Source organism: Crinia signifera, chromosome 4 (genome assembly GCF_055691185.1).
Source record: "Crinia signifera chromosome 4, ASM5569118v1, whole genome shotgun sequence".
In the NCBI taxonomy this organism is placed as follows: Eukaryota; Metazoa; Chordata; class Amphibia; order Anura; family Myobatrachidae; genus Crinia; species Crinia signifera.
In genome coordinates this window covers 253,969,946-254,042,034 of record NC_139220.1, presented here as the reverse complement: position 1 = coordinate 254,042,034, position 72,089 = coordinate 253,969,946, and positions in this window count along the sequence as shown.

Below are 72,089 nucleotides of genomic sequence, written 5' to 3'. Positions count from 1 at the left end.
AGGAACACATATACTGGATTCAAATGAAGTCTTTTATCTTTTGTCTGTATTTTGTATAGCAGGTCACAGCATACCAGATCAGTCCCTCAGGCAAGTGTCATTTTAGACCACCGTCCGAGCTGCTTTGCCCGCTGTGCAATCCATTGGATCTCCCTTTTTGGGCAGTCCCACCGCACATGATCAGGCTTGCCGCAATCGAAGCACACCATATGATGCGGAGCCTTTCGTTTAACCACTGGGACCTGAGTTCTGGGCTTTGGTACTGACATGAACACTGACCTGGTTTTATTCAGCTTTCCCAAAGTCAGGTGCCGCTCAATCACCATTGCCAGCTCCTCAAATGTCTGGAGCTTGGCCAGCACTCATGGAGATTTGGCAAAGAAACATTAGAAGCAACACATTTGACCAAATGTGTTGCTTCTAATGTTTCTTTGTCAAGTCTCCACGGTCCAAGCTCCCTTGAGCTATAGGTGCAATATTGTACAAGGCAGGGTCACCAGGAGCAACTATATCTGTAACCCTTGGAGTGCTGGACACCGATGCTCTGCACTTTCTATATTACGTTAACTAACACTACTACATGGTAGAGATTTAATTCATGTATTGATCAATGCATTTTAAGTCTGCAGCCCCTGGCAAGGGACCCCACTTTTCTGCAGGTTCCTACTCTATTGCTCAAAATAATCACCATAAACATAGCTACTGTATCACATTATTGTAAAGGTATGTACACAAGGTGCAATGAGGTAGCTGGCCAATTTTGACTATGCTGATTTGGAATATTCCGATTTTACTATGGCCATGGCCAATTTTGACTATTGCCGATTTGGTAAATGGCCAAATATATGGTGAGTGTGCCATAGTCAAAATTGGCTTGCCTGAACAATCTAATTTCCCATGCAATACCAATGCCGCTACCCGCTCAGCACAGACTGCAAAGCAGGTAGGCGCTGGCCCTGAGAGGCGCTACCCTCCTCCCTACCATACATCTCTGCTGTAGCTCCTATCAAAATATATGACAGGCATTGGGCTTAACACAGCACTCAGACAGTGTAGTAGAAGCTCCCAACAAGCTGCATCACTGATCTCTATGATGCTGCCAGGTGCCATTACAGTGAGGAGGAGCCGTGGCTGATGTCACTGGAGGTAGGAGCTGTAAGATGCTGCTCCTGAACCTGCAGACACATCAGAGGGGGGGTTCCTGGGTGTCACCCTTCAGTGGGGTGACACCAAAAAGAGTCGCAGCCACGACCGCACACCCCTGCCATTGCTTAACGTCTCACTGTTAAACACCCAACACTATAGCCTGCTTTTGAAGGAGGCGCACGCTACTGCCATCCCTCCGGCTGCCATTTCAAATGTGGCAATGGCTGCGAGCCATCAGAACACACATGCCGGAAGCCACAGTTACTGATGACGTATTTGAAATGGGCGCCGGAGGGCCCAGGGTGGGAGAAGCATGAGCTCTGAGTCCGCTCCCCCCCAGTGACGGCCAGTAATAACAGCAGCGGTAGAGTAGGAAGCAATGGACGAGGCCCAGAGCAGTGAGTCTTACTGGGGACATTATGTGTCAGAAGATTTAAATGGTGCTTCTGTGTCAGCAAAACTATTGGGCATCTGTGTCAGTGGCACCACAGGGGTCATTCTGTATCAGCTGCACCACAGGGTCATTCTGTGTCAGCAGCACCACATGGGGCATTTTGTGTCAGCATCACTACAGGGGGCATTCTGTGTGTATACTGCACCCCAATGAGCATTCTGCATATAAGCGGCACCTTAGGGGACATTCTGCATTTAAGTGGCACCTCAGGGGGCATTATGCATGTAAGTGGCAACTCAGAGAACTTTCTGTATGCAATTGGCTCCTCAGGGGGCATTCTGCTAGTAAGCGGAACCTCAGGGGAACATTATGTGTATATCTGGCATCTCAGGGTACATTTTGTGTGTATATGGCACCTCAGGGGGCATTTGGCATGTAAGCAGCACCTCAAGGCATTATGTAAATAAGGAGCATCTCAGGGGGTGTTCTGCGTGTAAGCAGCACCTCAGCGCATTATGTGTGTAAGCGACACCTCAGGAGGTATTCTGCGTGTAAGCAGCACCTCAGCGCATTATGGCCCTTATCTTAGTTGACTCAGTCGGATGCGTATTTTCGGACAAGAACCGAATGTTCTTAGCCCCGCCTACCGTATGGATCGCTCACACCGTCCGAACGCGGTAAGATGCTGAGCGAACAGACCGCGAGTGGATGTTTCGTGTGAACACATCCTCCATCTGTGGGAACCTCCCCCATCCTCCGATGGTCGCCAACCATCGAATGATGGACCGAGTGGTCAATCAGCACCGAGTGCTCCAGACCACTCGGACATGTTTCCGTTATGAAAGCAGGGATATGGGCGGGCAGCTGACATCCGGCTACGTCAGCTGTCCGCCCCCCCCACACGTGCGTCACGGCTGCATTACCATATGCACGCCTAGCGTGTTCATTGGAACGCCCATGAAACATGCGGCGTACGCATATGGTAATGAGCCCAAACAGCCCTTAACGCCCCTCTCCACCCCCTGCTCGGACGGTTCTGACCGATCATTTTCTGCACGGAACTCACTCCGTGTTCGGACGTGCAACGTGTTCGCACATGCGCAGATATGCCTCTGCACATGCACAAATAGCAAACATCGGCCGTCCGACCGCACAAGGGCCTATGTGTGTAAGCGACACCTCAGGAGGTATTATGTGTGTAAGCAGCAGTACGCTGAATTACGTACATTGCTGGTGCCGGTGTCACAGTTAACTCGGAGTGTCATGGAGGAGGCGAGTGCCGGAGGAGGGGAACGCTGGCACCGGGGACACCGTTAACTGGGAATGTCATGGAGGAGGCGAGTGCCGGAGGAGGGGAACGCTGGTGCCGGGGACATCGGTGCGGGGATCGTGATGGACTTTTGAATAAAGCACTACACACATATTAGCAGGGCACGTGGCTACGCTACACTGACAACGTAGCCTAAGATACGTTGTCAGCGTAGCGTAGCGGTGCACCCTGCTAATGCACAAGTACCGAGGCAGTTAACAAACACATGCACCTAGGAAAATAGTTAACACAGGCTATAATAAATAAGTTAAAACAGGGTGCGTGAGAAAAAGACATGCGAACCCTAAAAAAAATGCTGAACCTCTATCTATAAGAAATAATGGATATGGACATTATAAATATTGGTACTTGTGGATTATCACGGCTCCCACGATGGCCATCGTATGCGAAAAAATTGCATCGCATCGCATGCGATCGCATACGATTTTTCACTGAAAAGCATCCAAATGCATTGGAATTAGTATGAAACATGTTCAATGGCCCCCAAATGGCATTTTTGAGGCTGTACCACCCCCACTATCAACGCGAACCCGAAGCGTGATGAGCGCAGCGAGCCCGCGAGGGGCAGCGGTACGCGTCCTACGACCTTTTCATACCCCCACTATCCACGTCGGCGTGGAGTTGAGAATAGAAAGTGTGGCGAGCGCAGCGAGCCCGAAGCGTGGCGAGGGGACGCGGATACCTTCACAGGTATCCGCGTCCACTCACGGGCTTCACAGGTGTCCGCGTCCCCTCGCGGGGCTCGCTGCGCTCGCCACGCTTCGGGCTCAGTGGCTCGCTGCGCTCGCCACACTTTCTATTCTCAACTCCACGCCGAAGTGGATAGTGGAGGTATGAAAAGGTCGTAGGACGCGTACCGCCGCCGCTCGCCACGCTTTGGGTTCGCGTTGATAGTGGGGGTGGTACAGCCTCAAAAATGCCATTTGGGGGCCATTGAACATGTTTCATACTAATTCAAATGCATTTGGATGCTTTTCAGTGAAAAATCGTATGCGATCGCGTGCGATCAAATCGTATGCGATCGCATGCGATGCGATCGCATGCGATGCGATTGCATGCGATTTTGACTAAAAACTGCAAAAATCGGTAAAAATCGCATCGCATTGCATGCCATCGCATGCCACTATATATGGCATGCGATGGCATGTGATGGGAGCCGTGATAATCCACAAGTACCTAAATATTCTACCATAATTTACAGTATAGGATACATTCCACATTTTATTTTTAAGAACTCTAATATAAATTTGCAAAAAATAAATAATAATACAAATCTAACTGAACATTAAGCTGTAAACTATTTCCCCCAATGTTTTAGTACAAAAAGTTACAACTATGATATTGCTAAAAGCGGGAATCAACATAAAAGAGAAAAATGCATGTAAGGTATTATTCTTTGTGTTTGGGCCTCTTAGTCGGCTGGGACAAAACCAACATCCTAAGGAAACGTGTGAATACATCATTGAAAAAATTAACACCCTTTCAGAGAACGCATTAACACATGGTAATAGGCTAAAGCACTATGTAGGCGACACTGTACCCATTTGCACCTGTATTTTTTTATGTATTTGGTGTACTTTGCAATGGAAGCTGAGCCAATAACAGACCATTTGCAGACTTCTAATACTGTAGTCAGTGTGCTATTTTGTCATTAATGACTTATACTGTATGATTAAATTGTCTTTGTTACCATGATAGCATTTTAAGATTTTTACACTTTTCTGTTTTGGACGGTTTAAAAAAAAACTCACAAACACACAAACCAACATTTTAATATATCAAAATATGAATCATTCCTTCAGAAAAATTGATATATTCTCTTGAATTATCCTTATTTACAATCAAAGGCTCAATCTACCCTAATTAACTTTGTTGGGTATTGTGGCTGCCATTTTCTATCTCTGTTCTTGACCTAGAGATTTCAAAATGGCATCACCATCTCTTCCTTTTTGAAATCGGGTGGAGTTCCTACATTGGCAATTGTCAGGAGCCTTTATGCTTGTTGCACATGCTTTGTGACACAATAGATCAGGACAGGTGGAGTAGAAAAAAAATCGAACCATCTGGTGAAACCACGAGCGACCTGGCCATGAACATACTAATTACAATGCTGCTTGTTAAGCTCCAGTGTTTGTCCTGCATTGATATAAGGAGCAAAGACATTCCATATTGCTGATAATTCCAAAATATTTCCTACAAATAATTAAAATAAATGTATTTTTTTACCATTTGGAAATGGAAATGTGCAATTTTCACTTTCTAAATAATATGGAAATAATTGCTCATTCTGTAAATAGAGTAAAATAATGTTTGATCAAAATCATAATCTAATTTAAAATAACTCAACAGTAGTTCTATTAGCTGCTTGAGAATTAAATGAATACATTAACATTTAATCTACTGTAATGCTTCTTACAACGAAAGCAGTTGAAAATATACATATTGGGGGTGGGGGGGAGGGGCAGTTAATGTTTTATTTATTCCTTTTAAAAAAAAAATCCAGATATGATGCTTTACACAAATAACATAGATCATAGTATTTATGTGTGTGTCTGTGTATATATATATATATATATATATATATGTTGCGATCAGTCGGCACTTACAATCTGTAGTCAGCGCGGCGGTGCACAGGACAAGCCGAAGCTCACACGTATCTACACTAACTCCGGCACTCGCCTCAATCTTCTGAATAAAACTCACATACTCAATGTGTGCATTGCACACATTGAGTATGTGAGTTTTATTCAGAAGATTGAGGCGAGTGCCGGAGTTAGTGTGGATATATATATATATATATATATATATATACATATAAATATATATATATATATATATATATATATATATATATATATATGTTAATCATACAGATATATATATATATATATATATATATATATATATATATATATATATATATATTATTGAATGCTTAGTAATGTTAGCATATAAAATTGCATCTGTTGATGGAGTTATAATTAATATTAGCATGACTCGACAGAGACAGTATTATATATTAAAACAGGAAGAAAAGGACCCTGGATGACTGTCTTCATCAAAGTGTACAGAGACTTTACATGTTAAATTAATTGTTTAGGTTGGTGAATTAATGAATCTTGGCTGTGAGTCTCCATTTGAAATGATTTCGGTCCTGTCTGCAGCTCGGCAGCTTTGGAAAGCCTGTTGTATGAATTTGTAGAGAAGGCCTTGAACCCTGCCATTCAATTCCTTTCAGCCCATCAGCTGAGTGTAATTGCAGGAAAGAACACCAGACCGCTAAGCCTGATTGTTCTTCAACCCCCTTTGAGGTGGTATACCATGAAAAGCTAGCTGAAAAAAAGAAGCCAGTCTTTTGATGTTGTGTTTCTTTATCTCCTCCTTTTTTTGTCTTCCCACTCCCACTCTAAGAATGACACATTTCTTTATATGGATTCTACTCGTCATTATAGAGACAATAATTAATAAGGCCTTTATAAAATGAGCCCTGAATTGGTGTCACCGCAAGGGTGGTCCAGGCAAGCTCTGAAGTGAAACCTAGGTGGGCTTAGGCAGTGCTTGCCCTTTGCATGGGTCACCTTTAAATACCCTGACCCCAATTTTCGCTCTCCTACCCTAATGAGGCAATTCACATAAAATTAGACGAGATGGGAGCCAAATTGGGATACGTGTGGTTGACACCACACTGGCCAAATTTCATTATTGTCATTGTGCCTGTGACATCACAGCTGTGTATGTTCTCAAAGAGGTATTTTTTTTGTTTTCAGCCACAAGCTTTATATAATTGCTTTCACAAGCTCACACTCTTTAGCTGTTGTTTATTCAGATGTTCTTCAAGTACCAGCCAGTCACCAGTTTCGTGGCCCTCACACAGTTTCACAAGCAAGACTACATTAACAAGGGCCTTCAAATTTTAATGGTTGATATAGTCTTCTTCTTGAATCTAAATCATCACAGGCTCACCTCATGCACAAAGAATGAACCCAGTTTTCTTTTGGATTTAATCATTGACAATACAACCTCATTGAAGCTGTTCTTCAAGAAAAGAAGTACTGGATGGTCACATTGCATAATCTGAAAGATTGCCTTCACACAGTAGAAGCATCCATTTAGTGGGATGAGCCAATATTTATAAGAACAGATTCATTGTCATATTACTGGAGAACAACAGTCTTTGTTCCTAGTGAGGGCTACCGCCTTCCGTCAAGAATACTCCAGTATTCAGCTTACAAAATAACTTTATCCTGGGTAGTCCAGTTGAGAAAATATGTAGTACAAAGGCCAGCATTTGCTTCTCTTGCATGATGGACAGAAGTGCAACAGGCAAGTTTTACCTATTAAAATAGTCTTACTGCCAATCCTGACAACAGTTTTCAGAGACTTCTTGCATATTTTATTTAGAGTGGCCACTGTTTTAAATGCACCACAGTACATATATGCTATGTCTATGGCAATCATTTGCAAAGCAGTGCCCATAGCTGTGAATGTCTAATTTACAAAGCTCTTGGACCCTGTAGCTAATGCTATCATAAAATAGCTGTAGTCGATAGTAGCTATACAAGAAAAAAACAAGAATGGAGCAGCGCTATGACAAATTTAAGAATGCATGCATCAATTTAAAATTATGACAATTTAATAACAATTAAACATACAAACCAAACTCCAAAGTCAGGACCTGACTTTGGAGTTATAACATCCACCACCATTTGGAGAAGAGGTTGACCACCTGCTCATCATTGGATCATTTCCTTCAAATCCATCACCAGAGGCACTTGTACCGTTTATAAGAACCTGACCTATTGTACTTCCATTTATAGGTCCCCCTGGGCTGGCTACACAACATCTATTGCCAACGGGTTTGGAACCAGGAGACCATAAGGACATTCAGGACTACCATCTAACGGACATACTGTGCACTCGGAGGTCCATCTCGATCCACGCAGGTTTTATCAATCCCCCATTTGGTGACTATTGACACTCCACAGGTCCCCCACACCTAAATTAGGTCCATTCTATATATCTTATATATTTTAGATATTGTGGTGTATATGTATGTTTAATTGTTATTAAATTGTCATAATTTTAAATTGATGCATGCACTCTTAATGGCTACAATGGGTTGGGTTAAGGATCCATACAGTCAGAATGCCATAGGTCAGCAAACTGACAGCTGGATCCTGATGGCCTGAATCCCAACACAAGTATGCTTTCCCTTACCCTCCCCCTCCTAATTGTCTCTACCTATAGCCTAACCCTAAACCTCCCCTCCCACAGCATACCCCTATCTTGCCCCTTCCCATTGCTTAAACCTAACCCTCCCTGACACACTTACATTCTGGATGTGGAACATTGGTATTTGGTTATCAGATTTCGGTTTGATGTTGGGGTTCTGGCACTAGTCTTCTGGTCGCTAGCATCTCAACAGTCTGTAGGCCACCTAAAACCTATTACAATATGTGGCAATAAGAAATTGTTAACTGTGGGGATTCAGATTATTGTTACATATGCCCTTTAGTGAGCAAGAGCAAGCATTTAAAATGGATTGCAGTGGCAAGAGTCTGTTCTTGGGAAGACCAGTTAAGAGACTATTGCAATAATCAATGTGGGATATAATGAGTGCATTGATAAGAGTAGTGTCTTGTGTGAGATACGGTCGTATTTTGGATAGGTTTTTTAGATGCATGTAACATGATTTGGAGACAGATTGAATGTGGGGAAGAAAGGACAGTTCAGAGTCAAGGATGACCCCTAAGCAACGAGCTTGTGGGGTAAGGTAGATTGTCGAGTTGTCAACAGTGATGGAGATATCAGGATGGTAACTGTTCTTAGTTGGCAGGAATATAAGTAATTCTGTTTTGGAAATATTGAGTTTGAGTTGGCAAGAAGACATCCAAGATGAGATGGCAGAGAGACATTCAGAGACTCGGCCCAAAACCACTGGTGACAACTCTGGGGTTGATAGATAGATTTGAGTATCATCCGCATATAACTGATACTGAAATCCAAAAGAGCTGATTAGTTTGCCAAGAGAGGAAGTATAGATTGAGAAAAGCAGAGGACCTAAGACTGAGCCTTGCCGAAATTCGACTGACAGAGGTAGTCAGGAGGAAGTAGAGTCAGAGAAGCGAACAGATAGGTAAGATGTGAACTAGGAAAGGGCTGTATCATTAAGACCGAGGGAGTGTAGTGTTTGTAAGAGAAGAGTGTGATCCACAGTGTCAAACGCAGCAGAAAGATCTAGAAGAATAAGTAGAGAGTAATGCCCTTTAGACTTAGCAGTTACCAGATCATTCATTGGGCATGAATATAGTTCTGCATTTGGACAATAACAAGTATTAACTATACCAAACTAGGTAAGGCAAGTGGGGTGTTCAGTTTAGTGGAAATGATCCCAGGTATATTTTCTTCAAGCACTGAATTCATTCATCTACATGACTACAAGTCTATGACAGCTGGTTGTATATATGGCTCGTTATCCTGAAGGCCACTTGACCTCATATGCTGCTCCTCTTGTCTTGCAGGTACGTTTGTGTGCCTGACATTGTTGTGTATTGCGGCTTAGAAATAATCTTAGATTACTTTGTGAAGGAATTGATCAGGTTGTGAATTTTTTTTTGCAAGTTCATTTCATGCCAAACATAAAGCTACAGAAGCTTTCTATAAGGAAAGATTGGGCAGAGAAATGACACAGGAAGAAAATCGTGCTGGCTCAAGGATGTTCAGTGAATAAAATGCAATAACATACCATACAATGTCTCAGTATGACTCCATTTTATCATGTGCGTGCTGGAAGTATCTCGGTTATAATAATGGTACAGATAATATTAAATTCCCTCACAAATACATGGCAAACTGGTCACAATTTGACAGAAACGGTGTAAAAGCACATTTTAATGTCCCATGTTTGGTCCTTTGGAAGCAACTACAGCTAAAACATCCACTTGTCTCTCCAATGTGATCATCATCATTGTATATTCTGCAGTCATCTGTAAAACTATTTTATGGTACTGTAGAACGGATCCGATATGATTTCCCGGCGGTCGGGATCCCGGCGGTCGGAATCCCGACACTGGAATCCCGACCGCCGAAATCCCGACAAGGGGGGGACATGGATCGCCCCCCCTTGCGGGCTCGCTGCGCTCGCCACGCAGCGGGCCCGGTGCCTCGCTACGCTCGGCACGCTATTATATTCTCCCTCTATGGGTGTCGTGGACACCCACGGAGGGAGAAAGTTTCGGGATTTCGGCGGTCGGGATTCCAGTGTCGGGATTCCGACCGCCGGGATCCCGACCGCCGGGAAATTAACCGCATCCCTGTAGAACAGCCGATGGCTTCAATCACATGGAAATGTAGAGAATAGTGCTTGAGTTATAAATCATCCTCATATATTAACCCTTTGAGTGCCAACACCGCTGTGAGAGATCCTCAAAATTTCAGCTAAAAATTCCAGTTGTCACTCACAGCGACTGTTCTTTTAGTATAAATAAATACAAATACAGCTAAGTCAATTTATTGAAGTTAAATTAAATATGCGCGCCAAAAAAGAACATTCACTGTGAGCGGCGCTGTCATTTTTAGCAGATATTAGCAACATTGACATTAAAATTGTTAAAGTATAGGTAAAAATATACAGTTGAACTAGATAAGGTTGAATTAACAGAATATAAGCAAATGGAATGTTGATATTCCTTATATTATCTCCAGTGTTTACACTTATTAGGCAAACATTACAGAGGATGGAAAAGGTTTTACGTTTGGGCTAAGTTTTAAATATAATTAAAGAATTGTACCTGGACAGTAGATTTATCTTAAAGCACAATTGCCCTTTAACCCCTTCAGCGATATGCCTGGAAATCTTCCGGGGACAGCTGCACTGCCAGGCACTGGTTACCCTGGAATATTTCCGGATAAATCTAGGCTCACCTCCCCGGGGATCATCAGTGCTGATTGCACAGCACCCGGGAATCAGCATAAACCAATTGCAGTGTTAAGCCCACCCCTCCGAGTCATATTGACCAGGGGGCAGGCTTAACTGTATACGTGTATGCTGATACCCGGCAGGGTATTTTGGGGCCCGGGACTGACCTTCAGCCCCCCTCCCGCACCCTATCCATGGGACTGACCTCTGCAGACCTCTCGGCGTGAACACACAGTGCAGCCTGCAGAGCGCTGTGCCCCTCTGTGTCCTAGGCTCGGTGCTCTGCAGGCTGCACTGTGTATCGCGCATGCCTGACTGGGGGGCTGCCGGGTGGGGGAGGCGGTGTGCGGGGGTGTCTCTGTGGGCACCTTCCCGGGGCCCTCCAGAGGCGGGGGCCCGGGACAGCTGTACCCACAGCAACCCCCTGTCGGCGGCCCTGATACCCGGATGCAATCCCGAGGGATCGATTCAGCACATATATTACATACATGATATCATGCATGTATATATGTGTCTAGCAATCCCCTCCTGTTGTTTGGCTCCCTGCATAATTTCAAAACGCACCTCCGGAGGCATGCTTGAAAAAACAAAAAAACACACCACTGAAGGTGTTAAATGTAATTAGAATACATTTAAGCAGTTTTAATTTGTATTACTGTATGTGCATCTGCTAAACCGTTGCCCAACATCTGACATGCTATACTGTATATGAATATCCATGTCATTTGTTGTTTGAAATCCACATATATCATCAGAGTTTTGATATCACACAAATTTTTAGATTTTTTTTAATGAAAAATGTAAATTCAAAAATGAAAGTACTGTATTCGACACACCACCTAGGCCTCCAGCGTATGCAGTGCGTATGGCTCTACTGTTGGAATAAATCAAGTATAAGCATCATGGATGGAATTTTTGCTGTAACGTAAAGGTATCTGCACTGCTGTTATGTTCACAACATGAATTCATAAAGTACTGCTGTTGTCTGTTTTTATGGGACAGCGGAGACACAAAAAATCCGTGCAATCACAAAGAAGTGGAATATCAGAGCCATTGATTTGTTTGTTTTTTCTCTGCTTCACATTAAGCTGGGCCTAATGAAGAATTTTCATGAAAGCTCTAGATAAAGGGAGATAGACTTTCAGTTATCTGAGGGAAAAGTTTCCAAAGTTAAGAGAAGAAAAGCTAAAAGTAGCCAAATTTGTTGACCCCAAATAACTCTTTTGATGGAAATCGGAGACTTGGTCCTCCTCCAAGGCTGCTGTATTTGGACTCTTAGGGAACAGAAAAGAGGCCAACTACTGTATGTATCCATTGTGAATGAACAATCAGGCAACTACAGGAATATGGGTTCTAGAATATCACTTAGGGGGTGATTCAGATTGGCTCGCATTTGGACAAATTCGGTCCGGGGATCACACTCGCCAATGCATTCGTACGGGTAGGGGAGGAAGGGGGGCAGCTGGGTGCAGACATTGGCCTGCAGAAGGGAAAAGCCCAGCATTTTTGGGCATCCCCATGAAAATGCTAGGCATTCCCTTAGGGATGCAGACGGGTAGCTGACATCACAGGATGTCAGCCGCCAACACCGTTTTCATCCAGGCACTCGTAAATAAAAGTCAGCCTAGACTGACTTTCATTTGTGAAAGGGTGGAACAATAATTCAATAATAGCAGACCATCAAATAATTTTTTCCGCTGTACACTGGCATGCAAATGAGTGTGTGAGCGTACACATCCTTTCGGGTGCAAATGTGGCCATTCAGGCGTGCGGTGTCTAACGCATGCAAATGTTGCCGTTCCCCAAGGAGAGAATACCAGCAGGGGTCCGGTAAGTATACTTACCTTCTCACTGCCCCCCCAACCCTAACCCTCTCTTACTACTGCATAGCCCTTACCCTCCCCTGAAGCCTAACCTTAACCTTCCCTGTTAGTGTCTAACCTTTGTGCATGCAGCATAAACTCTACCCTCCCATCCCACAACCTAACCCTAATACCCTCACATCCTAACCTTCCCAACCTAACCCTAATACCCCCGCATCCTAACCTTCCCAACCTTGCAGCTTAACCCTAAGCACCCCACTAGTGCCTAAACCTACCTCCCACTGTCCTTTTGCTCACCCACCTTGCATGCATGCCAGCAGTCAGGCTCCCATCGTTGGCATCTCCGTCATGGATGGGATTCCGTCATCTGCCTGCGAGTCAGGATTCAGGAATTGGTATTCTGACTTCGGCATCCCACCATCTAGGATACCAACTGCATTCCAGGTAGAAAGAGCAGGGTCTCCAGCAGCACTTATTAGAGTTGGGAGACTCTTGCAGGAAGAAAAAAACACCTAAAGTAGCTTTATTAAATAAATGTAATGTGAATATCCCATTTTAACCACAACGATATACAATTTGGCACAGTATTATACCATATGTCAGTACTCCATAATAAATGTACTGTAATTGGCCACTGATAACAATGTAATTGGTCACTGCTTTAGAAGTACAAGTGTAAATAGTGCACTGATACATTACTGAATGATTTTCTTCATTCAATCCACTCTGTGACAAAGGACTGGTCGTTGAATTCCATGAAGATTACTTTTTTCCTATACTGCAGTGCCTTCTCTACTTCCATTGCTTTTCCGCTGATGACTGCTTGCAGCATGTTGGATAAACTTGCCCTTGGGTGGTCATAATTTAAAAATATCTATGTCCTTTTACATTCTTAGATAAGGCATTGAAACACTAATTCCTATCCCCAGCAATAATAAAATACACTTACCCCAAAACAGGAATTCAAGTGGCGTGGAAAATAACTAAATAAAACGACAGAGGCTGATCAATAGGCGTCAATAACAAGATACTGTATACACTTCCATTGTTATTCAGGTTTTCTGTAACATACTCTTGTTATTGATTTTAAAAGAGTGAGTAAAAAGAAAAGGACAATAGATCGTCCTCATTTAACAAACAGTGTATATATATATATATATATATATATATTTGTTTAAATAAATATCACATTTGCTCTAAAGTGTTGCCTATCACACACAGAATACAAAGCCCTGTGACATTAAAAAACAAGTCAAGTTCGGAGATCCAAGGACCACCAGACCTGTGCTAATTTTCCAATGTTTCAGTTGGAAAACATTTCTTTTCATCTTGGCGTCTCCCACAGGTAAAATCATTCTGGGGAGCTTAGTCGAGCCTGGCTGAATAAGCAGGAATACACATTAAGGATTTGACTACCTATTTAAGCTATATCAACGGCGGTTAGTAAAGAGAGAGAAAAAAAAAATGTTTTGTGTTTTGTGCAGCTATTTCATGTCAAGACAATTACAGTGATGTTATTAGGTGAGACCACGGAGGGGGCTGTGTTGTCTTATAGGACAAGGCGAAAACAAACCTTTAAGCAATCATGTAGAGCATGCAGAACATCTCAAAGCTAGTGAAGGAACAAAGCCAGACTCTGTCAGAGTATTGATCTGTTCCAGTAGGTGCAGAGTTCTGTATCACTGTGATTACCTTCCCCGCTGCCTTCAGAGATGTATGAGAGAATACAGTATTGATCTGGCCCTGTTCCAAATACACAACTTACTGATAAGCCATGACTGGAGGCCACAGACTTCCGAAAGCAAGCTAGAACAAAATAATACAATTTTCCCATAGAAGTGTAGAAAGCACTCCCGCTGGGTTGGTCGTTACTGGGTATGCTGGACTCGAAGCCCTGGTACTGTTACTGGAATTACCATTTCATTGATTCTAATGCAATGTTCCTGAAGATGGAACGCAAAGCTGGACAATTATCGCGTCTTATTGTTTGGACGTTTGCTTTTAGATAACATTTGAACTAGGTGCACAAAGAGTTTAGTCCTATTTGTATTAAACTTTGATGTTTTAGCCATACATGTATTTTACCTATGAAAAGCCAAGCTACACACGCAATAGAAAAGATTGAACATTTTCGAATACTAAGCTTAACAAAATTGGGACTGTAAAAATATAATACCCACAACTCACTGGACACACTATAAAGGCGAAAATAAAAGTACAAAACAAAACATTTGAGTTTATTCTTTTTGCTTATTGACTTCATGGCACAAATGTCTCTATGTAAAAAAAAGAACTTGCCGCCAACATCCACAGTGGAAGCAGACACTTTCTGGACAGGGTTGACAAACTGATATCACCAGTGAAGATGCTGGAAAATGTTGAACCATACAATTGATATTCAAATCAAAATCCATCTCTCTAGAAGCTGATCAGGACCCCACGTATGACCTTGGTTAGGTCATGCCCCATCATTAATGCCACTTCACATCATCCTGGTGGTAGCCCAGCACTCTGGCAGCTGCTGGGATGCAGAACAATGCACCACGTCCTTCAATCTCCCAACTGCCTATGGGACACTGGTTGGCTCTACACATGCTGTAAACACGACTTAAGTTGGATGACCAAGGCTATCCTTTTACACTGCATCCTTACCCATGTTCTCTCCTGGTCCAACCCAGCTCACTTACCCAGGTTGGATACCTGGGAAACCTTTTTTTTTTTTTTTAGGGGAGGGTTTGACCATTTTCCAACAAGAAAAAAAACCCAGGTATATGCTCAATAACATATTGAAATAAAGATTAGGTGAGGTCAAAGTAAATAAATGCGTTTTTGCAAGATGTGAGTGATCTACTCACCCAAGCTTATCTAAAGGAGTGTGTGCACTACACTTCGAAGAAACCAATCAATTTAAAACACATTTTATTGCATTAAATAAATGCTAATAATATGAATAAATATGTATTAAACAGTTCCACAGGTGTATTAGAATTAAAGATACAATTTCGGAGCTAAAGTTGTGATCTTAGCGGGTGATCACAAGCTAGTCAACTGCATAAGCCATATGAGCATCTTCATATGTTTATGTATATTCCAAATACTTAAAGTATTTTATAGAAGACTCCTTATTTTTCATGTTTAGTGGTCTCTTAAAAGGGTACTTGTTGTCACCTCCTATATTTTTGGGAAGAATATATACACTATTGGAGATTAATTTAGGTGGAAATGGAAGACAAAATAGATCATGTAATATATGAGTCAGGGTGCTCTAAAAGAGAAATGCGGTAAAAACCCTGTTATCGGGATTTTTACCACATTTCTGTATGCTCTAACCCCCTGTGGTGTCAGCGCTGCGGAGGGAATCGCCAGCAAAAGCTGGCGATTCCCTGCAGAAGCCTATGGGCTTCTTACCGCAGCACTGTGTGAGGGTTCCATCACGGATCCCTCCCAGCATGCCCCGTGGCCAGACCCAGAGCTCTGTGCATGCAAAGACAGACTATCGAGTCTCAGATCGGGAATTCCAGTGCTGGAGCCGCATCGCAAGGGACAGCTCTTATCGCAAGAGCTGTCCCTTGTGTTAATGATTGCATATGTTAAAGCATATGCAATTATTAAGATTGTGGTACCCAGCGAAGGGGGGCGATGTAGGGCAGTGGATGTTAGAGCATCCCGCCCATGTTCCTTAATAACATTTGAACATGCTTATTCCCATGCAATAGGTTTAAAAGGTTAACAAATGTATTTTGTGCATATATGCACTATATATATATATACAGCAACAGGACAGTGGCACTCAGTAATGAACGTTTTCGGTTTACTTAACCTTCATCAGATATGAAGCTGTACAAACAAAAATAGTATGGAGTGCCGGGAAGATATTGGAGGTATATATATATATATATATATATATATATATATATATATATATATATATATATATATATATATATAATTTAGGTAGAGCTAATGTTGATATTAGATTCAATCCGGTGTGACTCCTGTCTCAGAACACTTACAGTGGAACATCATAAAATGTCTCCCACATTTTTATCTTGTGATATTTAGTTTTACTTTATTTTAGAGTAAATTGTTGGAAAAGTATATTTGGTCAAACTGCATAAATAACAATGGCCACATCCCAAGAGATAAGAGTAGCGTGTGGCCAACAAAGGAGGTGAAATCAGTGTCACGCTGAGCTACGTGCAAACAGCAAGCTTCATCAGAGCAAACAAGCGAAACCCTTTCACATATCCCCAGCAGAGTACCGTGGGCGCAGGGTCGGGAGTGTCACAGGGAACGTCCTTTGCAGAGCGCATCTGAAAGCCAGTAAACTGGTTCCGCATGACTGCTGTGAGGATGTCCAGAATCCACAGAGATATGAACTCTCTGACCATGAAGGTGCCAGACGCAAATAGGCACTGGGTCACATTACTTTAGAGTATTCCTCAAGACCAGAAGATAGGTTTTAGGGAGAAACAAAAGATGTATTTTGAGAATCAGCGTGAATAGAACAAATTTGAATAGTTAATAATCTTTTTTATTTTTCTATAATCTTCATATAAAATCTTACATTGAGTTCCATGAATGTTACAAATATAGATTTAAGGTCAGATAGAAATAGTTAAGCTGATCTACAGTACTGGAACCTTTCATTGATCAGTGTTGTCTAATGTAATATATATATATATATATATATATATATATATATATATATATATATATATATATATATATATATATATAGCTTTTTAGCTTTTTTATGTACAGTGGTATATGTTTAAAATGAATTTAAAGTGAGAACCACCTTTACCTCATTTAAAATGCAGAACATTCTCTCTATATACGTAACAAATTATGGGGTTAAGTCAATCCAAAATGATGACACACCCTGGAACCCACAAATGGCAGATTTGACATTTGAGGTGCAAGGAGAATAGGGGATGTAGTATGTGCACAGCCAACATCACAGTGATGATCGGCAACAGTCTGAGCTTAATTAAATTTACCTTATTAATGAAACAGAGAATCATTTTAACTTTCTTTACTAATAATTCTGAGTTTATCTGTGCCCCCTGTCACATACTGTATCAGGCAGATAGTGGCATGTGGTACAAGTGCTACTTAAAGGTGTATTCATTACACAAATTGTGTAATAATAATACCATTATACTCCCTGGATACTTTCAGTGTCATCCTGTAGCATTTTATACAGTATATTCATATAGAAAGGTATTATATGCTTAAAAGTTGTTTTGGATCCACCTTAACATCGTTAAATTGTAAAGCCTACAATTGTGTTTAGTGCATTTGGGTGTGTTTAGTGCATTTGGGTGTTTTTAGTGCATTTGGGTGTTTTTCCTGACCTGCCAGCCATTGGCACATTGCATAGCTGGAGCCCTGCCAAATGTCTAGCTCTTGTCCTATGTAGACTAAGTGTGCTATCTATATAATGCTTTATAAACTAATAGTGTCCCAACAAAAAGAGAGTCTTCCTTCTTTCTAAACTTGACATACATTTACTCTCAAGGGTGCACCTCCACACCAATTACCCAATAAAGATAAGTATTATCTTTCTACTCTGACTAATCGTGAACCATTATATATGTTCTATGAACCAAATCTTTACTGTGCAACGGTCTCTCCAATTTCCTCCTTTCCCTAAAACTCAAAAGCTATATGTTTGTACTTGTACTATGTCTCGGAGATGAGGCACCGGTCAGTGTGAGTGAGATAAACTGGATAGTTAAAGTGAAGAATAAAATAAAATAGTTGCCAGAAATATTTCTAGATCCATTTCTGGGTGACGCTTAATACAAGAGATAGGCAGAGCTGGATCAAAGGGATGCAAAGAGGTAAGTGTCCCTGGCATCCCCTTTCTCAACCTTCCCCGCTTACTGGTCAGAGCACTCCCTCCTACAAACTCCCACAGTAGAGTTGGAGGTAGTGGACTGATGCAAAGTGACACAGGGTGGTGCGGTTGATCACACTGAATAGCCCCCCCCCCCCAAACTTCACTAGAGGGGTGGGGGTGGGACAGGTTCCCCCTGTCCCTCCAAATGCATGGTCCGGCTCTGGAGAGTGGATGCCAGAAACTACATAATACTCAAGGCCGCAGAGAGTTTTCTTAAAAATGTAACTGAGTCTCGGATGGGTGCATAACATGCTCCGCCTTTGGCAAAACAAACCTAAACACCGTTAATACAACAGCCCAAATTAAATGACACAAATCAAAAACACAATAGTTGTGATAACTGTTCTAAATAACATAGCAGTGATTTTATCACAGACTCGCGTTCTCAATGAGATCATTGCCAGCTGCCTGACTCTGTTGTACTTGTTGTTGTATAGTAAGTTCCCTACCTTGCAATTGTCTTTACTATTGGCGCAAGAGGAATTCATTACGTTCTAGACATATACATAGGGAAAGGTCTTTTCTTTGTCTGTGGGAATAAATAGTTAAGCATATATACCCGAGGAGTGTATTAGGGGAGAGATTACCAGCACAGACTGAGGTCCTCAGGTACTGCTGAGTAGAGAGTGGATTAGCATATATTAGTAGAAGTTTAGCCATAGAGACAATTGCCATATACACAACTCAGCAGTTCCTAATTTATGCTAATTCACTGACAAAGTGACTTGCTGAAGGTCACACAAAGCTGCCTCTGAAATACATTCACAGGCCTCACAATATATATATAAAGCCGGTCATAGAGCAGCCCCATCAGTGTGAGCTCTCAGAGACGGCCCTTACATACACTGCGCTGCTGTCCTAGCAGATTTGAAACAACCTCTTATTTACCAGACTGAGGGCCAGATTTATTAAGCTCGGTGAAGTGATAAACTGTTTTTTATCACCGGCCAATAAGCTTCTTCCAGTCATTTTTCAAACCAAGCCTGTAACTTCACAGTTAGGAGTTGATTGGCCGGTGATGAGAAACAGACACTTTATCACTTCACCAAGCTTAATAAATCTGAAACCTCAGTGCTTGAAACATGGTGAAGAGAAGAAAATAATATATACATGCGTTCAGTAATAAACTATATAGAGTTCAACACTTTAAAAGTATGTACATGTTGTATTTATGTGAATAGATATGTAATAATTATTTAGCTATGTAAGGTGAAACATCTTAGCAGGATGTAAGTTAAAGATATGTAATGGGGATGAGAAGTTAAACATAGCGTTGTCAGTCACTTTAGTTTATAAGTCATGTGTGTCATAACAGGTATTGGTAGTACCTATGGTGTGGACTGGTGTCAGCGGTGTGTGATGCAGGTAAGTCCACATGGCTGAATGCTTCATCAGCATACCTCCTCACTGTCCCGATATTTGTGGGAGAGTCACGATTTTTGTGACTGCCCTGCTGTCCCGCTGTGGGAAGCAGTGTCCCGTGGGGGTGGGAGGAGAGTTGTCACTTGCTGCTCTGTTTAGCTTAGCAGAGCAGACATGAATAGATGCTGTGCACATGTCACATAACCAATACTAGCCGGAACGCTGCTGAAATCCCTGGAAAAATGGGCGCTGTGCCTTTTTTTCAGAATGTGCACATACAGTGTAATGTCTGAGCACTCTAGTGCGGCACAACATGGATGCTGGTAGATAGGTGGGGGACTGGACAGAGGAGGCTGCACTTGGGCCTTATCCTCTCTTAAAGGGATCCTGCCTCAGCAATTTTATTTTTAGGCCTGTTTGAGTTTTCACTTTTAGCCTTCATATAAAATATGTGCATCATTCTGTGCATCATTCTTGCACCATCATCAATGAGCATTGTGAAGTAACGGTTTCCACTGATTGGGCGGTATTCAATGTGAATACCGGCGACGTGCAGTGAATCCTGTTTAGGATTCGCTGCACATTCGCCACTGCTCGCTGTGTTCCGGAGCCTCGCTGGCTCCGGTATTCAACGAGTCAGGGGCTCGCTGCCCCTGACCGGCGAATATGAGCGCCTGCGGCGAACGCCGCAGGGAGCCTGAGGACGGTGGCAGGCAGGGAGATGGAAGTCTCCCTGCCTGCCCCAGAAAGTTTGTGGGGGGGGAGGTGGGCTCCCCGGGTGCCAGGCAGCACAGGCTGCCCCCCGGGGGTGCCAGCAGGGGACCGGGTATATTCACTACACCCGATCATGCATATGTAATGATCGGGTGAAGTGAATATATGAATATCTAATGAGCGGCTCGGCTCCGGCCCCCTGCTGGCTGGTCTGTGTAAAAAAAAATTATATATATATTTTTAAAATTAAATATATATTCTTGTGCTTACAGAACATGAATAAAAATAGCATGCCCCTCCTCAGAATAAAATTCCAGATTTTTTTACACCAATTGTAAAAAACAAAACACTTTATTTAAAAGTTCACCTTCCACTTCACCATAAAAAAGATAGCGATTGCTACTCGGTGAATCATGGCGAAAAAAACCTTGAAATGTATTCGCCATCTGGTCATTGAATAGGGTGATTCACTGTTTTAGTCAGAAATTCGCCTTACAGCACAAAATCGCCATAAAAACCTGGCGAATCAGCCTCATTGAATACCGCCCATAGTCTGCATTGGTCCACACATGTCTGTGTGTGTTCTAGTTCCAATGAAGCTCTAGATTTGGATGCTGACTTTGGAATTGAACGTGTGTTGCTTACCCTTCAAGCAGCATTCTGGGTTGTTCACTAACATGGCAGCTATGAATTTTACAGGACTTTTTAGTGTTTTTAACAAACTTTCATTACAGTGCCTCATGGTTCCTTATTCCTTGTATCAGCAATTTTAATATTTAATGCATTTTATCCTATTCTATGATAAGCTCAATGACAGCAGAATAGGATTCCCAGCATTGGTCTGAACAGATATGTGCTTTTAAAACCAAAGTAGCTTGGCTCGTACATTCTCCGATGGTGGCTTGATTCCAAAGCTACTACTAGAAAACCAAACTCTTGCATAAGGTTTTGCAGCATCCACATTGCAAGCACAACTAGAAAACCATACTCTGGAATAAGGTTTTGCAGCATCACCACTGCAACCTCATTGTCATCACCTTGGACACCTACTGATGTCAATTTCTTAGATATAGACAGCATCCTTTCTATGTATCATTTATATTCTTCCATGTGCTTACAGAGGGCCGGATTCAGACTCATTCATTTGTAATTTTGCTAAATTTCCCAAAATTACAACTTGGGGCAATAGTATGCAAAGGACAAGGCCCCTTCCTCCCCACACACACACGTGATGTACCAACAAAATTCTGCTGGCACACCGCTAAAGTGGAAGCTCTTTGCTACACAGCAAAGTGACAGTTGTGAGTACTTAAGGTGCCCATACACGTTCCAATTATTGTATACAATATTGTATACAATATCGCATCTCATCCGATCTCGGTTTTGCGATGACATCAGATGAGATGAGATCTAGTACAAAAAGTATGTGCTGCACATACATTTTGTACTAGATCTCATCTCATCTGATGTCATTGCAAAACCGAGATCGGATGAGATGCGATATTGTATACAATATTGTATACAATAATTGTAACGTGTATGGGCACCTTAACAGTCATGCATGTCTGTCTCTCTGAGTAACTGTGGAATTTGGTCTCACATGCAAAATGGAGAGAATACTACCTAAATTTCAGTAACGATGAGTTGGAAATTAATGTTTCTAGAAGTGGGATTTTTGCATATAAAATGTTTCATCTACTTAGGTGAGTGCAGCTGCTGTATTTGTACATTATAAAAGGAAGGTTAAGGTTACATAGCGATTTTACCATTTAAATATGTCGTTCAGTAATTGGAATAAACATTCAAATTTCAGCAGCATATTTCTCATTAGCTTCACATCAATACCTGTGCTGAAAACATGGGTCAGTGAACTGATTTTCTCACTGCCCAATTGAATTCATTAATCATTCTCTACCACGATGGCTTTATAAATAGACAGTTGTTGTAAGACAGTGTTTTGCTCTGGTTAAAGCTGAAGCAAATTATCAGGAAACTTTTTTGCGTTGTTGATGTCTTGTATGTATACTATATTGACACAAGGCATAGTAAAAATCTCGTATTCATACTACATGCATGCTTTCCTAACTGTCTTGAAAAAAAGTAATTTAAATGGAGATATCTATTCAGTATAGGCCTTCCCGCACTGGGACCCCCCCCCCATTCCTGAATGGAGTCGTGCACCGCCAACTCTGACAGCCGACAGAAGTCAGCGCACACACTGAAACCTGGGTGGGAGATTTAAACTCCCACATGTATATAGTAAATACAGCTCCTAATTGAAAAGAATCTGAAGTCAGTACAATTGCAATTTGAAAATCTAGGAGAGATTAGGTTTAGTAGCGCATGCTGTCAGAAGCTGCCAGTGAAGAGACCAATTCCGCTAACCTTGTAGGTGAAGGTCTATATGGGGAGAGTGGGGGTAGCAGTAATTATATAAATGTGAATTACATCTATGAAGAATATTTTTGTAAACACACACGCTTTCAAAATGTATAGGGTCTTCCAAAATGCCCATCAAGGAACACTTTTTTATGTATGTTTGTAATCTGTCACTCATTTACAAACTATAAACATGGCAACTACCCAGCGCTGTATGGAGGGGTATGCGGATGAGACACCCTCGAGGTTGTATCAGATCTGCTTGCCCTCGGCCTCATACCGCCCCTTCCTCTTGCTTCACGCATTGTATTGGGTGAGATGCTGGGTTAAATTTTATAGGATGAGAGATTCAGAAAGTGAGATATTTGGTAAGAAATCTCCAGTTTTTTAAAGCGGCAATCACTTATACTGCAAAATCAAACTGGAGATTTCTTACCAAATCTCTCACTTTCTGAATCTCTCATCAGATTACATTTCCCCTGCTGTGTCTTCTCCTCTAGTGCTGTGGTAGATCACTGTGGCTTGGAGTGTCTGTATCCAGGGGCGAATTTAGGGGTCAGGCCACCCCTAGGCACAACATTTTTGCCCCCCCCCCCCTATTTTAATGTAATCATATATGTATATACATTGTTATTTATATATTTCATTAAAATGTAACTGTAGCCCACCTTAAAAAAATTTAAAGCACTCTGGACTGCTCACTGTACGAAGGACCCGGAGGGAGGCACTTATTAGTACAATGATTAGCACACTGTCTCCGTCAGTCTCCCTCACACTGTGACTGACTGAGCGCAGGGCGGATCTGCGCGTCGCTCAGCTCAGCTGATGGATACACAGCAGCCAATAGACTGTGTGTGTAGAGTAGCCAATGGGCGGGCGCCGGCAGCAGTGAGCCTGAGCCATTTCCGTATTGCACACCCAATGCACACCGATTAAAAACTGTATAAGCCCCCTATACGATTTTAAATTGTATAAGCACCCTAATGGGGTGCTTACAATGTTAAATGCACCCCCACGCCACCCCCAGTATGAACGCTAACCCGAAGCGTGGTGAGCGCAGCGAGGCCGCGAGGGGCGGCGGTACGCGTCCTCCGACCTTTTCATACCCCCACTATCCACGTCGGCGTGGAGTTGACGCTATATAGTGTGGCGAGCGCAGCAAGCCACCGAGCCGGAAGCGTGGCGAGCGGACACGTATTACTTTACATGTATTCCACGTCCCCACGCGGGGCTCGCTGCGCTCGCCACGCTTTGGGCTCGGTGGCTCGCTGCGCTCGCCACACTATATAAGGTCAACTCCACGCCGACGTGGATAGTGGGGGGATGAAAAGGTCAGAGGAGTGCGTACCGCCGCCCCTCGCGGGCTCGCTGCGCTCTCCACGCTTCGGGTTCACATTCATAGTGGGGGTGGCGTGGGGGTGCATTTAACATTGTAAGCCCCCATTAGGGGGCTTATACAATTTAAAATTGCATCGCATCGCATTGTATGGCATTCTATGCCATATATAATGGTATACAATTTTAATTGTGTACCATCGGGTGCCAATGGCGTCGCATCGCATCGCATACCATCGCATGCCTTATGGTCTGCGATGCGATGGGCGCCGTGATAATACACAAGTACCAACTGTGGTTTCATACCATATTGTACCCCAGATCTAGGAATTGTGAAGTAGAACAATACCTTTTGTTTTTTTTATTTATTTTTATCACATATTCTCATGTAGTTCTATACCCTCTGGAAGCTTATTAATACCCCTTTTACACCAAAATCCTGGATCCGACCCAGTATTTGGAACACTGTTCCAAGCCAGGTCGGATACGGGATTTGCTCCATTTACAATGCGGTGCTGATATGCAGTTTAAATGGAGGCGGCCCTTGGAGATGACATCATCTACAAGCGCCTCGCCAGGGCCCAGGACCACTGCGCTGAGGACAAGCCCAGCACCAATGTAAGCTGCTGGGCTGCCCCCAGCCTCCGTGCTCCCCTACCCCCATCCGTGAGGTGAAGGGACACAGACATCCATCTTTTTTTTAGAATTTCTTACCTTATTTTGCACGGTGGTTGTGTCGGCAGTAGTCCCTTTAATTACCACTGGTCCCGATGGGAGGGGATGAAGTGGGACACTCACCAATTGACGCAGCTGCTTTGACTGTGAGTATGTCGCAGGAGCTAGTGCCGCTTGTCATTGCAGTTAGGTACCAGGCTAGGTACAGTTAATGATAATGTTGTTGCTGCTTTAGAATTCCCCTGTCATGGACTGTTGTCGGGATACTGTGAGCCGGAGGGGAGCTGCTGGAGCAGAGGCGACTTCCGGGGAAACTTGGTGAGTCTTCTTCTGATCCTGATTTGGTTTATTCTGTTAATAAGGATAGACACGTTCAACATTTTAGTCAGGATAGTTTATCTGAGACAAGTAGGGTGGGATATAGGAAATCGGGGACCAGAGAAAGGGGGCAGTGCAGGCTGCATGAGGTTGATAGTTCGCTGTTTTCCACATCTTCCCCTTTCTTGTCATCTGAAGGCCCCGGAAAAGATGCAAGCGTAATCGCAGGTCCTCTAGTTCTGACTCACCCATGGTGTCAGTAGAGTCCAACACGGTGCAGTGGGCTCTGTCCCAGGGTTAGAGACAGGATCAGGACAGGGCATTACAGTATGTGAATGTTTTCACTTTAACCAGTAAGGCCAAAAAAGTACTGTCTGCAGCCAGGAAAAAGGTTCTGTTAGTGAGGACGCACACATGTCGTATCACATTTGATTGCACTTTTTTGGGGGGGGCTTTGTTACCTGGAATCACGTCCACGTGAGCATATGGGTTTGGTATGGTATCAGCACCTCATTCATACTATTTTTTTTCTTCCCACAAGGGGTTTGAATAGACTCTAAAAATGGCCAGAAAAATCACTACTATATTTGTCCACAACTCAACTGGCAAGGACAAAGCTCTTCACTCTGCCATTAGAAATCTATCCAAAGCTTATATGGGCCACCTGCACAGCTCGCTAAACTTGAGGCAACAGCTCAACTAAAGTGACATAAGGGCCTGCCTGGTACCATGATGCCCTTAATGTAAAACTGGATTCCACGCCTAGTCACTTTCCTAAAAGGAGCTTCCCCCCTAGACAAAATATAGCTGTTCTACCATTCTGAATTCAGCCAACAGCCAGGTACCTTACGAACCACCAGCACCAGAGCCTAATAAAATAACTAAACAATCCTCAATAGCCTAAACAAATCTCCATAAAAATGGCCAACCCTTCCTCAGACAGGTGAATGCCGACAGACCTGTACAGTCGAGCGTAGCAGAAGGTGATACCACCATGGTGGACCACAAAGCTGCCCTGTTGCTGAACAGCCCTGCCAACCACAACTCTCCTACTGGCCGTTTCACCACCATTACACTTGTGTTATTTTTATTTTAAGTTAATTTGGTGAGAATGATGTGTGGATGCAATCAGCTGTGGAACATTTAGGTGCCCTTTATTACATAAACCCAATAGAGTGCCATTTCTGTGCAGCTTGTGTTGTCATTGCTATTAGTATTCATGAAGTTCTTCAGTCATTAACAGCTAGTATAGATAGCAGCATAACAAAGTAATAAATATTTAACAAAAAATGTCCTGTATTTTCCTAGTGACAATGGTTCCACTGGCCATGAGACAAGGTCATCTCTCTTCAGGTGTCATTTAAAAGAGATGTCAGACAGTGATACAGATGCATTACTTAATTGCTCTTACCTGGCTCCAGCTTGAAGCTTACAGTAAAATGCAGATGTTCTCCATTAAGAAGAAGAGGAATAGAGATCAGGGGGCTGATTCTAGTCCAAATTCAGCCCTCTCTGATGGTTGGGGGACTGCACATTATTACTGCGGATTATTCTCCGGGGCCGTGGTGTGTGCTCTCTGGCACTGCGATCCTTGCTACAGGTATATACTGTATATCTCTCTATATATATTTTACCAGTCATAGGCTTGATATTCTGATATCCATTCATTTGAAAATGCACAATACAATAGTCCTGATCCAAAGGTGCACACTAATCATGTTGCTGCTTATTTGTAATCAGCAGATCTAAGAATATATCTAAATATCACAGCTGCAGAGTATTTTACGGACACACCCATCACCAGCTTCTCAGACCCATCACATGTGTACAAAGAACAACAAGAAAGAGTATACAGCGCTGGGGTTTGACTGGAAAAAAATACCAACTACAGTACTTAAAGCAGGCATTTCCAACCACGGTCCTCAAGGCACACCAACAGTGCAGGTTTTAGTGATATCCAGGCTTAAGCACAGGTGACTTAATTAGTACCTGAGTGATTCTGATTAAACCATCTGTGCTGAAGCCTGGATATCACTAAAACCTGCACTGTTGGTGTGCCTTGAGGACCGTGGTTGGGAAAGCCTGACTTAAAGCAATAAAAAGTGCTGTATACTCTTTCTTGTTGTTCTTTATTACCATTGGGAGCCTTACACACTCCCATATACAGCAGCTGTAACTGTACTTTTGGTTCTTGGTTCTCTCATTATTTCCTTTTACATGTGTACAAAGACGCTGTTATGAGACAGTTTCACCTGTCATATAATTAGGCAATTAGCACTCTGCCTTGTGTCAGGCTGCACACCTGCAGTGACTTTCCTCATTAAGGGGGCTTGTCCATTCTAGCTGTTCTGATTGGACATTGCTCCTTATATTGCCCAGCCTTCCCTAAGCTCTGGGCTGGTTATACTGCTTGTTTCAAGCCATTACAGCAGAGCACATACATGCTTTCCTGATAAACCCTTATGCTTATCTCCTGTACTTAGTCCTTGTCTGTATACCCTTATCCTCCCCAGCCCTGAGTTTGTACCTACCTGGATCCTGTTTCCCAAAGTTTGTTTGACCCTTCATGTGCCTATGCTGTGTTTGGTCCTGTTTGTCCCAGTTGATACTTGCTCCAATAGAGCTTCTGTTTATGTACCTGTGTTTTCACCCATTTGTCTGTCTGTAACCAGAAAAACAACGCAGTGGCTAGGATAGACATGGAGTGACTTAAACTGAATAGCTGGGTGGGACAAGAATTAGCATGTGACATGGTCAGCCAATGGCTGGGGCTCTGATTTTGTTAGCTTGAGGTTAATACAGCAAGAGAGGGGAGGAGTCTCCCTCTTCTCTTGGAAAATTCCCCACCCTCCCGTCCCTCTTGTTTTTTGGGGTTTAGGTTAGTGGGGTATTTTTTAATCGCGTTAGCTGTTAGGCGGGAAAGAACGGCAAGTTAGGAGTTGTTAGGCGTTTGTTGTTTGAAGTTTATGACGTATTTGGTATCTTGTGGTGCGCTTGCTCCTCATTGGCTTAGGCCTTTGCTAGATTACCCGACCGGGGATAGCAAGCCCACCCGGCTGGGTGGGCGGCCAATGTGTGGGTTGAGTGGAGACCGCTTTCCTTTGTTAGGCCAAATTACGTATGTTTGGTTTGGGGGTGGAGATTAATAATAGCCGTTCTTTCTTGGCCACCATTTAAAATAAAAATAAAATAAAAATTTAAAAAAGAAATAAAAATAAAAATAAAATAAAAAACAAAACAAAAATTTTCAAAATAAAAAATTAGTTTTAAAATCTATTTCTTCAATAAATTTCAGCTAACAAATTTCTGCCAAACCATGTCTCCGTGTCTTCATTTCTTTTTAGAGTGTTAAGATTACATATGTCAACGATAACATGCAAGGGTCACACATCCGCTATTGCAAGGTTTATTACACCACAGTCTGGTCCGGCTGTATGTACTGTCTGTATCTACCTGCCTGTGCCATCTCTGCTCCGCAATCCAGTCCTGTCCCTTGTCTGCCTGTCCTATATTGCATTCAGACACTACCTGGGACTGCACCTATAACACCATTGTGGTTCAGTACCCAGTGCTTGTTATTCCATCTCCAGTGCTGTGGTGCTCGTGTATACCATCTGCTGCAGTGGCCCCATGCTAGTCGCACATGGTAGTGTGCTGAAGTTTGTATTTGTCTTGTGTGTCTGGTTCTTCCTTTTGTGTCCCAGTCTGCTCCAGTCCTGTGTTTGCCTTGCCCAGCCTCCTGTAGCAGCCTTGTCCCCTCAAAAGTCCTGGCAGCACCAGGGTTGGGGTGAACCTAATTTACCCCATCGAACATGGCTGTTAAAGGTGAAGCCTTAGCCTGCAGGAGGCTTCCAGGACTGCTGGGCAAGTGCAACAGCGCCACCTTTACCACCTTGGTGGCATCCCTAACAGATGCACTGTCAGCCAAACATTGAGCGCTCTATTGGACTGCTGAGCAAACTCAGAGTGAATGTCACATTTAATATGCCAAGGCCAGAAACACTGCATAAGTAGCTGCAGTAAATGGCCGCACCACACCCACAAAATGGTCACCACACTCCCATAACCTCCCACAAACGGTCACTCTGCTTCCTATTCCACACTAGGAGTGCCATAGCAAGACCATCACAATACATGCACAGAGGGACTGATGTATATACAGTGGCAAACACTTCAGCCAACAGCGCTGTGATCAAAACATATTATTGTTTACAAAGTCACGCAATTCAAAATCCCCTAATGAAAGCAATAGATGATTCATTTTCATAATAAGAAATCCATTGCAAGTATAATGAAATATACTGACATATAAAACAGGTGCATAATAAATGAATAAACAACTACTGTATAACAAGGTGAAGTATATCTGGAGTTATGTGGGCAGGGAGCAGGTGACAGTTTCTTTTAGTAGCAGGTATTTTAATTAGGAGTTTAAAAAAGACAAAGGAAGCTGGCTGATAGACTTCTGAATGACAAGGGTTCAGCCGCAGTAATGAGAGGGAAAGGTGGAAGGCGCAATATGACTTTAATGGCAAAAAGAGAGAGAAGGTAAGTCATTTTACATTTAAGCACAGGTGTCACCGAAGGTTCTAATGAGAGGAAATATGTATAAAAGAAATTCCAAGGATTACACTTGACTTTGGTAAGACAGAATGAACCCTAGAGTATATAGGCTAAGATGTATCACTGATTAAAGGAAATGAGGAAGGCATATTACTTTGTATGGTTAGATATGCTCTTTGATAATTAGTAGAGATGAGCAATATCTTCTTGGTTGGCTTTGTGGATGGGCTAATTACATTACCCTCTTTGTATTCTTCACAGACCAACTAAGGGAATTATTGCCATCAACAGAAACTGAACTATACACTTTCAAATGGAACATTCAGACCTGGTGATATAACTTATTTTTCTAACATGTCACTTATGTTCCTTATAGTGACAATGTGACATCTAAACACCTTGATGGGCTTGAGATCAATCTACAGTATTAAGGCCATACAACATGTAAATCTATTACATAATATGCTGTATCTCCATTAATAATCCATACTGACTGTAGGCACTGAGAAGGAAGCATAGATGCATAGCATTATAGGTAAGCGCTACATACAGTAGCTGAAGTAATACATGGGAGACAGCTACAGATAGCCTGGCAGGTCATGGACACTGGTGGCCCCTCTTAGCTACCATGACCGTAGTATGATGGAAAATCTCGTGTTCCACTATGTAAGCCCTTATATGCATCTACAGTAAACACTGCATCTTTTCCTCTCCCATATGCTCTGGTGACTGAGGTAATTCACCAGACCAGGTTAATGGACTACCGTTATCCATAGTACTCCTGCCCATTATAACAAAAGTATAAAAAAACAAAACACTTCAGTACACACACTCTATACACAACACTTCAATGAATCTTCAATAGAATAAAGTGCTCCCCAGACCCACTGGTTTACCATTAATTTTTCCATTGGGTATGGATCATTGGATAGACTGCAACTAGGTCAACAAGCATTAGGTCAACACCACTAGGTCGACATGCAGGAAGGTCGACATGACTGAAGGTCGAGCTGAGGTTAGGTCGACAGGGTCATTAGTTCAACAGGGTCTTAGGTTAACATGGGGAAGGTCAACAGTCAAAAGGTCAACATGGGGGTTTTTCATTTAAAAACTCCATGTCGACCTTCAGTCATGTTGACCTAGTTGTTGTAGACCTAGTGACCATATCCTTTTCCATTAAACTACTATAAAAGAGGAAAATAACAAAATGTCTATTATATTTAATACAGCAATGAATGTGGGTTTAGGGACAGAACTTTTATTCAATTAACATCTATGAAAGAATTGTCCATGCCTGCTTTACTTACTATTTTGGAACAGCAGGTGTGGGTCTGAGGAATTAGTTTGCTGGGAATCCCAATAGACTGTGCATAGAGGAACCCATTATATATTTGGGTATCCCATGCTCATAAACTCCTTGTTATAGTGCTTACCACTGGGCTTGCCTGGTGTCTTCTCTCAGTGAACTGTATTGGGAGTCTCCTGTATCCCTTATTTCTTGAACCCGAGAGTGCCGCCTATTCCACCAACCAGCAAATCCCTGAAGGAGGGCACCAGGTATATTATACAGCTTAAAATGGAGTGCCAAGCATACAAGCAACTATATATTTATTTTTCAGTTCTGTTGGTGGTTTGTAATAAATCAAAGATCAGACCAATCTTTGTGCACAGCCCACAGTTCCTCCACCTAACAGTAATGTGCAAATCTCCTATTGAGCCCAAGTAGAGATGTGACTGAGTTGCAGGCTCCGCCACATCAGCAGTGTGAAAAATGACATCATCCATCCTAAAAAGGGTGTTGTATGCCCCTTAATTGGTGGTATTAAGATGAAAATGTTTGTGTGTCTTTTGATTGTGATTTCTAATTATATTTATTAATGGAATGTAGGGGCGTCTTAAGAGGGCAGCGGGATTGTGCTCAGTGTCACAGTTGGTCCCCTCCCTCATGCTGGTACATATGCATGGTAGACTGTGCCACTGCTAGCGTATATTGATGATTTATCTATTACAAATGTGCATATTTCAGGGAAAATGGCAGCACTGACTCTTTTCTGGCAGTTTATTATGAGGCAATGACAGCCATCACACAGGCAACAATGTTAAATCGTTGTTGTGAGGTATGGGCACAGCAGACCCTGCACCCAATATAGATTTGCCACTGTCAGCAGACAAGTAAAGGTGCTGTTGATAAAAATAATGTATATGTTGTATGCACAAAAACACAGGTAATTTTCAGAAAACTTCCAAACATGGTTAACAGGATTTTAATTAACTTGACATGGAAATAAATCATAAAACATGAAGAGAGAACCCGAGGCTCAAAAGGGTTTTAGCAGAATGTAATTCACACGTTAATTTAACACATCTCTATTTTCGATCAACTTCATCATACTATTTTGTACTTTGAAGACCACTGATTTTGATGTTGTTACTTGGTATGTCTCACAGAACATTCTATGGAACGGACAGAAATGGTTATTCGGATTCTCTCACAGACCACTCTGATGGAAAGGACAAAAATGGTCACTCTGATTCTCCAACAGAACACTCTATAGAAGAGACAGGAATTGTCACTCTGATTCTCCAATAGAACACTCTATGGATGAACAGAGAAGGTCACTCATACTCTCCCATAGAACACTCTAGGGAATAAACAGGAATGGTCACGCAGACTCTCCAGTAGAAGACTCTATGAATGAACAGGAAAGGTCACTCATACTCTCCAATAGGACACTCGATGAATGAACAGGAAAGGTCACTCATACTCTCCCCTAGTATATTCTCTATAATGGCCAAAAAAGGTCACTCATACTCTCTCATAGAATATACTATACAATGGACAGGAATGGTCACTCCGATTAGTCCATAGAATATTCTATGCAATGAACTGGAATATTCCTTCGCTTTTTCCCATAGAACATAATATAAAAAAGACAGAAATAGTTAGACTGCCTCTACCATAGAACATTCTTTGTAAAGAATATACATTGTCAGCCCATCTTTTAGTAGAATACTTTTTGGAAAACACAGAAATGAAAAGTACACCTCTCACCTCAATAACTCTATGGGACAGATGGAAGTGATTACTAAAGCCCTTCTCTAGAATATCCTTTGGAATATATATATATATATATATATATATATATATATATATATATATATATATATATATATATATATATATATAAAGTCAAATTTGCATTTTTTTTCCCTTCCAATTGAAAAGGACAGTGTCTTAGACCTGAGCCTCAGCAAACCTGATGCCCAGTTTCAACAATAATGTTGCTGTCAATGTTCACGCTAATGAGCTTTGATATAAGGAGGTACAACATAAAGATATAACAAGGCCAGCTGTATTTGAAAGGATAGAGATGGTATCATAGAGGAGTACCAATCCCATTATTCCTTGGAGGAGCAAATAACCTTTTCTCTTGATATAGGAATCAGGCATTGATCTGTCACACTGTTTGTTCTTGCAGAGCTCCCTGAGGTGCATTCAGTTTGAAACGTTAAGGTCAGTTCATTAGCCGTCCCTCACTCGTTTTTCTGAGAGGATCAGGATAATACTGTGGTTAGTTAATGGGTTTCTCTTGTTTCCCCTTGAGCCTTCCTGTCTGAAACCTGCAGGCCCAGGAAGCTTTTTTCCCCCTTCCCTGTGCTATTAGTCCCAGCTGGTGAGACTCAGGAGAGTCTTGTTTGGAAATAGTCAAAATATCAGGACCCGTGTTTGTGACTTCCTTACAGACCACAGACTCCGCGTGCCAAACTCATGTCATCTACAGTGACATATTAACAACCATCACATAACTGAAATATTTCTATTGTGTTTTAACATTATTGCTACCTTTCTGTTATGTGATTTGTACCGTGATATCATCTATTAGACAGTTGCAATGTATTCATAAGATATTAGCGTTACAAAAACTTTTGTACGGACCATGGTTGCCCCTAAGAGATGATAAAATGAGTGCAAAAATAAGGTAAGAAGGTGATTTCCAAAAATCTGTTTTACTTTACTGTGACGTTGGGGTTGAAAATCAGTACCCAAAATGTAACTCTAAAGATGTGAATCAATTATATGCAAACTATGGTTATTTCTCCATTGCACTGAAATATGGTGCAACACAGCAGATTACAAAGACATAGAGGACCAACAGTCAAAGTGTTGGACAATCTAGAGACATAAGACATAGGTGGCGGGATGCACTAACATCCTCCACCACACATGCACACATGCATTTGCATTGTTAATAATCGCACTAACATATGCAATTATTAACCCAAAGGACAGCTCTTGCATTCCCCAAAGGCTCTTTCCCCTTCTCCTGCTCGTCAGCTCCCTGCTCAGATGGCTGCCTCCTCCTCGCTGCTCCGGAAGAGGTGCAGGGAGGATGAGGTCACTGGTCTGGGCACCACAGCAGGAGGCTGCCTGGACAGAGGGGGGGGGGGGGGTGCCACTGATTGGCGGGGGTCAATCCGGCAGAGGGTGCGAAGGGAAGCCCATAGGCTTCTATGGGGTTAACCCCCCGTAGCGAAGCTTCGGCGGTAGGGCTTTACCGCATATGAAAATATGGTAAAAACCCCTAAAACCGGGGTTTTTACCACATTTTTTGTTTAGTGATTCTTGCCCAGGGGCAGATATATTACAGAGTTGGTGAGAAATAAGTGGAGAGAGATGAAGATCAACAACTCAGCTTCTGTCATTTTACAGGCTGTGTTTGAAAGATGACAGGAGGTGATTGGTTGGGACATTATCAATATAACTTTATCTCTCTACAAGGTTTGATCTATCTCCATCACAGCATAATAAATGTCACAACAAATTTGCTAAAGGTAAAATAAAGAATGCATAAGTGGCTGGGAAAGAACAAGACAAGAGCAAAGGAGGAATTTGGTCATGGGCAATGTTCCCTTTAAGTTTACGAAGGCTGTGTGCGGCAAAAGATTTTGGCTGTGCAACTTTGGAAGGAAATTTTAATTTTTATGTGTCACATATATAACTAGAAAATGACGTTCAGCATTTGTGTTAACTTTACTTCAAAATGATATTAAACATTCTAAACACAGCACACATTGTAGTTAATGGGTGAAACACACATTAATTGAGTCCACAACTGCAAAAAGGGACCACTGCTGCTTTGTGTGCTCTGTTGTAATGTCTGTGCGCATGCTCGTCGAGTTGTGTGCGCGCGCACAAGCGCACAGCTTAGAGGGAACACTGGTCATGGGTGCTTATAATCTATTCCAATACACCAGTATATTAAGGAGGAAATACATTAGATGAAGGTTAACCTTAGCAGGCTTTAATTATTCTGACCTTATCTAGCAATCACTTATACCCTGTTCTCACTGCAAGGCAAATTACCGGGTCTAACATGTCAACCCGGTAATTTGCCTTTTAACACAGGTTTTTTTGCAGTGGGAACTGTCTGCCTACCTGGATCTCATACACGGGTAAAACTTTTTTTTACCCGTGTTTGAGATCCAGGATCCGGGTAGGCAGACACGGGTTGACCCGTTCACACTGCAAAAAAACCTGTGTTAAAAGGCAAATTACCGGGTAGAAATGCTTCACCCGGGAATTTGCCTAGCAGTGAGAACGGGGGTCAAGGGCCGGTGCTAGGGTGTCCGGCGCCCTTATGCAAACCATACATTTTGCGCCCTTTCACATTGCCATTGCAACAAGCTGCAGCCCGATTGTAGGAGTGTATGCAACATGCGATCCTGGAGGATCTCGGGTGCATGTACATGTATGCATACACCATCTCAGTGCTGTGTCCGCAAAATGTTTCAGGCACTAAAGGTGCCCATACACGCTGCGAGAATCGCATACGTTATGGGCTAGGTCGCATCGCACGGCATGCATGCAATGCAATCCGAAATCAGTACAAAAATTATGTGCAGCACTCGTGACTGAGGGGGAAAGGAGAGGAGAGAAGGAGGAGATGGAAGAAGAGGGGAGGAGATAGAGGGGGCGGAGTGTTGAGGACTGGCAGCGGCACTGGCACAGCACACTGAGAAGAGGGAAGGAAGGGGAGGCGGCGTTGCTGCCTGTTCGGCATTTGATTGACAGCTGACAGGCGCAGAGAGCAATGGGTAGGGGGTGGATCCGGACATGACATGTCATCCAGGCATTCACAGACAGCACTACATGTCTCACCGCAAGTGTCCGTGAGGAAGAGGGGGCAGGTCGCAGGAGGAGGACAGTGTGTGCGCGGTGCAGGGAGCTGCTCAGCCTCTCCATACTGCCGCCCGCTGTCATACAGGCACTGTGGGCGGCATGCAGGCTGTGTGCACTCGTGGTGCAGGGAGCCAAACTTTATACTGCCGCCTGCCCGTGGATGGTGTGTAGGAGGTAGTGACAGTGAGGGCTGAGGCAGCTTTAGCAGAGCAGGGAGGGAGACAGCGCCTTTTCAGCATGGCGCCTCCCTGCTCCCTGTTCTAGAGCTGGGGTCCTCAAACTATTAAGTCACCCATATGTTTTATTTATTCAGAATTCGCCGCAATTGAAATAAAGACTTGGACACAAATAAATGGACTCGTAGACAATAAATAATGACTCAGACAACTGTATAAATTGGAAAATTAAGGTCACAGCCAACATTTATTCAATCGAATGGCTGGAAATTCAAGGATTAATCAAAAAGTGGCCAAGAAGCATGGCCCTCGGTAATCGCCTATGTATCGCTGCATAAATGGGCGTGGCCATGACCACGCCCTACGTAACCTTACCGAGTAGCTCTATTTTCCCTTAACTGGCAGAGTACTGGTCCCTCCCTAAGATGGTGACCTGGTCCTCCCCTAAGGTAATGACCGACTCGCCTCTCTCCCAGGGAAAATGCTAGCCAATTTCTGTCACGCTAATCTCTTTCAACCGAGGAGCCATGCTCTCCGCCCTCCATCAACTCTTGCAAGGTCCTAAACCTTTGCACTTCTCCTTCGCCCTTCAATTTGCAAGGCCCTAAGCCTTTGCAACTTCTCCTTCGCCCTCCACTTGCAAGGTCCTAAACCTTTGCACTTACACAACAAAATTTTCTAACTTCGGGTGGGTGGGAATCCAAAAATGGCAAGAGGGATAATTTACCTCAGCCAACACTTATATAACCTTCCAAACTCTTCGCCCTACTCTGTCACTACTGGCTATCCCACCTGACCTGCCACCAATCAGCACTTACAACTAAAACACCAATGACAAATGCTCTAACTAATTCTTACTACAAAAACAGGGTGCGTATCTCATCGCAAGCTTAGGTAAGCTTTTGATTCTATTAAGTCACCCATATGTTTTATTTATTCAGAATTCGCCGCAATTGAAATAAAGACTCGGACACAAATAAATTGACTCATAGACAATAAATAATGACTCAGACAACTGTATAAATTGGAAAATTAAGGTCACAGCCAAAATTTATTCAATCGAATGGCTGTAAATTCAAGGATTAATTAAAAAGTGGCCAAGAAGCATGGCCCTCGGTAATCACCTATGTATCGCTGCATAAATGCCATGGCCACGCCCTGCGTAACCTTACCGAGTAGTTCTATTTTCCCTTAACTGGCAGAGTACTGGTCCCTCCCTAGGATGGTGACCTGGTCCTCCCCTAAGGTAGTGACCGACTCGCCTCTCTCCCAGGGAAAATGCTAGCCAATTTCTGTCACGCTAATCTCTTTCAACCGAGAAGCCATTGGCTCTCCGCCAAAACGCAGGCCGCCACAGCAGGCCGGAGTCCGCCACTTAGCTAGACTCCTCACATACCCAGCACTTCCAACAAGGCTGTGACAAACAGCTTCATCCCTTCCCTATTAAGATGCACTCCATCCGCTCTATAGAGCTCCACCTCCTCATATCTGATCCCTGGGTGCCTAATCACAAAACCTCCAATGCTCCAGATAAACTTGGATACTGCTGCATTAAGCTTTCTCCTCACCTTATCCAATGCAGCTCCTCCTTGTGACCCTCTCTATACCCTCCTCGGAATCATCTCCGACCAATACAACCTCACTTTGGGCCATCTTTCTTTTATGCCCTGAAGATCTTTCTTAATCGCCAAAATCAATTCAACACCTTTGCACGACCCTAAGTCGTTACCACCCGCGTGAATGATCAGCACATCTGGAGCACACCACTTTGCTTCTGAATTCAATAATATGCCCCATAATCTGTACCAGCAAAGACCTCTCACCCCAATCCACTTCACCCTACTAGCCCCTTTGGTCCTGATCTCATGCCCAATATACATAAGAGTGCCCAACAATCCACACCCTACCCACCACATCAGCCGAACCTATAACAAAGATTATACAAAACAAACATTAGAAACTTAAAATTACTTATCATATCTAAAGCAACTAGCATGGGTAAGGTAAACTGAGTTGTTTTGGCTACCCAGATGGATGTGAACAATACAAAACCTCAGATTTTAAGAGGAAAAAAGTGAAACTCCATCCAATCCCCCTTGATAAAGGCAGGCGGCTTATGGCCCTGGGTTACCTAAAGAACAAACTCGCTAGGAGCGCACTCTCTACAGCTTATCCCCCCTTATGTATGCCTTAAAAGCTGAAGATTTCCACCTACCCAGATGCTTTATTGCCTCCTCCGAACTGCCCTCTAGCACTGCGCAAGTTGCTGGCCTAACCAAAGCAAAAATGTTTGCTAATTCCACCGGACAGATCCCTTTACTCTTCTCTGCCTTCAAGGAAATCCAGCGCCCCTTACCCAACTGGTCCATTTTGGACCTATGAATCTTTATCAATATTAAATCTTTTTTAATTATGACATTCTCTTTTAACACCCCAGAGACCACACACGATTTATTTCTTGCGACTAACTCCCCAATCCTAAACGCCCCAAAAAACGCTAGCACAAACGCCAAACCAAACAGGGCTGATTCATAATCATCTACCGCCACACCCGAAACTGCTGTCACTAAATCCTGAAGTAAACCCTGATCTATGGGCCTTCTCAAGTCTCCTTCCACCTTCTGCTCTCTAGCCCACCCCTTTAATGCCTTAGACAGCAGGAATGACTTAGTTGGATCCTTATGACCCTTTAATTTTGAAAAATAAGCGATTCCCGCCAGTGCCCCGGACATTGCTGCCTTAGACCTACCCTCTGGTGGCAAGCCCACACGAACTCTAACATGACTTCCTCTTCACACTTACCCTTACCCCACCTTGCTGCAAAGACCGACCACTCATTCCAAGCCACTGAGTAAGTTCTCAGCGTACTTGGGGCCAACGCCTTCAGGGCTAGACTTTTGATGCCGGCTCGATGATCTGCCATAATTGAGAAGGACATAACACACCATCAAGATCTGCTGCCGGGGCTAGCTTCCTGAACCTATCCCATTGGAACCTAGATAATGCATCCGCTATTTCATTTTTTACCCCTGGAACATGTCTTGCTGAGAGAGAAATATTCTACTGCAAACACCGCAGAATGAGATGCCTAAGTAAACGCATTACTCTTGGACAATCTGACCTCTGATTGTTAATTGAATGAACTACTCTCAAATTATCGCACCAAAAACAATGCTCTTATTAGCAATGTGCATCGCCCATAGCTCCACTGCCACAATTATTGGAAAGAGTTTTAAAAGCAACATACTAGCAGTAAGCCCTTTTAACCTCCAATCTTCCGGCCAAGCTTCCGCGCACCAGTGCCACTTAAAATAAGCTCTAAAACCTACCACCCCAGATGCATCCGTAAATAACTGCAGCTCGTCATTTGCCACCGCCTCCTGCCAAATCCTAACCCCATTAAAATCGTGCACAAAACACAACCAAACTTTCAGATCTTCTTTTAACTCCGCAGAGATTCTTAATTGATGATGCGGCTTCCTAACCCCCGCTATAGCCCTTTCCAACCTTCGACAAAAAACTCTTCCCATTGGAATCACCCTACAAGCGAAATTTAACAACCCCAGCAATGACTGCAACTGCTTCAACGAAACTCTTTTTACAGCCAAAAACTCTTCCAATTGCTCCTTCAACCTCAACACCTTCTCTTCTGGAAGCCTGCAAATACCTAACACCGTGTCTATCTCAATACCCAAATAAGATAACTTACTAACAGGTCCCTCCGTCTTCTCCTTTGCAATAGGTACTCCTAACACCCCAAACAATGCGCTGGTTGAAAAAAGTAACTCACTACACACTTCACTATCTGCCGGACCCATTAACAAAAAATCATCTAGGTAGCGAGTCACCCCTTGCTGCTTGCAAACCGCCTTAATGCACCACTGCAGGAAACTGCTAAAATGCTCAAAAAATGAACATGAAACTGAACAACCCATCGGTAAACATCTGTCTATATAAAACTCCCCTCTTAACCTAAAGCCCATATATCTGAACGATTCCAGTTGCAATGGCAAAATCCTAAAGGCTGATTCAATATCTACCTTAGCCATAAGGGCTCCCTTACCGTACCCCTGCACCAAACTTAAGGCATGCTCGAATAATTCATAGCTAACGCTACAAACTTCCTGATCCAACGCCTCATTCACTGAGCCCCCTTCTGGATAAGATAAATGTTGGATCAACCTATATTTCCCAGGCTCTCTCTTAGGCACCACCCCCAGCGGGGAAACACATACAGTAGACCCGCAATTGGGGGCTCCTTGAAAGGCCCTATCATCCTACCCAAGCTTACTTCACTCTGCACTTTCTTTTGGACCACCTCTGGGAAATCCCTAGCTGACTTCAGGTTTCTATTCGCCGATGCAATCACCCTATCCACTACCGGTAAACGAAAACCCTCTGAAAAACCCTGTAATAAAAAGGCTGCCTCCTCCCTAAGAGGATAGAGCCTTAACCACCTCTTTAACTCCTCAATCTTAATTGGCGACTCTGCCTTGCCTATTGCTAGGCCCAGCCTCTCCCTTCCCAGCTGCTTGTCCCCTTGATCTGGCACACTCCTTTGCTGGGTGGTTACCACTGCAAAGCAAGCACACGTGCCTATACCTACACCCTGCTCCTTTTGTGCACTGCGCATTGTTAAACACATAACATTTTCCCCTCCCGGGCACACTGTACCCGGGTTTGCTAAGAAAAGGCTGCCTGCGCCCCCACATGCTTTGCTTGACCCCCTCATCTGTTGGGTAACTTCCAACCATACTTCCACATCTTTAAACCCAAAACTAAAAACTTTCTGCCCATCCTGCTTTTTTCTAAAGAGCTCATCATACTGCCTCCATGCATTAACCCTGCCTGTTGAATACATGTTATGTATTAGATGAAAATACTTGAACCTATTCATATGCTCCGATGTCCTGGTCTCCATGTAGCATGCCGCAAACACATAAGCCCCTGCCAGCCAGTTGGTATTAGAACTCCTAGCCTCCTCTGCTGCCGTGCCTTTTGCCTTGGCTGCATCCAATTCCTTCTTTGCTTCATGTGTTATAGCAAACATGTCCACGAAACGCCCCTTTTTATTTTGTCCCTAATTTTAGACCTCACACCCCTCAATATGGCCGTGTTAGAACAATGTACCGCATCACCCGATGCATCCGGAACTACCCTAGCTGCACTGCTATCTACACTCCTAGAACCCCCTGCTCCCTTTTTCTTTCCCCTAATCTTCTGCGCAAAGTACTTCATCAGCTTGCGCGGCCTACCATCTGAGCTGGATGAGTCAGTAGAACTGTCTGAATGAGACCCTTCCACCTGCTGCTGCGCTGTATGCTCCTGATGTCGACGGCCCCGCCTGCTCTTCAGTTTTAACCGTCTGTCCCACGCCACGCAGTGCGCCCACCGCGACTTGACTTGATGACTCCAGAACTTCCGAGACGCTTCCAGGCCCTGCGCCTTCCGAAACCACCTGCAAAGGAATACTAACAGGAACAGAGTTAAAAACATTTTTCCCATCAGCATCTAATGTAATAACCTCCTCAATGCCACCTGGATCCCTGACAGGCCCCCCGCCCTGCGTAACTTGCTGAACTGCTGCTGTCACACTGGGAGGTATGGCTTCTGGAATTGAAAATTGCCTTGCTGCGCTGAGGTGGGAACACCTTCCTGGCCGCTAACCCCATAAAATACACCTGGGGCTTGCCCAAATCCCGGGTTAATTGCCCAAAATTGCTGACCCTGGTTACCAGGGACGGTGCTCAGCCAAAGATAAAATGGCTGCTGAATATTCCCCCACTGCGGCCCCACTGGCCACTGCCCTTGTACACCCTGCTGCTGAACTGCCGTATTAAAATACGGCGACCAACTCCTGAACTGAGCTGTTTGGACCGTAGCTAAATTATTTACAGTCCCACTAACTGCCTGCAGCCCTGCAGGCTGTGCTACCGGCACGGGCCTCTGCACTAATACTGGTGTGGCTGGGGGCTGTGTAAGCATGGGTAAAGGTGAAGACCTAACCCTAACAATAGGAGTAAATGCACCCCTCACCGAATGAGGTGACTGCCAATCGTTTATTCTGAATTCATGCTGCCTGCTGACAGGGGACAGGTTTGCTAACTGCACCTGCTGCTTCCTGTCCCCAGCTCCTAAAGCTGTGGGACTGGCCCCTGCAGGCTGTAACTCCTCAGCAGACAAAATGTCCGCCTGAGATAAGGGGGCGGGGCTAGCTGCTACCTCCGTACCCCCACTCTCTGACCTGGGCCCCCCCGCTTGCATGCTCAATCTCCCCATGGGAGAACCCCTGCCCTGCGCCCCCCTAGCCAACCAAGCCTGCAGGCCGGTAAGGCGAGGGGGCCGGGCGCGGCGTGCCTATGACCGCTGCCGCCATTACAGCCGCCCGCCCTGCCGAACTACTGCGCCCACGCGCCCTCCCTCTGACTGCCGCTGCACTACCTGCGGGAGCTGGGGCCGGGCGCGAACCCCCCACAGCCGCCGACACCGACATGCGTGCTCCCCTGAACTCTTGGGAAGACGCGGCCGCCTGTAACGGCCTAGCCGCTTCCACCAGCCTCCTGGGAGGGGGGGCGCTGCGCCTGGGGCGAGACATTCCACTGCACTGCAGAAAAAACTTTTACCCACAATATAGCTTAAAGCAAAAGAGGCTGAGATAGAGTAGAGATGTATGCAGATTGAAATAACAGGCAGACAAAAACGGGAGAATTTAAATATTTTCTGACAGAAAAATAAGAAAAGGAAAGGAGGAAATGAAAGACAGAGTCAGAATTAGTACAATACTAAAGCTGAGGGAGATAAAATGAAACTAATAAGAAATTAGGGCACACTTAGCCTTTCCAGACACCAGAGGGACTGCAATCTCCAGGGAATCCAAAAATGGCAAGAGGGATAATTTACCTCAGCCAACACTTATATAACCTTCCAAACTCCTCCCCCTACTCTGTCACTACTGGCTATCCCATCTGACCTGCCACCAATCAGCACTTACAACTAAAACACCAATGACAAATGCTCTAACTAATTCTTACTACAAAAACAGGGTGCTTATCTCATCGCAAGCATAGGTAAGCTTTTGATTCTATTTTGCTCTGGGACCCCAATAAAAATAATTTCGGGACCCCACATGTGTAGTCAGCAGACAGCACATACATGGCAGCATTGTGGAGGCAAAACATTATGGGAGGCGTCTAAACTAATTGATAGTTTATCAGATTTTCCAGACTCCTTGAATCACTGACTGAGTTTAGAAACGGCATCAGCCTGATGGTCAGCAACATGGATTCGTGACCCCATACTGAGAAGGTTGGGACCCACTTTGGGGTCAGGACTTACAGTTCGAGAACGGCTGTTCTAGAGGGGTGTGGCATAACACCCTGACAGTCGGGATTTCGACAGTCATCAGCCCGACTCAGACAGCGGGGGAAGCGCAATGAAGCACCTTGCAGGCTCGCTGCGCTCGCCGCATTGTAAAAAAAAAGTGGCTCGCTACGCTCACCGCCTATTTTATTCTCCCTCTATGGGGGTCGTGGACCTCTATGAGGGAGAATAGCCGCTGCCCGTGTGTCTGGCTTTTAGCAGTCAGGATTCTGACGTCAGGGTAATTATTGTTGGAATCCCGACTACCGGTGAGTCCTCCGGCACCCGTTCTAAAGGTAAGAAAAAACATAAACATTCTAGATGTAAAACAAAAATGGTGCCCTGGAGATTGGATAACAGTTGAAGTATGAGATACAGCTCAAGGTGTGATAAAGCGTATTTCTGTATGAGCTGGGGAAAATTTTTTTTCGAAAATATTCTACTGCTGGTTTAGCTTATGCTCTGAAATACAGTATAGGCTGAGCATTCCTTATAAAAATTAATAATGCATAAGATTTTTCACCACTTTCTGTGAGAGAATTCAGCAACTTTCTATGTCCTATAATGGGGAATAATTGTATGGGTCTTCGCAATTAAATTGTATCTTTCACAATAAATCTTATTTTATTATTTTGAAGCTTATGACACAAGCGCAAATAAAAAAATGCATGAAAAATAGATTAACATGTGTAATATAAAAAAATGTGCATGTGTGCAGAAAAAAAAAATATTTGTAAAGTGGGACTTTCCAGATGATTGAATTGTTCTCTAATATTTATTCACAAATGGTTGCAAACTAACAAACTTATCTTCTTAACATCTTAGTAAAAGTTTATTGGGTACTTATGTAGTATCTGGGCTGCCGATTTTGTGATTGTATGCCTTACCTTAAGGCATACAATCAGATGCGATGCGATTCGATGCGATTTTGCATAGGATTCAATGTTAAGAAGGTCCTTTTCATTTCCCCACTATCCAAGTGGGCATAGAGTTGATTTTATATAGCGTGGCGAGCGCAGCGAGCCACCGAGCCCGAAGCGTGGCGAGCGAACGCATATTTCTTAAAAAGTATTCTGTGTCCCCTCGCGGGGCTCGCTACACTCGCCACGCTTCGGGCTCGGTGGCTCGCTACGCTCGCCACAGGTTTATATCCAACTCCATGCCCACTTGGATAGTGGGGAAAGGAAAAGGACCCCTTTTTCCCATTGAATTCTATGTTAAATTGGACTCAGACCATTTTAACATTGAATCCTATGGAAAAATCTTGACCATCGCATCGCATACGATTTGGTCGCATGCGATGCGATGCGATCCGATCCGATTTCTAAATCGGACGCCCAGATACTACATAAGTACCGTTTATTGTAATCCATGATTGCACATGATCTTAATACGGGTGAAATTTACTAAGATGTGAATATGTGAAATACACTTCACAGGTCATGTTGCTATCGGCAACCAATCAGAAGTTACTTCTTATTTATTTATCACCCTCTGATCTTCTAGATAAATAAATAAGAAGTAACGGTACTGCGCTGTATGCTCCTGATGTCGACGGCCCCGCCTGCTCTTCAGTTTTAACCGTCTGTCCCACGCCACGCAGTGCGCCCACCGCGACTTGACTTGATGACTCCAGAACTTCCGAGACGCTTCCAGGCCCTGCGCCTTCCGAAACCACCTGCAAAGGAATACTAACAGGAACAGAGTTAAAAACATTTTTCCCATCAGCATCTAATGTAATAACCTCCTCAATGCCACCTGGATCCCTGACAGGCCCCCCGCCCTGCGTAACTTGCTGAACTGCTGCTGTCACACTGGGAGGTATGGCTTCTGGAATTGAAAATTGCCTTGCTGCGCTGAGGTGGGAACACCTTCCTGGCCGCTAACCCCATAAAATACACCTGGGGCTTGCCCAAATCCCGGGTTAATTGCCCAAAATTGCTGACCCTGGTTACCAGGGACGGTGCTCAGCCAAAGATAAAATGGCTGCTGAATATTCCCCCACTGCGGCCCCACTGGCCACTGCCCTTGTACACCCTGCTGCTGAACTGCCGTATTAAAATACGGCGACCAACTCCTGAACTGAGCTGTTTGGACCGTAGCTAAATTATTTACAGTCCCACTAACTGCCTGCAGCCCTGCAGGCTGTGCTACCGGCACGGGCCTCTGCACTAATACTGGTGTGGCTGGGGGCTGTGTAAGCATGGGTAAAGGTGAAGACCTAACCCTAACAATAGGAGTAAATGCACCCCTCACCGAATGAGGTGACTGCCAATCGTTTATTCTGAATTCATGCTGCCTGCTGACAGGGGACAGGTTTGCTAACTGCACCTGCTGCTTCCTGTCCCCAGCTCCTAAAGCTGTGGGACTGGCCCCTGCAGGCTGTAACTCCTCAGCAGACAAAATGTCCGCCTGAGATAAGGGGGCGGGGCTAGCTGCTACCTCCGTACCCCCACTCTCTGACCTGGGCCCCCCCGCTTGCATGCTCAATCTCCCCATGGGAGAACCCCTGCCCTGCGCCCCCCTAGCCAACCAAGCCTGCAGGCCGGTAAGGCGAGGGGGCCGGGCGCGGCGTGCCTATGACCGCTGCCGCCATTACATTATTATCCCCCACGGCAGGGCGAGCAGCCGCCCGCCCTGCCGAACTACTGCGCCCACGCGCCCTCCCTCTGACTGCCGCTGCACTACCTGCGGGAGCTGGGGCCGGGCGCGAACCCCCCACAGCCGCCGACACCGACATGCGTGCTCCCCTGAACTCTTGGGAAGACGCGGCCGCCTGTAACGGCCTAGCCGCTTCCACCAGCCTCCTGGGAGGGGGGGCGCTGCGCCTGGGGCGAGACATTCCACTGCACTGCAGAAAAAACTTTTACCCACAATATAGCTTAAAGCAAAAGAGGCTGAGATAGAGGAGAGATGTATGCAGATTGAAATAACAGGCAGACAAAAACGGGAGAATTTAAATATTTTCTGACAGAAAAATAAGAAAAGGAAAGGAGGAAATGAAAGACAGAGTCAGAATTAGTACAATACTAAAGCTGAGGGAGATAAAATGAAACTAATAAGAAATTAGGGCACACTTAGCCTTTCCAGACACCAGAGGGACTGCAATCTCCAGGGAATCCAAAAATGGCAAGAGGGATAATTTACCTCAGCCAACACTTATATAACCTTCCAAACTTCTCCCCCTACTCTGTCACTACTGGCTATCCCATCTGACCTGCCACCAATCAGCACTTACAACTAAAACACCAATGACAAATGCTCTAACTAATTCTTACTACAAAAACAGGGTGCTTATCTCATCGCAAGCATAGGTAAGCTTTTGATTCTATTTTGCTCTGGGACCCCAATAAAAATAATTTCGGGACCCCACATGTGTAGTCAGCAGACAGCACATACATGGCAGCATTGTGGAGGCAAAACATTATGGGAGGCGTCTAAACTAATTGATAGTTTATCAGATTTTCCAGACTCCTTGAATCACTGACTGAGTTTAGAAACGGCATCAGCCTGATGGTCAGCAACATGGATTCGTGACCCCATACTGAGAAGGTTGGGACCCACTTTGGGGTCAGGACTTACAGTTCGAGAACGGCTGTTCTAGAGGGGTGTGGCATAACACCCTGACAGTCGGGATTTCGACAGTCATCAGCCCGACTCAGACAGCGGGGGAAGCGCAATGAAGCACCTTGCAGGCTCGCTGCGCTCGCCGCATTGTGAAAACAGTGGCTCGCTACGCTCACCGCCTATTTTATTCTCCCTCTATGGGGGTCGTGGACCTCTATGAGGGAGAATAGCCGCTGCCCGTGTGTCTGGCTTTTAGCAGTCAGGATTCTGACGTCAGGGTAATTATTGTTGGAATCCCGACTACCGGTGAGTCCTCCGGCACCCTTTCTAAAGGTAAGAAAAAACATAAACATTCTAGATGTAAAACAAAAATGGTGCCCTGGAGATTGGATAACAGTTGAAGTATGAGATACAGCTCAAGGTGTGATAAAGCGTATTTCTGTATGAGCTGGGGAAAATTTTTTTTCGAAAATATTCTACTGCTGGTTTAGCTTATGCTCTGAAATACAGTATAGGCTGAGCATTCCTTATAAAAATTAATAATGCATAAGATTTTTCACCACTTTCTGTGAGAGAATTCAGCAACTTTCTATGTCCTATAATGGGGAATAATTGTATGGGTCTTCGCAATTAAATTGTATCTTTCACAATAAATCTTATTTTATTATTTTGAAGCTTATGACACAAGCGCAAATAAAAAAATGCATGAAAAATAGATTAACATGTGTAATATAAAAAAATGTGCATGTGTGCAGAAAAAAAAAATATTTGTAAAGTGGGACTTTCCAGATGATTGAATTGTTCTCTAATATTTATTCACAAATGGTTGCAAACTAACAAACTTATCTTCTTAACATCTTAGTAAAAGTTTATTGGGTACTTATGTAGTATCTGGGCTGCCGATTTTGTGATTGTATGCCTTACCTTAAGGCATACAATCAGATGCGATGCGATGCGATTCGATGCGATTTTGCATAGGATTCAATGTTAAGAAGGTCCTTTTCATTTCCCCACTATCCAAGTGGGCATAGAGTTGATTTTATATAGCGTGGCGAGCGCAGCGAGCCACCGAGCCCGAAGCGTGGCGAGCGAACGCATATTTCTTAAAAAGTATTCTGTGTCCCCTCGCGGGGCTCGCTACACTCGCCACGCTTCGGGCTCGGTGGCTCGCTACGCTCGCCACAGGTTTATATCCAACTCCATGCCCACTTGGATAGTGGGGAAAGGAAAAGGACCCCTTTTTCCCATTGAATTCTATGTTAAATTGGACTCAGACCATTTTAACATTGAATCCTATGGAAAAATCTTGACCATCGCATCGCATACGATTTGGTCGCATGCGATGCGATGCGATCCGATCCGATTTCTAAATCGGACGCCCAGATACTACATAAGTACCGTTTATTGTAATCCATGATTGCACATGATCTTAATACGGGTGAAATTTACTAAGATGTGAATATGTGAAATACACTTCACAGGTCATGTTGCTATCGGCAACCAATCAGAAGTTACTTCTTATTTATTTATCACCCTCTGATCTTCTAGATAAATAAATAAGAAGTAACGGTACTTGTGAGTTATCCGGACGCCCGATTTCTAAATCGGGTCGGATCGGGACATCGCATCGCATCGCATGCGACCATCGGATGCGATGCGATGCGATGCGATGACCCGATTTTTCCATAGGAATCAATGTTAAAATGGACTGAGTCCATTTTAACATGGAATTCAATGGGAAAAAGGGGTCCTTTTCATACCCCTACTATCCAAGTGGGTATGGAGTTGGATATAAACCTGTGGCGAGCGTAGCGAGCCACCGAGCCCGAAGCGTGGCGAGCGTAGCGAGCCCCGCGAGGGGACACGGAATACCGTCCCCTCGCGGGGCTCGCTTCGCTCGCCACGCTTCGGGCTCGGTGGCTCGCTACGCTCGCCACAGGTTTATATCCAACTCCATGCCCACTTGGATAGTAGGGGTATGAAAAGGACCCCTTTTTCCAATTGAATTCCATGTTAAAATGGACTCAGTCCATTTTAACATTGATTCCTATGGAAAAATCGGGTCATCGCATCCGATGGTCGCATGCGATGCGATGCGATGCGATATCGCATCGCATCGCATCTGATTGTATGCCTTAACTTAAGGCATACAATCAAAAAATCGGGCGTCCAGATAACTCACAAGTACCGAAGTAACTTCTGATTGGTTGCCCATAGCAACATGACCTGTGAAGTGTATTTCACATATTACTAAATTTCACCCTACATTTTATTACCTTAGTGCCTTTTTACCTCAAAATGTTCCTATTTCCTGACATTTTTAAAAGTGTAGAGCAGTCACTTGTAGAATATAACAGCTAGAAGGCTATAAATGAATTGGCTTGATATTATGTATACAGGAGCTCAACAACAGTAGAATACCATGATTCCAGAATTCATCAGTGACTGCAAATACTTCATAATTTGCAAGAGAAGTTAAAACATAGAATATGCAGGGCTTTGCTGGGCTCTCAACTGTGAGCCAGAGAACACACTTAGCAAATAAAATAAGTTGGAATTCTTTTGATTTTCTTATGAGGCAGAAACTACTGATAAGTCATATGGTATGTACAGGTGAAGATTGCAAATGACCCAGTTGGATTGTTGGAATTTGCAAAGGCATGGAATGTACTGATCCAATCAGTATCTGGTTAATATACTCTGTCTACCAATTCTATTTAGCTTGACACATAGTAAACGGTCACAATCCTGCCTATATCCTGTCCTGTCATGTATGCTCTCCAGTTCTACATATTGTAGCCTGCTGCAGCTAAACTGCAATCATGTTTCCTGAGATACTGTGCATTGCTAATAAGATAAAGCGAGGGCTGCCTAAGCCAGAGCGTACTTAAGAGGCTTACATTTTTTGGGTTGGCAGGAAAGAGTTAATGACTGCTAGTTGGGCTAAAGTTAGTTTCAGTTTTGTGGTCAGCCTATGGGAGAGCTTAGGGGCGTGAGCTTAGGAGAGGGGTATATAGGCAGGTCCTTTCAGGAAGTACTTCCTCTTGAGAAGTATTTCAGCCCTGCAGCATACAGCCACTAACTCCAGCGAAGCTAAGTACCTGCCTGTATAACAATCATAATTAAAACCCCTTTGGTCCTTTCACCATGTCCCGTCCCCGCCGCTCCGCTCCCCCTCCCCGCCGTTTACTGGAGGATTACCTTCCCCTCCAGTTCATCAGTGTCCCCCAAGCTCCTGCACTTTCCCCAGTTCACCTCACGGAGCCTCCCTCTGCCCCCCTGCCCGCACCGGGTGTTCCCAGCCAGCCAGCTATCTCACCCCAGCTCCATGCCTCCTCCTCCCCACTGCGCCCGGCGCCCGCCCCAAACTCACCTGGACGGTTCCCGGGCGTTCCCTCCAGCCACCCTCTTCCACAGTCCCCCGGAGGTGCCCTCACACCTTCCGGTGCCTTCCTCCAGCCCCCTCCTCCGGCCGGACCAGCCCCTCATCCCCCGAGTGAAGCCTGCGCCACGAGTCTTCAGACGGCGCAGGCCTATGACGCCGCCGTCACTTCCGCCCTTCCACGCCCGCCCGCTCACTCCAGCTCCGTGTCGGGCACCGCTCCCCCGCCTCCCCACTCCTCCCCGCTGGTTCCCCAAGCTCCTACCTCAGTCCCGGAGCAGGGGGGCGCCGAGGACACTGCCGCAGGAGGGGACGGCGGGTCCCGGCGCCCGGGTGCACGGTCACCCGCGGATGCCCCAGGGCCCCCGCCTCCATATCCACCAATCCCTCCTGCATCTCAAATAAATAGGATCCCCCTGCCATGGCAGGGGGCCGGGCTCCGAACCCCAGGGCTGGCCTCGCGGCAACCCCCTCTTCCCCCAGTGGAGCCCGGCCCATCACCGGCCCCTCCTGGACCGGGGACCGGGTACCTTTACCCGGCTCCTCCCCCAGGGGGCTCAACCACCACTTCTGGACCCACGCCCGCAGTGGTCTTGCCGGAGGGGCCCATAACTGTCGCGGCCGCGTCGGTCCATGGGCGGGGGGTGGTGGGGGGACCCCCCTCTGCCTCCCTGGGCATCCCAGGCCCCATACGGGCCTTAGGCGGCTCTTTTGTCCCGCACTACCAGGCATCTGGGACGACAACTGCTGCGGGGCCCGAGCGGGAGCTCAGGGCGATTGCGCCCCAGGCCCAATTTGTTTCGACCCAGGCGGCGGTATCGGCCACATTGGCCATACCACTGCGGCCATCACCGGCATCGACCCATGGCTACCGCCAGGGCGATTGGTACCACACCACCGGTTCATCCTGGCAGGCTTATTCCTCCCAGCAACACGCGTTTCCGGCGTCCATGACCCCAGCGTTTGCCCCTTCCCTTGGCGCCCGCTTCCCCCCATATTGCGGCCCCCAGACCACTTGGTCTTTCAACGCGCCACCCGGGGGGCCCCCATCCCTGGCATCGCCTGGTTACCCCTTCGGGGTCCCTACAGGGCCGTGGCTGCAGCATAACGCGTTACAGCAGCCTTACGGTTTCATCCAGCAGCCGTTCGGTGCTTACCCCCCGGGCACGGGGTGGGCCCCACCTTGGGCGCCACCCCATGCCCCTTCGGCGGCGTCCCTGGCCACCCCCCCAACATCCCAGGTCACTGCGGGTCCTCCGCCGGGGTACCCCGTCGGCGCGGTTGGTGCATCTGTTAACGTGACATCTTTTGTTTCTCCCGAAGGTTTTTCCAGGTCGTCCGCAGATTTCTCCTTCCCGTCCAGCATGGTTGCCGGTGAGGCAGCTTCTCCGACAATCCCCCCGGTCGTCCCAGAGTCCCGCCCGGTTCCCTTACCTTTGCCTCCGGCGGGGGCGGTTGTATCAGACACTCCGTCTGTCCTGGTTCCGACGGCTGGGCCTCCCACAGTCATTCCTTCTCCTGTGGTGCCGGGGGCTGCCGACACGTCCCTAGCTGGGTCATCCAGCAGGCCGGCAGATGAGGGCCTCCCGTCAGGATCAGGTGAGCTTCCTCCTGCGCATGCATCCACCTCTGGGTCATCCTCTACAGACAGCTCTGCCAGCAGCGACGAGTCGGTCTCGTCCAGGCGTCCGCGTAAGATCAGAAAGCTAATTGCGCGGGCGGTTGCAAAGAAATTAGGGAAGGCCACAGCACCTAAGAAGGCACCGGTGACCAAAGAACCGCCATTGCATGCGGAGATGGTGCACTGCTCCAATACCGCTGTAACTAGGGGGCTGCGCAAGAAGGTCAGGGACAAGATCAAGGCCGGTAAATTTGTAGATGTCTTTTCGATCACCGAGGAATTGAAGTCAGGGTTCGATGATGCAAAAAAGCCTGGTGGAATTGGCGAACATGCGTATCGCAACTTCCACCACTGGCTCAAGGGTTTCATGGTTTTCTCGTCCTGTTACCTGGACGGGAAGCCAGAGGAACACCCCAATGTCGTCAAGTACATCTTCATGGTGAATGAGATGTTTTTGAAGTACGGGGGGTATGTATGGCGGGATTACGACGATAAGTTTCGTCGTAATCAGGACGGTAATGCCACCTTGCCGCTAGGTTTTAAGGACGTGGAGATTTGGCTGGAAGTCACCAGACAGATCTCCACAGTAGATGCACTTGTTCGGAAGCCCTTTTCAGGAAAGGAGGGGGTCACGCCCCCTTCAGCTCAAGGAAAGTGCTTCGCGTACAACGAGTCTGAATGCACGAGGGGCACTAGTTGTCGGTTCCGACATGCCTGCCGAGTGTGTGATGCGGATCACTCCGCCAAGGAATGTAGGGCTGGGGCGGACTCGGATTTAAACGCCGGGACCTCTGCCGGCCCTACGTAGGGCCCCCTCCCCTATTAGGGACTTTGCTATGGCGCTTTCGCCCGGATATAATCCTGGTTTTGGGGCTGACCCCCTTTGGGTCACCGCTTCAGGCTTTGTGGCTGCGGCGTAATCTAGTGCTGAAATTGCCTGTTTGGTGCGCAGCGGCCAGCGGGCTTCCTGACTCTTCCATTCAAGCAATGGGGGCGATGGAAGTCCGCTGCATGTAGGATTATATAAGGTTAGATAAGGTTTAGTTGTAGTGCGCCTGTTGCGCTGACCCAAAAACGCTGTTTACTCGCTGGTTTTGGAACAGTTAGTGTTCCGGAATCAGGGGTGTGAAGGACTTTCTTGCATTTTTACCTCCGTGGGTCCTTATTAATTTCAATTCGGCCCACCTCCCCCTTCCGGGACACACGAGAGGTTTTTTATCAAGTTTTCGACTTCACTTGGGTCCATTGTACTAACTTACCTTGCCGTACTAATCAATGCAATGTATAATTACTGACGGTTAGGAACCTTTTCTTTCAGATTCACCTTTAGGGGTTTGAGGTTATTGTTGAGGGTAGTTTTCTGGTTAGTTTAGGGAGGCGGACACTTAGGCGGTTCTTCGTGGGTGGCATGCGGCGGCTCTTGGAGCCTATCTAGCGGCTCTTAGAGCCTGGCGGTGGCGGTAGGGCGTCACGGTCCAGCGGTCACTTGTGGCATGAGAGGGCGCTGGGAGGCACTACCCCCTGGAAAGAAGGCGGGGTGTCCTGCCTTTGCGGGGGGGCGCTGTGGGCACTTCGTCAGCGGAGTGTCCACACCGGCCAGAGAGGGGGCGGTGAGACTTCCCAGCGTTAGGTTGTGCCTTAGTTGGATGGGGCCGTCTCAGTCGTCCCCATGTTAATATCAGTCAGTTGGGGCGTTTAAGTCGCCGCCATTTTTGATGTGACTAGAGCTGGTCATCCGTGGCGCCTTATTGCCAGCCCTTTACGAAGAAGGGTCATACCACATAATAAATACTATATGACCTTTAAATCTAATTGTTACGGTGTCCGTGTCTTTATTGTGTCAGCGTCAGTTATTCTTTAGTTAAGCTAGCTTAAAGTGTATGTTAAGGTTCAAGCCAAATAAATGTATAGACGGCTTAGATAAAGCGAGGGCTGCCTAAGCCAGAGCGTACTTAAGAGGCTTACATTTTTTGGGTTGGCAGGAAAGAGTTAATGACTGCTAGTTGGGCTAAAGTTAGTTTCAGTTTTGTGGTCAGCCTATGGGAGAGCTTAGGGGCGTGAGCTTAGGAGAGGGGTATATAGGCAGGTCCTTTCAGGAAGTACTTCCTCTTGAGAAGTATTTCAGCCCCACCCACCCTCCCTTCCTTGCCCGTGGCATCTCAATTTATAGTCCATTATTTGGTACATTTACCATTTTCAGAACTGGGGCGGTAGGGCGTCACGGTCCAGCGGTCACTTGTGGCATGAGAGGGCGCTGGGAGGCACTACCCCCTGGAAAGAAGGCGGGGTGTCCTGCCTTTGCGGGGGGGCGCTGTGGGCACTTCGTCAGCGGAGTGTCCACACCGGCCAGAGAGGGGGCGGTGAGACTTCCCAGCGTTAGGTTGTGCCTTAGTTGGATGGGGCCGTCTCAGTCGTCCCCATGTTAATATCAGTCAGTTGGGGCGTTTAAGTCGCCGCCATTTTTGATGTGACTAGAGCTGGTCATCCGTGGCGCCTTATTGCCAGCCCTTTACGAAGAAGGGTCATACCACATAATAAATACTATATGACCTTTAAATCTAATTGTTACGGTGTCCGTGTCTTTATTGTGTCAGCGTCAGTTATTCTTTAGTTAAGCTAGCTTAAAGTGTATGTTAAGGTTCAAGCCAAATAAATGTATAGACGGCTTATTAACACCTGTGGAATTCCTAGCTGCGTCAGATATATTGCAGCCATTAACGCCTTAGTTACCTAAGGTGAAATCATGCAAGTTTCCTGCTTCACACTTATTGCTCCATTCAGAATCCGTTCCAGTTTTTACAATTCCTATTTGTATTTGTCTTGCTGACCAATCAGTGCAACCCAAGGGGTTTAAGTTTCCAGTAAATAGCAGTCATTGCTTGTGCATTGTGGCTTATTAGCACTGATGCTGTTTGAGCTTGTTTCCAGGCAGCTTCCAGGTTTCCAGAACCTTCCAGCCTGCAAGTCTCACCTGTTCCTGCTCTGGGCTGTGTCCACACTCCATTACCTGCTTCATTCTACAGTCTGCTATATTACTGTGTTACATTGTCTCCGGTAAAGTTCTCTGGTCATTCTCCGGTACAAGTCACCCATACTCCTGCTGTATTCTCCAGGTCCGGTTTCAGTGTTGTTCTCAAAGTCCGGTTCCAGTGTTGTTTTCCAAGTCCGGTTCCAGTGATGTTCTCCAAGTACGTCTCCAGTGCATACTTGCCTACCTGACCCTCTCCATGAGCAGGGCCGTAACTAGGGGGGGGCTGGGGGGTCATGCGCACCGGGCGCTGGAGGTGAGGGGCGCTGTGAGGTCCGGTGACAGGTGTGTGGACGCTGTAGCGGCATGTTACTTTGACTCCGTCCATCTCCTACTAGCGCGGCTGCAGGAAGCGCTGATGACTTCGAAAAGACTTGACGGACGCTGATTGGCTGAATTCAGCCAATCAGCGTCCGGCAAGTCTTTTTGAAGTCATCAGCGCTTCCCGCCGCAGCGCTAGTAGGAGACGGACGAAGTCAAAGTAAGATGCGGCTACACCATCAGCAGCATGGGATGAGGAGGAGAAGGGCAGCAGCCGTGGCGGTGAGAGGACTGTGCGGGGAGGGGGGGTCTCCGGCGCCAGGGACAAGGCGTCATTTGGTCCGGTCCCCCCTGTCAGCTGCTAACTAAGCAGCGGGGAATAAACGCTGTGCGCATGCGCACAGCGTCTATTCCCGCAGCCAGGGGGCTGGGGGCATGGCTAGAGCCTCTGGGTCATGCCCCCATAGCGGCAAAATGGGGGCGTGGCCTCGCGGGAGAGCAGCGATTATAGGCCACGCCCCCAAATTAGGCCACGCCCCCGAAAAATTTCGGCGCGTCTCCGGCGCGCAGCAGCATACCTGTGGGGGGGGGGCACCAAATGACTGCCGTGCCCCGGGCGCCGGAAACCCTAGTTTCGGCCCTGCCATGAGGGAGAAAATGCTCTGTTCCTGGACTTCCCTGGTAATGTGGTGAAACACCTTTCTTATCAATTACCTAACTCACCACAGGGGATGGCAATCATACATTACCAGGGAAGTCCAGGAGCACAGAGCATTTTCTCCCTCATGGAGAGGGTCAGGTAGATAATTATGCTCCAGTTTTGTTCTCCAAGTTTAGTCAAGTATCCTGATCAAGTCTTCAGCTCCTTTAAAGTATTCACTTTGCCTTAAGTATCACTCTGACCTTAAAGTACTGTACATACCCCTTCTCAAGTATTCATCTGTACTGTCATTTACCACTGTGCGAATAAACTTCCTTCATTGTACCCACTTGCTTTTGTGAATTATTTCCATTGGTATTCAGCTGACCACCTAGCTCATGCCTGGGTCTACCAATCCCCAGTCGTGACAGTAAACACATGGTCTATAATACAAAACCTCACAGATGTGGACCATGGACCAAACCCTTAACACCATTGGTTTAGAACAGACATGTAATTAAAATATTTTGTTGGGGTTACCCACTGCGCTGTCAGTCAGGACAATACAAATTTAGATGGTCTGAGGTATAAAGCACACCAAGCACAATGAAGGAGGACACGCTGTGATTAAAACGATTGAATTTTATATAGACAAAAATAATAATAAGTTTCAGGTGGGTATAAAAACACAAATTGGAATATAATACACACATAAACATGCACCTATATAATCATATAAAACATTTATATTTGGGTCAGTACAATAACTGTATGATAAAAAGGCAGACTTGGTATGATCATATATATGAATATGCTGGCATCCCAGCGGGAGTAATAATTCAGGGTCAAAAATGGGAGAAATCCCCTCAGGGAGAAGCCAGTTAGTATGCACACGGTTAAGGGAGGTTAGCAGCAGCAGATGAAAAGTTAAGCCAAAGCCGGACCTGGGTTAGCGAGTAAGCTGACACGCAGAAAATTCATGCAGGTAATGGCTTTATAGCCGGCCAATGTACCGGCGTGTTAGTAGGCAGGTAGACACAGTTAGTTGTAAGCCTAAATTACAGGCAGCCCGTATTGTAATAGCGGGTATGGTAACACTCACTGGTTTTGCGGAGAAGTAACGGCACCTCTGCGGATTGAAGTGGCACCACTGGGAATTGCTTTACAGGTTGTGTGTCAAGATGTTGGCAGCCTCCCGTGTGGAGACAGACGCCGGCGTCCACATGGTTTTGCGGAGAAGTAGCGGCAACTCTACGGATTGGAGCGGCACCTCTATGTGTTGCTTCTCAGGCTGTGTGCCGAGATGTTCACAGCCTCCCGTGTGGGAACAGATGTCGGCGTCCACGCTGGGTGAGGGCGGAAGCGTAGCCGGATGTAGATGGGGCTCCAGTCTCTGGGGAAGTGGATACCAAGTCCGCAAACAGTACTGGCGGAAGGGGCAACGCGTTTCGTCTCCTGGGCACTGGAGACTTTTTCAAGCAGTAGTCAGCCATTATTGGTGATGTAATTAAAATAAATTCCTCCTGTACAGCTTAACTTTAATTTAGGAATCATTTTATAGAAACTTGCTTGGTAAATCAATTTACCAGAATTTACATAAAGTTTAAACTTTCAGACCATATGAACTCTGTAATGAAATTCATCAAGAGAAACTTCCAGGGTCCTTGGGGAGTAGACAAAGGAGAACTAATGATCTTCAAGATAAAACATTTTGTATATATCCTTGTACCAAGACATACGTCAGAACTTCTTTCCATCCACCAGAGTCCTGTGTTGTCCTGATATAGTGATCATGTTGTGTTAATAATGTATTACATTTCTTATGATTATTAAAGACAGTGACCATGGTTTACAAATAAATGTTACCGTTTTTCACATTCCAAATTAAAAGCTAAAACTTTCCTTCAGTAGATAAAATTCTTCTCTTATTTGTCAGAAATTCTTGTTTGGTACACACTATATATTGTTTTTAAACAATATGCACAAAAATGCACAATACCGTCGGTCGTTAATGACCGCCCTGTCATTTAAACATACTGTACAGTCAAAGCTGACTATGGGCTCGATGCACTAATATGAAAATGTGGTAAAAACCATTCTCGTATGATCTAAACCCCCTCTGCCGGATCAGCATGGCAGAGGGCATTGCCAGCAAAAGCTTGTGGTACCCTGTAGAAGCCTATAAGCTTCTTTCCGCAGCACTGTGTGAAGGATCCGTCATGGATCCCTCCCAGCATGCGGCGTGTGGGCCGTTACTCTGCACATGCACAGAGGGACTTCCGGGTCCCAGACCCGGAAGTCCAGGGATGGCTTTGCATTGCAAGCGACAGCGCTTATTGCAAGAGCTGTCCCATGCATTACTAATTGCATATGTTAGAGCATATGCGTTTAGTAAGAATGTGGTATCGGACAGAGACGGGTGGCGGATGTTGTGACTGCCACGTCCCTGAATGATATTGTTAACAAGATCATTCAATGTTTAAGAGGTAGATTTTTCTTCTGGGAGCACCACTAAACAATATTGGCAGTGCAGCGGATTGCATAGAGCAGTGATCCTAGAAGTCATATTTGACTTCACAGGAGCATTAACCCCTTGGAACAAACATTAACACCTGGCAACAAGCATTAACCCATGGCAATGAACATTGACTTTGGCAATGAGCATAAACCCCTGGCAACGAACATTAACCCCTGGTAATGAAAATTGACCCCTTGGCAACTTGCATTGACCCCTGCCAATAAGCAGGTAATTTACATTTTATTAGAAGCCTTACTGTGTGCAGCATCTTGTTTCAGGGGCAATGTGGTGTGTGGCATAATGTGCCTGGCATTGCAGTGTGTGGCATAATACATAACTCCCAACGGTCTTGATTTTCGTGGTAAGTCTCATGCTGGAAGAGGCAGTGGGGATTAGACACTGTGAGCATACACAGAGCATCTATTCAGACAGACAGAGGGGCTGGGGGCATGACCATGCCCCCCATACACTGCTCTCCATGCCCCCACAAAAATGTTACTGTGTTCCTCTTTGTCAGCCAGCAGAGTCAGAAGGTATGCATTAGGTGTCAGGGGCATTGGGGTGTGTGGCATAATGTATCAGGGGCATTACAGTGTGCAGCATAGTATTTCAGGGGTATTATGATGTGCAGCATAGTATCAGGGGCATTGCGGTGTGTGGCATAATGTGTCAGGGGCTGCAACATAGTATCCGGGGCATTGCGGTGTGTGGCACAATGTGTCAGAGGCATTAGGGTGGGCAGCATAGTATCAGGGGTATTGCGGTGTGTGGCATATTGTGTCACGGGCAATAGGGTGTGCAGCATAGTATCAGGGGTATTGCGGTGTGTGGCATATTGTGTCAGGGGCATTACAGTTTGCAGCATAGTGTGTCAGGAGCATTATGGTGTGAAGCATAGTATCATAGGCATTTCAGTGTGCAGCATAGCATCAGGGGCATTGCGTTGTGTGGCATAATATGTTAGGGGCCTTGCGGTTTGTGGCAAAATGTGTCACGGGCATTACAGTGTGCAGCATAGTGTGTCAGGGGCATTACAGTGTGCAGCATAGTGTGTCAGCGGCATTACAGTGTGCAGCATAGTGTGTCAGGGGCATTACAGTGTGCAGCATAGTGTGTCAGGGCATTATGGTGTGCAGCATGGTATCAGGGGCATTAAGGTGTGCAGCATAGCATCAGGGGCATTGCGTTTTGTGGCAAAATGTGTCAGGGGCATTACAGTGTGCAGCATAGTGTGTCAGGGGCATTACAGTGTGCAGCATAGTGTGTCAGGGGCATTACAGTGTGCAGCATAGTGTGTCAGGGCATTATGGTGTGCAGCATGGTATCAGGGGCATTAAGGTGTGCAGCATAGCATCAGGGGCATTGCGTTTTGTGGCAAAATGTGTCAGGGGCATTACAGTGTGCAGCATAGTGTGTCAGGGGCATTACAGTGTGCAGCATAGTGTGTCAGGGGCATTACAGTGTGCAGCATAGTGTGTCAGGGGCATTGTAGTGTGCAGCATAGTGTCAGGGCATTATGGTGTGCAGCATAGTATCAGGGGCATTACGGTGTGCAGCATAGTGTTTCAGGGGCATTACAGTGTTTGTCATAATTTGTCTGGGGCATTACAGTGTGCAGCATAGTGTGTCAGGAGTATTACGGTGTGCAGCATAGTATCATGGGCATTTCAGTGTGCAGCATAGCATCAGGGGCATTGCGTTGTGTGGCATAATATGTTAGGGGCCTTGCGATTTGTGGCATAATGTGTCACGGGCATTACAGTGTGCAGCATAGTGTGTCAGGGGCATTACAGTGTGCAGCATAGTGTGTCAGGGTCATTACAGTGTGCATCATAGTGTGTCAGGGCATTATGGTGTGCAGCATAGTATCATGTGCATTACAGTGTGCAGCATAGCATCAGGGGCATTGCGTTTTGTGGCATAATATGCTAGGGGCCTTGCGGTTTGTGACATAATGTGTCAGGGGCATTACAGTATGCAGCATAGTGTGTCAGGGGCATTACAGTGTGCAGCGTAGTGTGTCAGGGTATTATGGTGTGCAGCATAGTATCAGGGGCATTATGGTGTGCAGCATAGTATCAGGGGCATTACGGTGTGCAGCATAGTATCAGGGGCATTACGGTGTGCAGCATAGTGTGTCAGGGGCATTACAGTGTGCAGCATAGTGTGTCAGGGGCATTACACTGTAAAGCATAGTGTGTCAGGGCATTATGGTGTGCAGCATAGTATCAGGGGCATTACAGTATGCAGCATAGTGTGTCAGGGGCATTACAGTGTGCAGCATAGTGTGTCAGGGCATTATGGTGTGCAGCATAGTATCAGGGGCATTATGGTGTGCAGCATAGTATCAGGGGCATTATGGTGTGCAGCATAGTATCAGGGGCATTATGGTGTGCAGAATAGTATCATGGGCATTACAGTGTGCAGCATAGCATCAGGGGCATTGCGTTGTGTGGCATAATATGTTAGAGGCCTTGCGGTTTGTGACTTAATGTGTCAGGGTCATTACAGTGTGCAGCATAGTGTGTCAGGGGCATTACACTGTACAGCATAGTGTGTCAGGGCATTATGGTGTGCAGCATAGTATCAGGGGCATTACAGTGTGCAGCATAGTATCATGGGCATTACAGTGTGCAGCCTAGTGTGTCAGGGGCATTACACTGTACAGCATAGTGTGTCAGGCCATTAAGGTGTGCAGCATAGTATCAGGGCATGACAGTGTGCAGCATAGTGTGTCAGGGGCATTACAGTGTGCAGCATAGTATCAGGGGCATTACGGTGTGCAGCATAGTATCAGGGGCATGACAGTGTGCAGCATAGTGTGTCAGGGGCATTACAGTGTGCAGCATAGTGTGTCAGGGCATTACAGTGTGCAGCATAGTGTGTCGGGGCATTACAGTGTGCAGCATAGTGTGTCAGGGCATTACAGTGTGCAGCATAGTGTGTCAGGGCATTACGGGGTGTAGCATAGTATCAGGGGCATTGGAAAAAAATTGTAGCCCTTCAAAAGGTTTATTTTGTCTCAAGAAGCTCACGCTTGATAAGGTTGGAGACCACTAGTATAGAGTATACTTAGCCAGACATTGCTCTTACCTGGGACTCAGGTCTGGTAATTCTATCTGACTGTAACCATGATGTGCTAGCTGCCCCCAGAAAAGTCTTCTCACTACAGGTGGATGCTCGACTCTCCTTTCATCTCTCATATTAATACTTTTAGATCTGTGATTGCAGGTGATCACAAGGAGCTGCACGTTTGAGTTCTATGCAGCGGCATAACTAGAACTTTGTGGGCCCCATAGCAAAATTTTAAGGTGTTCAGTTGGTTACAGCAACACTGTATAAGGACACGTCTGTAAACTGCCACACACACATACACACACACACACATATATATACTGTATATATATATATATATATATATATATATATATATATATATATATATATATATATATATACACACACACACATACAGTGCCTCTCACATACACACTGTACATCTACCCCAGTGTGGTACAGGTATCAGATGTTTATGGAAGAGAAGAATGGAAAGAGAGTTACATAGTTACATAGTAGGTAAGGCTGAAGAAAAACTTACGTCCATCTAGTTCAACCTAGGTTGTTATTATAGATTATCCCTTGCTGTATAGTATGTTCTGATATTTTAAAGACAGATTATATTTCTTATTTGTACCCATGGGTAGTTCTGGGAGGTGATTAACCCCCTTCAGTGGTATTTTTTTTTTTAGGGAGCGCTCCCCACTGGGCAAGTTTTTTTTTTTCTGGGGAGCGCTCCCTAAAAAAAACCCCCACCACTGTGTCCCCGGGTCTGGATGCCGCTGCTGAACTGTGTGATAGCCACTGCCCGGCCCTACCCCCAGCAGCCTGGAGGCACCGCTGCTGTCTGCCTTGCTCTCGGCCGCCCGCCCATGTAAGTACATGTGCAGGTCAGCAGGAGTGGGGGGACAGGGCTTGCTTTTTGCCCCTGCTGACTTTGTGTACCGCAATTAGAGATGTCAATCCCGGGATCCTGGGAATCCCAGGATTGAGCATTGAGCAGGATTTCCCAGGAATTGGCATCCCTAGCTGGACCGGACTGAATTCACATAACAGAGCTTTAATGCTATTTAAAAGGTAAAAATGCACATAAGCAATAAGTATTGCATCTTGCAGACTGTAGATAATGAGTCAGATGAAGCCCATCATCAGCCACATCACATCCCTGCTGCTGATGAATGGACTCATAAGTTGCTTGGTGTTGTATGCAGCCTGAGCAGTGTCAGCCTCTATCCCAATTACAGTCAGAAGAAAGCACGGGAGGTGAGTACTGGGGTGGCACCAAGGAAGGTGTGATGCAAGACGAAATCTGAGGATTTTTAAAGTGGAAATAATTTGCAAGGCATGGATTTGCATTGTAAATGACTGCCGCTTTTAAAAAAAACCATAGAGTTCGGCCAGCACCACATACATGCAGTGATGTGCAGAGGGTAAAAAATATTCTACCGGGTCCAGAAGTAAAATGATTGGTGGTCTAGTACCAGCAGGGCCGGTGCGCCCTTTCACATTGCAATTGCAACAAGCTGCAGCCCGATTGTGGGAGCGTATGCAACATGCGATCCTATGGAGGATCTCAGGTGCATGTACATGTATGCAAACACCATCTCAGTGCTGTGTCCTTTAGCAGAGCAGGGAGGGAGACGGCGCCTTTTCAGCATGGCGCCTCCCTGCTTTGCAGGAGCTGCTGAGTGGGTAGCGCCGGCCCTGAGTCCCAGGGTGAAAGCCAGGTTATTCAAAAGAGGGGTTAACAAGGGTGGAAGGAGTGAAGGTGATAACATTTAGTGCAAAAAAACAGATGATCACTGGTTTGTGAGCTGTCTGCAGTCCTGCTATGGTACAGGCTCTGCTTCATTACTAAACCAATATTTGTAACCAAGAGTACATTCACTTCTACAAAGAAGCCACCTCTTAGGTCTAGAGGCATATGGTTCGGATTTCCTGAAATATTACTAACACACCTGAATTTACAGGTTCCGAATCAAATCGAGTCCCAGTTCGAGTCCCTCTCAGATCTGCTGTCAGTTTGGAATTTGGGCACTCTGACAGATTTCTGCCTACTCCCCACTTTTTATTTGTGCACCAGGCTGTGGAAAATGTATTAAATATATAGTTTTGTAGATATGCTTTATTGGACTAATTAGTTCACTTTTATCATACGGTAACTTCATGATTATAATATATGACCCTCATCTATTGGGAAAAAGGCTTTGATCTTTGGGGATTATTCTGGTTCACTGGCAAAGGCAATTTCCTTCTCAAATGGACAAAACCATGTGCACTGCAGGTGGGGCAGGTGTAACTTGTGCAGAGAGAATTAGATTTGGGTGAGTTATTTTGTTTCTGTGCAGGGTAACTACTTACTGCTTTATTTTTACACTGCAATATAGATCTCACTTTGAAGCAAAACCCCCATCCAAATCTAATTCTCTCTGCACATGTAGCATCTACCCCACCTGCAGTGCACATGGTTTTGTCCATTTGAGAAGTAATTTACCTTTGTGAGTGAACCAGAATAAGGTCCTCTGTGTGATGTCATAGTGTTTGTGGAAACAATTGCTTTCGCTTGGGCATGGGTTATTTTATCTCAGTTTAGTTTTTTTTCTTGTGAGGCATATTTGCAGATAAAATACTCCAAAAATAAAAAATAAAAAATATGAATCCTATGAATGCAATTTATTTATCTTTTAATATCATAATAATATAATAATAAAATGAACACGTATATTTTTATAGATTTTTGCTTCCTTCATACACTTACCTACACTATACCAGAGTGCAATATTAGGAACTAATAACATACAAGACAGTAAACAATTATATACATTTCCCTTACAGTAAGAGACTCTAACATATTGTGTACAAACTAGTAGACTAAAACTTGAGTCTCTTAGAACAGCCCGGCACATGTAACCTTTCACAGTAATTGGATCTGAATTATAATCAGTCACCTGAATCCTGAAATAGATAAAATACTTTTTTAATGTTAAAAACTTTTAGCCCTCAGTTGATTATCTATCAGTGCTTACAGTTCTGTGAAAATAAGATAAATGAGAAATGTGGTCTCTAATTAGACTTCAGTAGATTTACAGCTTTTAATTTATACGCCGATGTAGCACAGGCCGGCACTAACAGAGACAGAGATAGAGCCACAGTTTTCAATTGATTTAACAATTTAATTGCAGCATTAACATCCATTAACATTTAACTAACCTTTTAAACTAACCCCAGGCACAACCTTAAAGACTAAATGAAGTAAAAATTGCATATAAAAAGGTACTAACATACAGCTGGAAGAAACGGAGGTAAATCTTTGGGGAGGTTTTTCCAATGCTTCACCAGAGCAGCAGGAGGGAGAAGGCTGCCTCATTGTACAATTCAATAGGCAAGTTAAACTTTTATTTATTGGGAGATGAAGTAAAAGGAATCTGCGGGGTGGATGTGCATCAAGGCAGCTTCACCGTAAAAGTGACACCGAGGGCAGGAACTCTGCACCTGTAAACGACAAAGCATCAGTGTTTGAAAATTCGGCGCCGATAATGATGCTCATGTTAGGTTATTTCAGAGAGGGCAATTAACACTCAATCTCTCCATGCAATAAAGTGAGGATGGCAGAGCGCAGCATCTTTACTGGGTGAAAAAAGAATTCATAAGATTGATGACTTACTCATATTGCTGTCTTAGGAACATATGCTCACAAATTCGACATGTCCCCCAGGGTAGGATCAAGTGAAGAGGGGCCCCATGTGCAGTGTGGGCCCCACATACACATAGCAGACTCTATGGCACTTTGACTCGGTCTACCCAGTATGCACAAATCATCAGGAAAATGGTTCCTATACCATCTTTGTGGAGATTCTGCAGCACTCAACGGGGAGGTAAGTAACGTGGTCTATTAGTGTAGCCATTATAGATACGTCCATCGTTTCACCATGGTTGGTCTTTGAATGAGTGGCAAAAACCATATTAACGGTTTGTGCTGTCTGAGCGGCATATTCATCAAAAAATGTAGTATTATAGTTATGTACGCTATGATACTTTGTGCAATTGAATGATTTAACTAGATCATCACCAGCATGAGCATGAGCACCGACTGAAAGGTATTAACCACAGCTGAAGCACTAGAACAGAACTGAAGAGATACTGTAATGGGCCTGAGTAGAATTGTAGATGAAATCAGCATTGGAGTACTGTTAAGGAACTAGTTGGAGTGGATACAGGAATCGTGTGAGAAGTAAGACTCTGTGGCTTATAAACAGTGTTGCCCAAAGCAACCAACCGATTCAACATATCATTCATCTAGCACAGTGGTCAGGGAAATCGGTCCTCATTACCCCACGCAGTGCATGTTTTGCTGGTAACCCAGCAGGTGCACAGGTGTACTAATTACTCACAGACACATTTTATAAGGTCTGCAGGTGGAGTTAATTATTTCACTTGTGATTCTGTGAGGAGACCTGCAAAACATGCACTGCGTGGGGTAATGAGGACCGAGTTCCCTGACCACTGATCTAGCACTTTCTAGAAGATACTGTAGCTACAATGTGATTGGTTACTATGGGCAATATCTCCAATTCTGAAAACCCACACTTTGGTAAATATAACCCTGTGAGAGGCTGCATTGGTGTCAGATGATCTCAGGTAAAGTGGCAGGAACATATTTCTGATGTGGAATAAACATGTACATTCTGATATGACTGGTCTGTGGAGACATGCCAGTCAATAAAACATTACCGGTAGCTGAGGCAATAGGGTCTGAGAACCAAGTGTGGGACAGAAGTACCCAGGTAGTACTTATGCTCTGTACAGCCCTGCCCACTCTGTTGCTCTCCTCTCTCCCACTCTCTCCATCACTGCCCCCTCTGCATGCTCTAATACTGCCCATATTCAGGTGGCCCCTATTCAGGTGGCCAATTCTCCACCTCTCCAGTAACCAGATCGGGTCTATCCCATCACTGTTGCAGTGGAAGCTACTGGGGACATATCACAAGCTTCCGTGTGCATTGAGGACACATGACAGATCTCATGATACATAAATTGACAGATCACTAAAATGCTGCAACATCTATTATTCCAGTTAATAACTAAATGAATAATAAAAGCTACAAATGTCAAAACACTTCCGTTGGTGAGTTTATAAAGCAATATAATATACGTCAGCTTATTATTACTGATTAAAACCACTTGTATATCTCCCAAAATCTGTGGTTCTAGAATAGTGGAAATTCCATCCTTTAAAGGGACAGAGCCTAAGGGAACAGGGGCAGAGGCTTGAGGCACCCTTGTTTGCGTCAAACTGGGGGTACGTCCAGAACTGTGAGATGCTGGGTCCCCCCAGACTCGCCCTGTACTGTGAATAGATGGCGTATGAAGCAGAGCAGTGGTGTGTGCTCTCCCCAACTTCACCCAACCGTGAAACACTGTGGCCCGGGGTTGGGACAGCAGGAGAGAAAAATGGGACTGTCCTGCTGATTGCACGACAGTTGATAGTTATCTGATTATGAGATTACAATTGGCATTTGTATATTAAGGTCCCATTATTGTCAACTCTGCCTGACCCTTAGAAGGAAAATCTTAAGTAAAGAACAGAGTTTTGACTTTTTCCAAATGGTCATTAAACAGAGGAGTGGATGATCTGTCAGCATGTTTAGAAATATTTACCATGCATTGTTTTCCCATAAAATCTTAGAAACACACGCCATTCAGTTGAATTGGCTGTATAGAGCCTTTTAGAGTTGAAAGGTGTTTTATAGCCTATAACTGTCATTGCCGTATATGCTTGGTAACAGCTATTTACTTCCAGCCAAAATGATGCCTGCTTTCCAGATTTCCGGGACAGGTGTGTCCGTCAGTGAATATACATCAATCAAGGAAATTCACTTTTGTGATTACCCAGAAAAGTGCGTGTACTTAGGGCTGTAAGGATTGATCTGTCGGACAGGGGTGTTGAAATGTTTAGCTAACACAACTCAAACCCTGCTCTCTACTTTAACCTGTTCCTCTCCATATCCCTATCTCTAGTACTTTGTTTCCTTCAGCAATTCACAGCACTTGTTGCATCAGTGGGGATTTTGCCATTTTGCAATGGGGTAGTTCCACGATCATTTCCTGATTTTTCCAATGATATGCATACTTCACACTGACTTACTTATCTCAATGAAATTACCACCATGGCTAATACATTTGTTACTACTTGTGATGCTGCATGAGGGCATGTTGTGATGTCGTGGGTGTGTAGGCGGAATTGCTGGCTTTGCAAAGTTGTGTGTATACAAATATATATAATCTAAATGAGTATAAAAGTGATAAAAGTTGCTACGTACCGTACAAGGTAGCCTTCTCCACAAACTCCCCTGTGGCAAGGGAAGGAATACCGAACATTATTCTTGCAGTGCCTAACTGGTGAAGACTCCTCCTGGCTATGAGGTGACCCTTTTGGGCCCACTAAAAAGCTATTTTTTTCCTGTGGAGGCTCGAGGACAGGCCTGGTGCCCTTTTGAATGTGTATTAACAATCTAAGATTGATATACCCTTTGAGGAGATCAAGTTCCTCCATATTTGGATCTATTGTGGCTATTGAACTATTTCATGCACACCACACAGTGCTACCCAATTAGAAGGAACACAGTACCAAATTCAAAAGTATAAAGGTACCAATCCCCACTAGCCAGACTGTGCCTTTATATAAGACTTGGCATTCCTGGTCAATTCCACTCGGCTAAGATTTTCTGAATGTTTTCGCTAACCCCTGAAGAAGTTCACTAGGTGACGTAACGCATTGGGTAATGCAACACGTTTTTATGAATGTACAGCAAAAACATCTTGAACACTTTTATCCATTGAAAAAGACTTTAAATAAAGCAATGACTTTTAATAAAGAGAAAACCATCGTACCAACGTACTTCTGGGTCAAATATTATTTGTGATACTAAAATAATTGTTTGAAGGATTATTAATACTCAGGACGCCACCCCACAATTATATATATATATATATATATATATATATATATATATATATATATATATATATATATATATATATTTATAAAATACACTATATAATGTCAGATGATGATAACAAAGATGATAACAAATCAGGTCTATGGGTTGTGTAATGAATGTGACTACTGACCTGTTTATTATGTTTAGATGAACCATTTGTTGTTTTTTCCTTTGTTTTATTTTTTAAACCAAAGCCCAATTTAATGTAGCTTTCACATCACACTTTTAAAATGGTATATTGCCATTTTTTTGCCTTTTAAAACGTTTAAGGCTGCAGTGTGAAAGTGTCATAGTTGAAATACCATTTAAAGTTAACTGGTATTTCAACACGTTTAAAAAGCAGAGTCCTACCCGTTTTAAAGCCAATTCAGAGCCGTTTTTTGTGCTGTCTGAATGGCACTGAAATGGTATTTAGTAAAAAATAAAGGTTAGAGCACTGTGATAGGCTGTCCCTTGTCTTGTGTCCCTTCCCTGAACCAGGAAATAAGCTGTGGGTAGAAACGTGTTCAGAGGTTAAACGGCTTGACTGGTGATGTGAATTGTACTTAAACGGTATTTTTAAATGGTAATCTGCTGCAATATGAACACTAGACCCGTTTAAAATACCATTTAAAATTACAGTTTTTCAAAACGTTTCAAAATGTTTTATGTGATGTGAAAGCTACATAAGTGTCATTTGTTAAAGTTACTTTTGTTTATATAATAGTATGTACTATCATTTATGTACATTATGTTGGCTAGGTGTTTCCATTCCAAGCTAGTGTTTCAATAAACTCACAGAGAGTATACATCACCGCCAGCATCATATACAGTAAAGTAAGGAAAGAAGTGAAATAACATTGGGCCAGCAGTGAAGGAGTGGAGAGGTGATACATAACTGCTGCGTTCACAGTACACTGCTTCAGAGATTTCTTACTTACCATGTGTGAAACTCTAGCTAACTATCCATGTAAATTTATAAAGTGTGGAATTTATAGGTGTTCATGAAGCATGCAAGTGATGGTGACAATGTAATTCTTCCTTTCTCTTTATGTCTTGCCCTGTGACTTTCAGCTCACTCACTGACTTATTAAAATATAGCTTGCCATCATATTAAAGGACAATGGGGTCTACATGTGTGTGCTAAGCCTTGGAGAGAGATAAAGTGGACAAACATAAAGTGACAGATGTACTAAACGATGGAGAGTGATAATTTAGTGAGATAAAGCACCAGCCATTCAGCTGCTGAATCATTATTTTTTTAAACACAGGCTGTAACATAGCAGTTGAGAGCTCATTGGCTGGAACAGTATTTATTTTTCAAAATAATCTCCTTTCATGGCAATACACTTTTTCCCAACCTCCCTTCCATTTCTTTAAACCCTCTAAAAAACATGATTGGTCAAACTCACGTAGGCTTCTGTCTCGACGATGACGTCCTCATTTGAGCTGATTTTTTTTTTTCCAGCGAAACCACTTTTTCAGGTTAGGGAACAGAAAGAAGTCACATGAAGTCAAGTTGGGTAAGTACGGTGGATGCGGCAACAATTCATAGCGCAATTCAAGCAATTTGGCTGCAACAGTTCCGGATGAGGGAGCGGGTGCATTGCCGTGGTGGAATTTTTTTTTACCCTATGAATCGATCTGAAATTTGGTATGTCGTTGTTTGAAAGATGGCAGCACATGATAGTTACACCAACTTTCCTCAGCAATACCACCTGTCTTCAAACACAGGTACTTATTTATCCACCCTCATGTACATACAGTATATATATATATTTTTGAGTGTGCACCCCAGCATTTATGAACTTTAATAGCGAGTGTCGTCCCATTTCCTGGATATATATATATATATATATATATATATATATATATATATATATATACTTATATGGTGTCCATGTCGTTGTAAGCCATGTTGACCTTTAATAGGTGTCGACCTAAGGGTGTCAACCTACATTGGGTCGACCCAATGACCCATACCCACCTGTACAGCCCTGTGCTACTATTGTGGGAGGTGCAAATGCAACATATCGGAGTTAAATGATGAACCACAGCAGCCACCTTTTCCCTAAGGACATCCTCCGTACTTGCCTGAGACTGATAGAAAAGGGAGTGACTGGGGACTATAGCCTATATTTAAGTAATTGTCCCAGTGCAACCTATAAGCTTAGGGTGCATCAGACACTCCCTCTTCTTGACACTGATATACAATTTGAAATTTCTTACCAGTATTTAATTGTGCAACACGTCCTACTGCATGTGTCTCTATAGAGTAATCTTCATATAAGATTCACAGATCCACTTTCTGGTCCATATGTTATAGGTAGGTGCGTATTTATAACTGGTGCAGTGTGCGTGGTGCACATGGGCCCCTGAGTCCCAGGGGGCCCACACTGCACATGCTGCAACCATTCTCTTTAATACTTACACTTCAGAGTCCAGCAGCTGTGCGGATATAGCCAGATAAATGGTTTCCGCACCATTTTTACGGAGATCTGCGCAAGCACATTAAAGTCTTAAGGCCAGATGTACTCTAGCCTCTAGATTAAGAACAGCAATTAGTTTGAAAGCAATAACAAATATGATTTTGTTTCAAACTAATTGTCACTTTGAGCTGTCACCCCTCGCTAGGTTTTTGTGGAAAGGAGAAATCGGCGTATGCGGCCGCTAAAACAGTGAGATTCGTAGCTGGATGGAATCCTTGCCATCCTCTAACAGCGAGGACTTCCCTGCCGCGTTGAGTGCGGTGAGGAACACTTTTTTTGCGGCGATGCCTGCCATTTAACCCCCTCGCCGGCCGCATTGAATTCACCCCTATATATTTACTAACTGTCTCCCAAAAATCACACTGTGACCAGCAAATCGCAGCCTATTACATATGGGTCACAGTACAGGTAAATATAGCTTACCATCGTTTTAAAATGTTATTAAGTGTGTGAAGAACTTCCCTTCTTTAACAGAAAATAACTAAAAAAGGAAAAGTAGTTTGTTTTATTCACTGCCATATATACCACATATTTCTGCAATGTATAATCCATATGTGAATCCTATTGTAAAAAGAGCACACGTGAAAGCAGCAAATTAAAAAGTAATGACATACCTTGATTAGAATACAATTTATCCTCATTAACACTGCATCCTTGACAGGGGAGCACTCCACACAGCTTATTATTTACATAGAAAGTCATTATAGACCTCCCAATTCTCTGCTTTCAGAGCTGTGTAATGAAGGTGAAATGCTGACTGGTTATTTACCAGTGGAGAATGCCGGTTACACATGTGACCACTGAACCGTTATTGGGCCATTCAAACAACTTCTGTGACTATTGCCTATAAATCTCTCGCTCTGTCATGTTTAACTAAAACCCAATACCCATTCAGCACAAGATCCATCAATGCTCTCTGGCAAACAATGACAAAGTACTTGTCTTCTGTGATCAGTATAAAGCAA